Here is a 68,750-nt window from a genome sequence, read left to right on the forward strand (position 1 = left end):
TGGTGCTGAAGGTGCTTACCGTGTACGTGCATGGTGGTGAGCTGGCTTTTGGGGATCCCGTGGTGAACTGAACAGATTGGTCCCTGGCTTCATGGATTTCATAGAGAGCTACAACATTGCGAATGGGCTCCCTGAACCTTCAGGAACTCTCATGTACTAGAAGTGGCTTTTAAGAAATGAATAGAAACTAGGGATTTTCCCCTATTCAACTGAAGCAAAATAATAATGTGATTTCCACAGTGAAAAAATAAACTGATACAAATATCTCAAATATTCCAGGGAACAGAACAAAGAAAAATCATTTTGAAAATGAAATGCTGCTCTCTTTAGGTGAGGGTCTTCTTTCACAGGACGAGTCAACATTTGCTTTAGTCTCACTGGTCTTAACTGATTTAAAGCTTTCAGTTTTTTCCAATTATTTGTTTCACAAGGAATAGCTTGGCTTTTTGTCATGCAGGAGGCTGGACCCGTGGGCACCTGAGCAGTCATCTTCCTCTGTTAACTAATCAGAGTGTAAACAGAGCCCTTCATTGGAAGGTCAAGGGTTTCTTTTATTCCTCATTTAAAGGAACCAAAGCCTAATGAAGTGGCCCTAAATTATAAGCATCCAATTCATTTTAGGTAAGACTAGTAATTTTCTAGGCTTCAAACTGTCCACATATGGAGACCTCTACCTTCTGCCAGTCTGTTTGAAAACACTCTACTTAGAGATTAGAATGCTCACAGCATCCATTGAATCACTCCAGTTATCTAATGGACATTTCTGCTTAGCTATCTCGGCAAGCAACTCAGTATCAACAGGTTCCAAATGGAATTACGATCCAGTTACTCTCTTTTTATTCTTAATGCCTGGTAATGACGTCTCCAAATTGGAAATCTGAGATACACTCTTGACTCCTTGTCATATATAAAATCCTGTTGTTTTTACTTAACTGTCACTTGAATTTGCCTTACAATTCCCTTCCCTACTACTTTATTCTCTTGTTATCTCTTCTCCCCCTACCCTAGCTTAGGTCTTCAGACCTCACTAGCCTTGAAGGTACTTACACTGTGGCTTCCCCATTCTCAGGCTATCATGCTTCCCTTTCTGAATCTTATCGTCTCATTGCAATGACCTGCAATTCCTATCTTGTCATTTACCTATTCCAACCTCTTCAGTATTTTCCAATTGTGACCCAGAAGTTTTTCTCCTTGAGGGATAGAGCTCTTTGGAAACTTTGGGACAGGCAAGAATTTCTTCATTGTTCTGGACTGATGCTTGGATTGCAGGAAGCTAAGCGTCCCTGGCTGGCTGTAAGCTAGTAAATGCCAACACAAAGCCCTCGTCATCCTGATAGCCAAAAAGTTAGCCCATATTTCCAAATATGCACTGGTACTACTCCAACTCATAACTACCTCTAAGGGAAGAGTCCATCCTTCTTTTTATGGTCTACAAAGCCCTCCAGCATCTGGCGCCCATCTAGACTTCTAGCTCTCTGCATGCCTACCTTCCATGCAACTGCTGGGTTGTAACACATGCGTGATGTCTGCTCCAGCTTCCTGTCCTAGAACAGTTCTCATTCTTTGAGACTCAGCTCAGGGTCTTCTTCCAGGCACTTTCCTTGAGCAGCCCCTCTTACCTAGCTCCTCCATCATAGCACAGATTGCCCACCCAGACCCCAAGGAATGCTACCACCACGTTGTAACATCAAGTTAAAATGACCTGTTGGTGTCCAATATCTCTATTTCTAGGCAAGATGCCCCTTCCAAATCCCCCTTTGAGGAGGCCTGGCTCTCTGTCCAAGTTTCTAGCAATGCAAAACAAATCTTAACAACTGAAATGTATTCTCTCAGAGTTCTGGAGGCCTCAATTTCAAAATCAGGGTTTCAGCAGGGCTATTTTCTCTCTAAAGACTCTCAAGGAGACTCCTACCTTGCCTCTTCCAGCTTCTAGATGTCCTCAGGTATTTCTTGGTCTGTGACTACAACCCTAATCTGTGTTTCATCTTCTGTGTCTTTTCTTCTTCTTTCCATTGTATGGAAACTTGTCATTGAATCTAGAATGATTCAGGATCCAGGATGATCCATCAAGCCTACGTAATCCAGGGTGATATCATCTCAAGATCCTCAATGTAATTACATCTGCAAAGATCCTTCTTCCAAAAAGTATCATAGGTATAGATTTTGGAAATCAGGAAGTAGATACAATGTTTGGGGTCCACTATCCAGCCCACTGCAGTCTCCAACTATAGAAGCACCTGCAGGATCAGCTGCCCAGGAGAGCCATGTTAGACCAAGTGGCATGGTGGCTGAATATTGGGGGAAGTCACTGAGAATTAGTCACCTTGTCAGCTGGCAATGATCAAAAATATCCAAAGCCAAAGTCATTCTCATATTTTCATCTCCCTATACTCAAATGACTTACTTCTGAGTGTCTTTCAATGCTAAATTTCTGAAATCCTTTTAAACATCTCACCGAGTAAGATGTTGAGGTAGCCATGTAGAAGCCTAATAAATTTCTTGTCCCTCCTTCCTGAAAGGGAAGAGATGATTACTTGTCATGATGAATGATAAAAAAAAGGGCAGCTTCAGAAAAGGAGCAAGATGAGCTCTGTTAGGCTCACTTTCCTGAGCAGTAAAGGAGACCTGCCCCTAAGGACTGAGAGTTTTCAACACCAGCTACTTCTCTGTAAGATTCATTAATGTAGAAATTTTCATGACAGGCTTGGGTTTTAACTGGGTGGTAAAGCTAAGAAGCTTCAAGGAGGGGAAGGAGAAGGGTGGATAGTCCATCCAGCAGAACAATGGTATAGGGGCAGGTGCCGATGGACATCTGGAAGGAGAGAGATTTGTCTGACATAGAAGGAGGGGAAACCAGCTTGAAAATCAAAGAGCAGGGACTAGAGTACAAAATAGTAGGAGATAAAGATGGATAGCATGGCCTTGGAGGCAAGGCTGTGACCTGTGTGGAGGCGGAGAGCCATTGAAGGATCTTCAAAAGAGGTTGTGGAAGCAGCAGGAGTTCAGGTTATAAAAGTGGTATTTGTTTTTTAAAGAAAATACGAGCTCCAATACAAATGCTGCTGCAGCCATCCAGGTATAGGGCAGCATGGGACTTGAAATTAAGGCAGTGGTGATGTTAGAGACCTATAAGAATTGTTGATTTGTTAACTGGTGTAAACATTAGGGAAAACTTAAATCACTCCAAAGTGAAAACTAGGAAACACCCAGAAATAGGGACACTTGGAAGTTGAGAGTTAAGAGATGATGAGCTTGTTTTGGGACAGGCTGAGTTGCAGTAATGTCAGGAAATTCAAATAGAAGTGTCCAGCTGTTTGTTAGAGATGCCTCCTTGCTGCCCTGTCACTGCTGCTGCTTTGTCCTGTCACAGTCTGGCCTAATAGGCTGTCTCTCTACCGCTCCTGGGAAGACAGACTCCTGTTAACTCCACAAAGCATCCTCCATCTTATCTTGAATGTGACCTTTCCCTTAATTTATAATATCTACTCCCCAATCTCTTGTTGTGTAAGCATCCATTTTCCACTCTCTAGTGGCTGAAAAAGAGACACAAGGAGAGGTCAGGACAGCATCCATTTGTTTATTGGTTCAGCAGACATTTATCAGGCACCCACTTTGTGCCAAGCCTTTGGTGCAGGACATCTAAGAATGAATAAAACAAACCCGATCCCCTTCCTGGCAGGACAGATAGGTGGCCAACAAGGGTCACGTGTGAGAAAGGGGAGTGCAGGATTCTTAAGGGCATAAATCAATGGAGCCTGAAGGTGTGATGATATTCACTGCTGCTCAGGCCTTGCAGGGACTTCTGAGCAGACGAGAGTTGGTAGGAACTCATATTAACCTAGCTCATCACGCATTAATAAATATAAACCTTCATGGATGTTTGTCAATTTTCACGAGAAATTAGAATATCTGTCACACAGATCCGAGATTGACAGCCTGGAGGTGCTGACTCATGCTAACTAAACTCCCAAGACATGAATATATGCAAGCCAGCACGTCGGTTTGTTAATTTTCTATGAGAAACAGAGTCTATCTGTCAAGCACACCTGAGATTGACAGCCTCTCCTCCGTGTGTGTAGGGGCTCCCTGAGAAGCTTAATTATCCTAGGGTTTCATGGTGAGCCTGGAATCAGAGGAAAGTGCAGAAAGTTACATGGCCTGAAGGTTTACGGACCTCAGCTTTTGTGTCTCCTGCATTCATCTTTTGTGAGGACAGGCTCAGTGGGCCTGTCAGGGAGAAGGGTAATGTGGGACGGTGACCCATAGTGACCACTCTTGCCTGTGTGCTCCCACCCTCATTAACCCTCTCAATTCGTATACTCTCCTTTAAAAATGTAGGTATGCTAACCGTAGCCTCAGATTAACCTGTTTACTGCATAACTTCATAAAATCAACTGTCCGTGTTGCGTTTTGTAATTTAACCCCAGGAGCAACCCCTATCATTCAGTTCAGGTTCTTAGCGGCACTTTCCTGCTGTCCTCAGGCCCACCCACACTTGCACACTAATGTGGTGTCTTGGTGTCATAGTCTTCATGTGTCCCCGAAGTCCACATGTGGAAACAGTGCCCAGGGCGGCAGTGCTGGGAAGTGGGACATAATGGGAGGAGGCACTTTGGCCATAGGAGAAGAGCTTATGGATTAATGCTGTTCCATTAGGAGGGGCTCTCTCCGGAGTGCGTTTCTTACCAAAGCATGAGTTCAAGCCCCTTCTTCTCTCCCACATGTATGTTCTTATCATTCTGCCACCAGATAACTCAAGAAGGCTCTCAATAGATATGGGCCTCTTGACCTTGGATTTCTAGTTTCCAGAATTATAAGAAATACATCTGTACTCTTTATAAGTAACCTGGTCTCAAGCTATCCGTTATAGCCTCACAAAATGTACTAAGACACTTGAATTGCGTCTGAGTGCCAAGTAAAGATAGCTCTGTGGTTTTAGGGCAAACCGAATGGAAGTTTGCCTGCAGCCAGGGAAGAAGCAGGGCAGCTTTGGGGCATCTTTAAGTCAAGATTATAATGCCACAGACTGTGGCAGGCAGGGTAACAGCCCCTGGGTTAGCCCATTTTGTACTACAATAATAGCTATCACAGACTGGGTAAATTACAAGCAATGTTACTCGACTGGGAAGTCCAGGGTTGAGAGGCCACGTCTTGAGGGGAGCAGAACATGGTGAGACAGCAAAGTGTGAAGGAGAACCCAGTCCACAAACCACTTTACTTAAAGACTTAAACCCACCCACGAGTCAGGCTCATCATCCCTCACAGGCCCTAACTCTCAATACCATTACACTGACAATTCAATTTCAACATGAGCTTGGAGCAGACCTTCAAATTACAGTGCTCTCCAAAGACATCCACACCCTAAGCCCTAGCATCTGTGACATGGACTTTACGTAGTAGAGGGGACTTGCAGATATGATGAAGTTAAAAATCTGGGGTTGGGGAGAAGATTGTGGATTACATGGACATAGTGAAATCACAAGGGTCCGTGTGAGGGGAAAAAGGAGGCAGAAAAATAAGAGAAATGTGAGAATAGAAGAGGCCGGAGAGTTAAAGATCCTGTTCTGACCCTGAAGTTGGAAAAGGAGTCAAGCACCTAGGAAGGTGAAGGCCTCTAGCAGCTGGAAAAGATGAAACAGGATTGGAGGAGAAACATGGGACTTCCGCCACGGGGAACTGTAAGCTAACAGACTTGTACTGTTCTACACCAGCAAGTTTGGGGGTTGCTACAGTAGGAGACTGATATCCACAGCTTCTCCCAACTCCAGGACTCGCCTGGCAGTGTCCTGCCTTTGAGTGTCCTGATCACTCTGGACACACAGAGACCTTTTGGTGGAAGACAAGTCGCCAGTGCCATGCAGGGTAGAGAGTGTGTTTTTCACAAGCAGTGCAGTACACCCCACTGCAGCTCACTGCTGCCTGTGCAGAAGTGGTGATTCCATGCCCCAGGCTGAAAATACAGCTCCACGGTCACTGCCTGAGTCTGACATAACTCTCCTGGGGTGCTGATGAAGATTCAGGCTTATTTGAATCTAGTTGTTCAGATCAGCTCTACAGGGGCGTTAAGCAAGATGAGAAATAGGTCCAAGATTCTCATCAGGATGCAGGTTTCATATCAAAATGCACAATCAACTGACTGGAACAGGAAATAATTAATCAGGACATTACAGAGCAGTTAAGTATAATTAACTCATACAAAAGAGTGTGAGTGTGCAGTCTGAGCTTCCAGAGTGATTTTATTTCCCTGCAAATTTAGTTCAAGATAAACAAACATCAGAATAATCTTCTTGGATTTTTCATGACTCATGGGCTATTTCTTTCTCTTTAGTTACCAAAAATATTATTAAATTCATACAGTAGCACATTTAAGCTGATCAAATTCTGGAAAAAGAGCTCCCTGCTTCTGTTAAGTGGGAAATTAACACTGTGATATAATTCATTTCCACATATGTTAATATCCATGTGCATATGTGTGAGCGCACATGTGTGTGCCTTTGTGTGTGTGTCTGTGTGTGTGTATGTTGAGAGGAAGTTAAGTTTTTGGCACTGAATAAACCAGGAGGGAAATTTTGATTTCTTTCCAAACATTTTAAAAGCTAGCAGAATGCATAAACAATTTATGTTGTGAAAACACCATCTGAGAAAGTGACTTGATCCCAAGGGGAAACTTACTGATATTGTGTGGATTTTTCTTTCCTCTTATCTTTTTTGTTTTTCTTCCCTAGAGCTGGAATCTCTTTATGTGGAAAGAAGTGAAAAATGTAAGGCACTGTAGTCTACTATAGCAACAGCATCATTAGTCTACAGCCCAATTCTCCTGTCACAGGACCCTCAGAAAACCAGAAGACAAGCCCTGTGAGCAGAGCTTTACATAGAGGTAGAAAAATTCATCATGCAGCAGTTTTGGAGAGAGTATTTTCTCCCCTTTGTGGTTCCAGAGAGCACGGTATGACCTATTGAGCTAGAAAAGTAGAATTGGTTTGGTGTGATGGGAGAATATTGTTTCAAAGTGCAGATCATGTAGGTTACAGTAGGAGAGGCAGGGCTCCTGACCAGCTTTCCAAGATCTTCAGACGGTATTGATGTACTTTCCAGATTTAACCTGTATACAAATTACATGCAAAGGGCTGTCTGTTCACCTTGGTCATATAATGTTCTGTCAGGTGACAAATACAGCCATGCTCTGATTCTGTCCCAGTGCACAGTGTAATGATGATCCAATTTCTTATGAGTCTTAATTCCAGAAGCTGGAATCAGTCTGGTTCCAAAGAACTTCACTTTGATGTCTTCAGTTTCTGCCTTCACTGTAGGATATAGCTTTCAAGATGAAAGTTATGACCCACCTATGCTCTCTGAAATAAATTTAGTGGGTCACAACCAGCATTTATACTTTTTTACAAAGTAATAGAATAGAAAAGAAAGTACCAGACTATATCATACATAGCAAGGATGATGGTGTGTGAAACTTTCGTTTCAAAGAAAATATGTGTGTATATCTATATCTCTATATCACATCATACATACTCACTTGCACACTCATATGTTAATGTGTTCCTGAGGAAAACATTCAATGGTGGCCAAAAATGTTAGAAAGCTCTTGGTGTAATGTATCATGTCATTCAAATGTCTGTCTCACCTGTAGGACTATGTAGAGTAAAGCATAATGAAGTTAGTTGGTACTAGGGGAAAATTGGCTAGAATCCAATGAAAGGGACCAATGGAATCAAGCTAATAGTAGCTACTCTGGTCTCTAAAGCTACCTTGGGCCCACTTGAGTTCTCCTGGGGGGGTCTACTCATATACATGGTTCCTTGCCTGAAAGCCTTTGAGCAAAGGTAAAAGCTTATTGCTTAAGACCCACAATTCCTTTGTTGTTCTAAAAGTAACAGAATTATATAAGAAGTATTGTGCTGCCGGTGGCTGAAGACACAATTCCTGAGCTGGATGCAATTCTATGTTGCATTTTTATGTGTATGTTTCAGTGTGTGAGCTATGCACTTAAAACTATAAGCAATGCTTTTGTTATAGAAATTCTTGCAGTCCCCCACCATTTTTTGACTCACTGAAACACAACTACATGTCATGCTACTTTGTTCATGAGAGGTGGCCTGGGCACACAACCTTCAGGTCACTGCAGAACACAGTGTAGTGGAGGTTCCTGTTGACTGGGCCAACTCAGGGGAATTGCTCTTCCTTGTCACCAAAGACACCTAAAAATAGAAAAGACAGTGATAGAGACCATTTATAGGATAACCAGGAAAATATAAATACTAAATGAATACTTGAAACAATTAAGGAATTTACTCATGTTGCTTTATGGGAGCTGTTATGAGTTTTAGGAAGGTGTGATGATGTTGTCTTTATTTTTTCAGAAAGAGTAGGCCTTGTCTTTTTCAGATACACACCGAAACATTTGGTGATGAAATGTTCTGACATAAGAGATTTGTTTCAAAATTTATCTGGGGCAGAGAGGGAACAAGACAAGCCATGAGCTGCAAATGCTAAATCTGGGTAAAGTATACACTCTATATTTTAGGACATGCTTGAAATTTTACCTAATAAAAAAAATCCAGTGTGGATTTTGTTGAAGTACTTGTTGTCTTTGCAAACATATATTGAAATAATACTGTACACAATGCATTGAGCATACAGAGAGGCAAGTTAGTGTTCTGATCAGACCCATCACATTTTAGTTCCTCTTTCCAAGATGGCATTGATTTTTAAGAGATACTATTATTTTAATTGCAGCTTTTGAAGTCTACAGACTTTGAAGGTCACTGCTCACTTGGAGTGAGAGAGGAGAAGAGAAAAAATTACCACCCTGATGTTTAGACACAATACAGTTTTACACTATCCACATCTTAGAGTCCAGGAAGAATGATAATTTTTATTTTCCTCTGTGTCTATAGTAAAATTTGGGTGTTCATGTTTGATTCTGTTCAGCGTGACTGTGGTTTTACCCCTTATTCCCCAGTCATCAAGTTGAAGTAGGTCAACTGGTCTTATTAACGGCAGAACTGACGTGGTCATCCAGAAGATGTAGATGCAAGAAGCAACTCCAGGTGTGTGCTTTGGGAATACACACTGCTCAGTTGTCTAGCTAGACAGAGCCCTTCGGCCAGAAGTCAGTTTGTTTTGGATCAGATAAATTTCCTGGCAAACTATATTTGCTTTCTAGTGACAGAAAGATAGAGGAGCAAGTCCAAGTCATTTTTTCCTTGAATAATAATTTGAGATTTTTTTTTCCTTGAGCTTAAGCATTTGTGTCTCAAGCTTCCAGAAAATTCTGGGGCTTTCTGTACTTCCATGAAACCATACTCCACACCTACTGCATCTTTTAAAAAAAATCTCACCATCTTGAAAACTATCTTAATTGCTCTCCCATTAGTAAACTTAAATCATATCTCTATTATTACTTCTCTGTATTCCTTTGCCCAGCTATCAACTGGGTGGATGAAAATTTGGCTGAGGAGAAGGAGGAGAGGGGATGGGCCAAAGGATATAGAGCAGTAATGAACTAATTAACCAGTATTCTGGAGCAATTTATGAACTGTAGACTTGACTCTTTGCACCCATATACTCCAATTAAGGAAACATTCATTTAACACCTATCTGATGTCAGAAATTCATTTATTTATTTATTTTTATTTTAAAGAAAAGAAAAAGAAAAATAGAATTAAAATAAAACCGAGTTTCACGTCATGCTAGTAGGAGAGTAACAATAATTAATCCAGTGCACAAAACTCAATAGTCCAGTCTGGCATCAGAAATGAGAGAGATAGCATCAATATAGATCCTATACATATTAAAAGAATATTAACAGAATCCAATGAACAATTTTAGGCTAATACAGTCAACAATTTAAATTAAATGGACAAATTTTTAGAAAAATACAAAGTACCAAATCTTACTCAAGGAAATAGATAACCAAACTTCCCTTTATCTACACAAACTTAATAGCGTTGAGAAATACAGATATTATTCTCCTTATTTTACAGATGAAAAAAGTGAAAGCTCAGAGAGGTAACCTCTGCTGCTCAGGGCCATGTCCCTATAATACAGGAGAGCCAGGAGTTAAGTCCAGGTTCTTATCCAGTGTCCTTTCTAATAAAACATGTTGCCACTGAAGATCACCGCTCTTTATTTATGGGGGAATGCTTCCTAGCTAGTCACATCCCTCACTGCACACCATCCTGTCTTAAGCTCTGTGTTTATGTGTCATCAGGATTCCTGGCCTTTGGAATCCGTGTTCTTTTTGTATTGGGCAACAAACAAACAAACAAACCACAAAAAAACAAAAAACACTCACCAGTTTACACTCGGTTGAACATGAATTTAAAAGTTAAAAGCTTAAATGCTTTTGCTAATGTACAATTCAAAATGTGAAGTTTGTAGCTGTAATTTCTCATAACAAAAACTAGCAACATTATCTAAAATACTGACTTGAAATGCTATTTTGTAAGGTTTGGATGTAAATAATGACTGAGGTCTTCCGATTGTATAGGTATTGAGACATAGCTTCCTCCACTGCCTTTTATTTTCTTTCTTTAAAAAAATCTGAGCTGCTTCCTATATACTTTTATGTTAGATCTGTTCTCCCTCCTTCCTTCTTCCCACACCTTGCCAGTCTTTGTTTTAAATTCATTGTCCTTTGGTCCACGTACAAAAAAGGGAACACAGTCGTAGAAACCATGTTTAGAGCTGGTTTAAAGTATTTCCAGAAGTCAAAGGGAATTCAAATCTGTAACCAAACGTCTTCCTCCAGAACAGCCTTCCAAGGCAGATATGTGGAGACCAGCGGAAGCCAGAGGAACTGAGCTGAAACCTGCCTGTATCTTCCCAACAGGCTGACCTTGAATATGCTTTGCTCACTGAGTCTCACATGCCTTCGATAAAATATGTCTGAAGAAACCTGCTGTTGAGTATTCTGGGATTTAAATGAATAACAACATACTTAAGTGCTTAGTAGAGTGCAAAGATGTAGAAGCTTAAATTTTTATTCTTAAACTTTCCTGAAACCCAAAGTGGGGCTCCATCCTCATACATTCTGGGTACAAGTTTTGAATCTGATTTTCTGACTGGTATAGGCAGTAAATCAAATCCTTCTACAAAGTAATCATTTGGAGAATTCATTGCCCAGGAATTCAGATGGGTGATATCTTGGGCTGTGACCAATGTCCCATAGACTGAGTGCTTAAAGCACAAATGCTTATTTCTCACAGTGCTGGAGTCTGGAAAGCCCAAGATGAAAGAGATGATAGATCTCAAATCTTCTGGAACTTTCTTCCAGGCTTTTAAGTGGCTGTCTTCTTGCTATCTGTTCACATGGTGGAGAGAGAAATGCTGTCTTCTTCTTTTTATTAAGGCATTGATCCCATCACGAGGGCCTATCCTTATTGCCTAATCTGACCACTTCCCCCATACTTCACCTCTAACACCATTATTCTGGGGGTTAAATTTTTTGGGGGGGCAGATAGGACACATACATGCATCTATGACAGGTGAATTGGATGCTTCCACCTGAATTTGAAGCTCAGACTCAGAAGCCTGGAAACTTTCTCAACATTTTCTCCAGATATGACTCATACTCAGCAAACATATATCACTGTGGATCATGTGGTTTAAGCAGGGTTGCTGGGGAAACTGTCTAGGTATCAGCACATAGTAGGTATTTATCAAAAAGACTGAATGAGTGACTGACTGGTGAGAAATCTCCCAGAGTCCTCATACTGGGCTGTACTTTAGTTCCACCAATGCCAGTGTTGCATATGTTCCTTTTTCCAGGATATTTAGACAGTAGTCCCTCTTCATTCACAGGGGATGCATTCCAACATCCCCAGTGATGCCTGAAACCACAAGTAGTACCAAACCCGGTATATGCTATGTTATTTTCTATACATACATTCCTATAAGAAAGTTTGTTATGAATAATAAGAGACTAATAATAACTAATAACATAGAAGTACAACCATACACTATAGGACAAGTTATGTAAGTGTGATCTCTTTTTCTCTCATCTTTCTTAGAACATCTTAAATTGGATTCATCTTTCTTCCTGTGATACAAAGCAATGCTTGCATGATGGGATGAGGCGAGGTGAACGAGACAGGCACTTGGGCGTAGTATTAGGCTGTTACATAAGGGTTACTTGGACACAAGCACTGCAGTACCACAACAGTCTATCTGCTAGCTGAGATGACTACAAAGCAACTAACGGGCAGGTAACGTATACAGTGTAGACATGCTTGGCAAAGGGATGATTCGCATCCCAGGTGGGATGGTGCAAGATTTCATCCTGCTACTCAGACTGGTGAATAATTTAAAGCTTATGAATTTGAATTTGTGGAATTTTCCATCTAATATTTTCAGACTGAGGTTGACTATATGTAAATGAATCCACAGGAAATGACTACAGTATTCCCTCTCTGTACCATGTTACGATGCTGGCAGAGAGGTCTAAGGGTCCCTTTAGAGGTGGGATGAATACCTTCCCGCTTCTCTTGCCCTGCACCCTGGGAAACAGGCAGAAAACTGGGCGAGCCTCTCGCTGTATTTGTCCATGAGTAGCTAGCACTCCCCGGAGGGCTCCAGGGCCCAGCTTTCACCGTCAGCCTGCACCGGTGTGGCCCACCCATCAGGCAGCAGGTGCCAGCTGGCTCCTTGCTAGCCTGTCCCATCTGCTAGAGGAGGTGGCACAGGAGAGGCTGGGAGAAGCTCTTAAGCTGCAGGGCCAGTCTGTTGCATATTACAGGTACACTGGGAGACCACAGAACGCGGTTGTGGGAAGGTTACCTTGCTCTCCCCACGGAAAGGAGCAAGGAAAATAGACCTTCCCAGTCCCCTTCCTAGAGCAGATGATACCCCAATTCTACCTTTTGGGCAAGCTGCTTACTTGTCTGAGCCTGAATTTTTCATCTCTCTGAAAGATGAAGACCATGATAGAAATTTATGTTATTATTCGTATTTCAAGTAAACAAGCTACAGGTTAGTTTCTCCTACCCCTCTAAAGCCTGGTGGATACAATTTGTTCAATCTGCTGTAGCTGGTAAGGCAAGCAACAGCTAAGAATCACAGACCTCCCGCCAAGGTAGGGGCCCAAGGTAATCCCACCGTGACCGACAGAGGAGGACAGGTTTGCATGAATAGTTGCAGGCTATCTGCTGTTTCCGTTCTCCAAGTTTTCCAGGGACAGGAAACAACAGCAACACAAATTCTCTTAAGAGCCAGGTAGGTGGTGTAAATGAGTAGAGCATGCTAAGGGTTTGTACAGTAAACATTAGCAATCCTCCCTTCTAAAAAGACGCTTTCCTCACTTGCTGGTAAAACACACAGTCCTCTGGGTGTATGTTTTCTTTTCTCACTTTTTGTAGATTTGGGAGCGCAGAGGAAGGTTTCTGTACTACAAGCAAAACACTAACATCAAGTGACAACTGTGCAAGGCGCTGGGGAGTATGCCCTTCATCCAAAGGGACTGTGCTGTTCTGCTCCAGCCAGGCGCTGAGTCCCTGGTGCAGCCAGATCATCTACTCTTTTTATTTGAAAGAAACTAGAAACCTAGATTTAAAAAGAATTTGTTGAATCTCCTGTTTTTCCTGTATTTTTTGCCTGCTTCATTGCTTTGAATACATGCCAAGTAGAGCTCACCAGCCTGGCCTGCGGCACGTTCTCCTCCCACCGTACAGTGACTGCTGATGGGTCCTTGCTGATTTTTCCAAGGGCATTCTGGGTAACCATCCTCCTGCTCTGGGGTCCTCAGTGATGAGAGGGCCTTGTCACTGGCTTGACTTGGGCCTGGTGCCCATGGGCATGCCAGGGGCTGGTGCAGGTTGGGTAGAGGGTTGGTCTCTTTTTTTTGCATCAGAATTTCCTTTCCGGGGTCTTTTTGTCACCCTGAGATAGCAGGTAGGGTGCTGGCTCCTTCTGCAGGCTGCGTCCTGGTATCTTGCTGGCTAGAGTGGGAAGAGATGCAATCCTGGGTCCTGACCCACTTCCTGGGAGAAGTGACAGAGCAGCAGTGTAAGTTAAGCCATGAGACTTCCGGGATGGCCCCTCGTTTTACCCATGCACAGGCCGAGATGCAGAAAGCCGCAGGGCTTCCTCTGGGCGCACAGTTCAGCAGTGACAGCGAGCGGGTGAGACTGCTGCACAGCAGCTCCCTGCATCGGCCCCTCCAGGTTTCCTCTGCAGTTCGAGATTCGAGCTGAGTGTACGACCGAACTTCAGAGCTGAGGCTGAGGGCCTGCGTGAGGCCAAGGGGAACGAAGGGGTGCGTGTGCTTGTGAGGATTTTGGAGTCTCCTGTTTTCCTTCAATATGAACAGAATTCACCCAAGATGGAGCCAAAACTTATTTTGTCATCAGGGTCTAGGGTCGCCATGCTCACAGTGCCTACCACAGCCCCGTGGCTGGCAAGTAGGACCTAAGGGCAGACTGGGGTCCGAGAGGGCAAAATGGTGACATGGCAGCCATCTCGCCATTTTGCACATGGCAGCTCTTGTTGGTGGCCAGGAGAGCAAACACCAGGGCTGTGTGTGCTTCACCTTCATGTCTTCACCTTCCCAGCCTTTCCTTCTCTCCTGCTCGCAGAGGACTGAGATTTCAATGGGGACTTCTCAACTCGGGTGAAGGATCGGCTCCCTGGTGCAATGGACCCTGGCAAGGAAATCTGGGCTTGAATTATTGTCGTCTTTTGATTTCTGACCTGTGAACGGGTGTTCAGTCTGAAATAGCTCTTTTTTTTTGTTAAGTCAGAAGCTTCAACTTTTACCCAATTCCTAAGAAAATAAATAAATAAATGGGGAAGTGTTTTTTCTCTTTGCCTTCTCATCAGTGGGGTAAAAAGAGTAACATTTGTTAAAATCCTACTTATGTTGCACTAGGCACTTTTATATACTGTAAAAGAAAAAGCTGAGAGGCCATAAAATTTTAGAGTTTGAGTACAGAGCAGTTCATGAATTGGGGAAGAGCACGCGGAATGAGAGAAGTGCTCTGACAATAGCACAGCAGGAGAAGTAAGTAGTTATGGGGAAAATATGGAAGCAGAAAAATTATTTGACTGCACAAAATTCCCTTTTTAATTTTTAAATTTTATCTTGTTAGATATTCTCTAGTCATATAATTACATGTTGTAGGCTGCTTATGATTGGCGGAGGTTGTTTTATACCTATCTAACATATTTAATCATTTACTAAAATTTACCCTAATTAATTTTGCTTAGTTTTGCAGTCTAAGAAAGGATAAGGTTTTTTTTCTTTTGTTTTGTTTTGTTTTTAAAGATCTGGTTGGTTTTACTTTCTCAGGAGTCTTTTTTGTCTCAGTTTCCATTGCAAATTTGCCTTAGCAATACCTTATTTTATGTTGTCCTCAAAACATTTCCAAAAGGAAATAAACATTACTACTTTTTCCTTTTTCCTAAGTAACAAAGGGGGGAATCAAGATGCATATAAAGCACAAAACTTACTAAATTTCTACACTGTGTTTTGGAAAGGCTGTGTCTACCTGAGCCGGCCTGTATTCTTAGGCTCTTGTATACTGTCCAGCACAGAACAAGGCCTCAACAAATAAGCTTACAACGTACTTCCAGGGTGAACAAGCCAGTAAATGATATCTTTATAAAAGAGAAAAATCGAAAAAAACCCTTGTAGAAGGAAGAGGCAGAAAAAGAAGCCTGCATAATTAACAGTGAAATGAGAAATGACATTGATTTATATATCATAACATCTTTCTTCTTAGGATTTTGCAGTATTTGACATGTTATCTCACTTGTCTTTTCACCAGTCCTGGCAATATTCCTGACAAGTGAGAGGAAATGAAGCAAAAAAAAAAAAAAAGTAGGAAAAAAATGAATCAAGGTGAAACATCCAACTCCAGAGCCAACCACAGTCACCTGCTCTCCTGGTCTGGTTCCTGCTGGCCCCCTAGAGCCTGGGGGAGCTCCAGAGAGAACCTTCTCCTTCCTGTCCTACTCCATCACCTCTCCTGAATTCCTGTCATTAAATTCAGCAAGGAGCATTGATTTAAATTTCACCATGGGTTTTTAGTTATAGACATACATGGAAAGAAAAACTTAGAAAATTGACCATGTTAAGGTATTTAGACACAGCAAATGGAAACGACCTCCTAAATCTGTCTTTTCTCCAAATATGAACTTTAATATTCAACTAAAAAGCAGTAAAAATCTCAACAAAATGCTTCACTGGGCATTTATATATTGTTCTTACCAGAAAACGACAGCATCCTAATCATTTTAGCTATAGATATCGATACAGACTTTACTTATATCAGTCTAATATGGCTTATTTTCATCAGAATCACAGAATGAAAACTGCAAGGGAAGTGGCTTTACAGTCACAATTCTCCTACACCTAAACTACGGATGCTAAAACTACAGATATATAGAGCTGTAAACTCCAAGCCAGTGCAAGTTTACATGAGACTCAAAAACAGCCCTGCAACTACCCATCTTAAAAGCTCTTCTGAGACACAGAAGTCTTGATTAAATGCAGATGACAAGATGTCCTGTGCTGATTTTCCTCATTTAACATTAGACTTTCATGATTCAAGTAGCTCAGGAAGAAGTGCGACATAATTGGGTCTTGCTTTAATTAACATATAGATATATATTTATTTATTTACTAACTCCACTGAGATACTGCTTTTCATTAACGTTGTTGACTTTTCCTTCCCCTAAGACAACATTTTTATTAATCCTGCGTGGATGCCATTAATTGTCTGTGTTTATCTTGCTGGTTCCATAGTTAATTCCAGTGTAGAACAAATTTATTTATATTTTTCACTGCTCAGAACATCTTTGCCAATGAAAATTCATTGATAATGCCAGTAGCCGCAATGTACTTTTATTTCTGTGTGAAGTGAGGGATTGGTTTCAAGTAAGAAGTGAGAAGGAGGTGGCCATGAACTATCTTTATTTGCAGATGAAAAGAGCAGTGTTTATTCCTCATGCAGGGCCCAAGTGCCCAGTTTTTGGATATGATTAGGGTGCTGCAACTGGCTCTTTGCATGACTGTCTTTCCTCAGAGGCAGATGACATACTAAGAAAGGACTCTAGTATGGTTACAGCATTTCTAAACACCAAACAAACCTAAACAGTGAAGCACCTTTTAATGCAACAAGACATGTCTCCGGCCAAGCTGGGAGACAGGAGCTAAAACCCTGACATCTTAGGATAGTTCGACCTCCCTCTGTATGGAAGGTACATAATATCATAGTATTAAAGGCTTAATAGAACATCATACTTTAAAATGAATTTGGGGCCTTTTAGCAGGCGCTCTCTACAGCAAATCTCTGCCCTCCACTCAGGCCAGTTAATGTGCATGGTGTTTATTCCTGTGTGAACCAGGCACATTCCCTGGCCATATGAATAGGGGGAGAAAAGCAAATAGAGGCCACGTCCAATTCACAGCAAGTCACCAGCTGCCTTTTTCTATGTTCTGCAGCCACCTAAGATGACTGAAGCAGCAAGGGCTCCAATCATCCTCGGGAAGGTAGCAGGCTGATTACAGTTTAACCTACGCCTTGTCAAAAAACCCCAGCTGAAATGCTCCCACTTGTGAAATAATATTTATGAAGGCTCGGTATTTTCAATATCTATGTGCACTCCCACATACTTGGATTCAGTTTCTTGCAGTTATTAGCCTAAAGACAGCTCTAAGTTTTTAATCACATTCTGTCTAGTGTGATTGGAGGGCCTGCTCTCAACAGGATTTTCAGAATCCTGAGAATCAGGTACTGGCATGAATGAATAAACAGATGAGCTGAGTAATGTTGGCAGGAAGACTAAGGTTCCCATGACCCTCCGTGTGCCACAAGGACAGGCCCCTTCCCGTCCACATTATTATTATTACTATTCTTTGCATTCATGGAAAGAGTAATAGGATATCCAACAGTAATGTCATTTTCTGTGCTCTGGAATCTCCAAGGAAACCAAGGAGTGTCCTAACAGGAACACCAGGATGGGAACAAACAAGTCTACAGTGGAGTTGCATTTATTTTATACCCTCAGTCATTTCATGTCCTATTTTGATCTTTGGCCATAACCTAGCATAGCACAGTATGAATTTCAGCATATGTTATGCTTGTGTCTACCCTCTGTTCTAGTAGTTTTTGTCTACCTTGGTCAAAGCATAATTCAAAGAGGAAAAAGCAAAAGAGCTTATACTTACGAAGTGCTTACACTTAGCCAGGCACTGTGCTAAACTACTTTACTTGTTTTATCTCATTTAATTTTCACATTTAATCTCCATTTTACAAAAAGAGATAGTTAGGTGAGTCATGCCAGGCTTCACAGCAATAAGGTGAAGGGAATAGGCCACTCTCCATAAACTGCCTGCCCTCTACAAGGGGCAGGTGAGGAGTGTGGTGGACATTTAAATAAAATAACTGGTTACAGTGAAAGATACCTTGCCATTAGTCCCCCTCCCTTGCTTTGAATGCACTTATCCCATTGTCCTTGCCACTTTCTGAAGGAGTTCTGGAAGTCCTCTTTCATGAATGTCTTTATAAGGCATGATCAAAAATATGCGAACTAACGCTGCCAACTGTCATCCAATGGCAAGGCAGGCTTGCAATAACCTCGCAGTGTGTCCTCATCTGCCTCCTTCACTGGATCTGGTACGGGGTGACTTCGGCTCTTCCCAAAATGACTGTGCAAGTTAAAGGCTTTGAACTGATTCAGGACATCAAGGCAGCCACAACACAAAGACGCTCCCCAAAGAGAACTTCCAGAACTGCTTCGGAAAGTGGCAAGAGCATGGGATAAATGTTTGAGGAGAGGGAGTGCATTTTGAAGGGGGTGAATGGTCTGTCTTTTACTGTTTTAAAATTTGAACATATACTGTATCTTTTTTAATCACACCTTGTGCCTGCACTTAGAGCTGGCACCAAGATTGCCCAGTGGGTGTTGAGAAAAGATGAGATCTAGACATACAGGAAGCACTTCTACTCCACAGAAAAGGAAATGATCATCAGGAAAGGGTGAAGCCTCTGTAGCCTTCCTTCAAGGACAAGAGGAGATATGCTGAACTGCCCTCTGAGGCACTAATAACTGGGCTGCTGAACGCCATGGCTATTATTGTCTTCCGGGCTGACACTTGGTTGGTTCTGTCTCCTCTTTACTTTCCGACTAATAATTAGATTTAAATCCCTGACAGGACTCTAAGCATGACCTCAGAGGGTTCTAGGTTTCTTTACCATTGCTTGCAAAGATTTCATTTTTAAAAAGCCCTTTGAAACTATAGGTAAGCTACACTCAGCAGCAGCTTTTTATTAAAAGCCATTATCTTACTGAATCTTGAGGAACACACGCTGCCTGCTCCCTCCTCACCTCAAGAGGCCTTACTTTTAATCTCCAGTGGGAAGCATAAAAATGCCCAGGACTGGAACAGGTAGTCTTGAAGTGTTTTCATCAGCACCCGTGTCGCTGTCAGGTTCAGCTGGGTGGCATACAGGGTCTCATAATGTGTGGACTCAGGAAATGCATCTTCATTTTCTTATGTAATTTATTTTCTATACAAAATTACAATTATTGTGGTGGCTGCTACTAAAGGGAAACATGAAAAACAACTGATCTTTGTATGAGTAAATCGGTCGCTGGACCTGCACGTCTGGAGTTCTCTGAACAAGGCCATTAGAGGCAGGACTTCTCCAGAACCATCTACCAGCCCTGCTCTGCTCCCCTGGGACATCCCTATCCGTCTGCCCGGCGCTCCAATGTGGCTGTGATCATGGGAAGCAGCTTTCCTCGGTGTAAAGCTGCCTGACCCCAGCTGGGCCTTGTCATCCTTGGAGAAACAAGATGGAGGCACATAAATAAGCACCCATCTGGCTGAGGTGGGGATGGAGGGGCAACACTGGCCTTTATTAGCACATGTTAAAGCCAACTCGGGCCTCCCTGGAGGCAGGCCACTCAGGAAGATTCTCTTCTGAGATTTCCACTACATGATGACTCTTTTGGAGAATCTCAGTTGCTTCTGACGAGGGGCAAAGAGTTTGGGGGTGGGTCTGCTAGGTCTAGCAAATTTTCTAAAGGAAAGTCATTCTACCCAGAAGGACGAAGACTGCTGCTATCTGGTGAACAATTACCGCTAAACTATTTGGCTGAATGTTTTTCCTGGAGAATTTATTTAACACTTTCCCAGAGATACAAAAAAATAAGAGAAGAATATTACTTTTACTACCAGTGATGCTTTTAAAAACACTTAACTGAAAAATGCTATCATAATTTCAGGTACAATTCTTTCAGGCAATTAATAAATGTTCCACTATTGATGGGCTTATTAAATAATAAGGGCATAAATAATTTTCTGATATATTTTGCTGAACAGAAATGAGAATGGATTTGTTAGTGCTTTCCAATACATTCCTGCACAGGATCCAGTATAACCTTTGCTGTTCCATTTAGCAATAGCTGATACTAGACTAATTCCAATTGATAGCCAGGCATGTAGCTAAAGATGCGAGGAGACTTGGGCTCTATTGAATTCCTGAGTACCAAATGGAACCGTCTAAGTTGTATACCTAAGCAGTCCAACTGTGGGAGGGAACACTTGATAATACTGCAGCAAGAAAAGGTTTCTTCAGGTAGCCAAATATATAAGTGAGGCTTACGAACATCACAGTCTCAGAAAAAAAAAAAAAAAAAAAAAAAAAAAAAAAAAAAAAAGAAAAGAAAAAATGTCTGCTGGAGCTGGGGGTGGAAACTCCTGAGAGAAAGAAGCATTCCTAGAAAGAGATGCTTGGGAGGCGGGGCTGGAGGCAGCCACCCAGGACTCTCACCCCGGGCGGTGCGGCAGCTCTCCCTCCTCTGGAGGGAGGACCTTGCAGGCACAGGGAAAATAAAGGTTCCAGTATGTTCCAGTTTGCCTAGCATGACAGTTCTATGTCCCCACGAAGTCGGTTACACGCAGGATGATAGTACAGACAAGAACTCGCTTCACTCAGTGTAGCTTGGTTATAGCATCTCCCAAGCAATATTCTTAATAAAAGGAATGAAAGAAAATAGGTAGAGAGTTCCATGGAAGATACATGCATGTTTTAAACAGCACACTTACACTTTTCAAACGATTTGATTACAAACTCCAACCGCTTAGAGGTTGTCACTTTAACCCAAAGGAATTTCTTGGGTAACTGAAATAAACATTTAGAAGCAACACTATACTATTTTTTTTGGAGGACAGGCCTATGAACAAGGAAGATTATTTTAAATAAAGGCTCCAGAAAGGCTAGTACGGTGTTAGGTGTTGCAATGTTTGTCCGTTAAGACAGCAACGGTAATCACACTGCAAGCCTGTAAATCCCCATGTTATTTGTCACAAAGATTGACACCAGATTAGTTTTCAGACTTGCGAAACATTTACCTCTGAATTGGAGAGCAGACTTCATCATCCCAGTTGGGAAAAAATAGCTGGGTTTCCACAACTGGCAACAGTCAGAATGGAGAAGTTGCTGCCGAGGACTAACTGCCAAGCAAGTTGAGCTCTGATCACGCTACGTCGTCTGTAGTTATGTAACTTGAGGTTACGTAAGTTAGGGTTAAGCACTGCATTTCTCTCAGACTTACTGGGTGGGCACTTCAACAAAAGCTTATGACAATCAAAGACCGGGTGTGTGTTTGGTCAAGCACTGCCAGCTACGCAAGCTCTGAGCTCCTGGTGAAGTCCTGTCCTCCCTAGGTGATGTTACCGTAATCCCCTGCTTCTGAAGTTGTTGAACCTTCAAGGAAAGGTGCCACACAAAAGTGAAAGCCCGTTGCATTTGGAAGCCTACTCCTCCGTGGGAGTGCTCATCACAGCGAGGACGCTCCAGGCCGCAGAGCTGCTTTAGTGCAGGAGGCAGCCATTAACTGCTTTCTAAACTCCATTAGTTATTCCTGCTGAGCGCGAAGCAGTCCTCCTAAATGCGTAAAAGTTAAATTGCCTATGAGGTAAGGAAATTAGATGCTACTTTGCTGCCAAGTATTATTTTCCATTCAAATGGTCTACAGTCACACATACAACGCAGAAGCGCGGAGCTCAGGTCAGACGGGATGCAGCACTCGCAAGAAATCCTGCGTCCAACATGTAATGACATTTCTCACCTGGTGACTATCCCCAGGTTTGGCCTGAGGTGAACTTGCCTTCCGCGTTCACCCACAGCCCGGCTCAGGTACTGCAGACACAGCCTGTAACCTCCAGTCCAGGCTGGGTGGGCAAGTGGTTCCAGCCCAGTCGGAAATGGAGATCCTTGGCCTCCAAATACCCTAGGGAAAGCACGTGACCCAGTCGGAAGGCCGAGGTGGAAGCTGCAGTGGCCAGGACTGCGAGGAAGTCATGCATTCTTTTTCCTCTCTGTACTTCCAAAACCCGAGGCAGAGTCTGAAAGTGCATCAGCGTCACATGTAACCAGGGAGAAGACCACACCCAGCAGAGAAAAGCTGAATGCTAGTGGGACGCTGGGTCCTTAGGACCTGGTCTGATGAAAGCATTTGTGCCTGTGGGCATCTGAATTTCTAGTTACATTATCACAGATCCCAGCTTTTTCTTGTATTTGGCTATTCTTTCACTTGCAATCAAAACAATCCTTTCTGACAATTAATGAAAAGGAACCTGTAATCCCAGCACTCGGGAAGCTGAGGCAGGAGGATCACTGAGAGTTCCAGACCAGCCTGGGCTACAAAGTGAGCTCAAGGCCAGCCTGAACTGCAAAGGGAGACCCTGTCTCAAAAAAAAAAAAAAAAAAATTGCTTCTGGGGCTGGGAATTTAGCTCAGCGGCACAGCGCCTGTCTGGCAAGCGGAAGGTCATGAGTTCGATTCCTGATACGGGAAGAAAAACAAAACAAAACAAAAAAAGCGAGTGGCCTTGGCAGAGGCTACCTCATTCCACAGGCGAGGGCAGTATCTGCGGGCAGCAAGGGGCTCGCCTGGACCCTGACCCTCCCCATGATCGTCGAGGCTAGAACCCAGGTTTCCAGCTTTCTCGTGGAACTTTTTCACAATACCATGGGAAAAATTCATTAAAGGGTAATCATGAAACACACTGGGCTTGTTTAAAACTTCTAATCGAAACTTTACTCCAGTTAAATATTTATGTATTAGACACTTATGTTCTTTTTTGGGGGAGGGTTTCCAGCAGCGGGAATCAAATTCACGACCCTGCACTTGCCGGTCAGGTGCTGTGCCGCTGAGCTAAATCCCCAGCCCAACTATGTTCTTAAAAAGAATTTTACCTAATATTTTGTCATCCTTTACACTGTTACGTAAAATATGCACAACCTGAAAATACATTAATAAACTACACATCTCAGAAATGTGCTTGTGGTCTGCTGTTACAGCAACAGAACAGCCTGACAAAATAGCTTAAAATGTTTTATTAAGTATATATAATATTACAGGGTAGTATTTACAAAGTTATGTTTTTTAAATAAAAAAGTACCTTCGCAAAGATTGCAGATATTCAAAGCTTCAAACAGTGATAAATTGACTTAATACATACAAAAAAAAAAAAAACCCTTTAACGGTAACACAGCTGTAAAACAACTTTGGTCTTTAAATCACTGCAAAAAAAATGGCTACTGACAAATAGCACACCTTTAATTGCTATGCAAAAAAGCTCCCCAAGAGAGCACCTCGCACATAGCAACACTGGAGTTCCCTTTATCTGGAATGGTTAATGGGCATGTGTGACGTGGGAACTCATTCTCAGCAGTGGCTTTGTGGTAAATAATGCTCTGCTTAATAAGAACAAAAATGTTTTCTTCTCTTACCTATCATGCTAAGAACACTTTTCAAGATTCCACTGATGTCTTACAGAGAAGCTCAATGCAAATGCTTTTTTTTTCTTCTCCCAAGAACAGCTTTCTGGAAAAGCTAGTTTTAAATTACCATCATGACAAGCTATCAAAGTTGAAAGCAGGAACAATTCCTGGTCACTGCTCATCTCTTCAGAGTTAACTTGGACTATCCCTAGTAGCTACTGAAAAATGACTTAAAGGAAATCCCAGTGGCAGTTAGTGATTTTGTGATACCCATGTAAACTAAAGTTTCTACATAAATCCTCCATCAGATAAAATACAATGAAACGATGAAGAGCTGTCAGACAATTATTTCCCAAGTTTCCAGCAGCAGGTAAACAGAGGAGTCCATATTCCCACACATACACCAGAAACCACACTTCTGAATACCCACTGTAAGAAAAGAGAAACCTAGAAAATGATATACATTTTAAACATTTTATTAATAAGATGAGGAGTAAACTTATCACTTTTGAGCTTTATCAACTCAAATCATAATTTTCTTGGTCACTTACTAAGCTGATGACAGTATCCTAGGCCCATTATTTAAATTGACATTCTTAAGAATTGAAACAGTATGGACATGGAATTTCCAGGTGGAAAATCATTACATTTATGGTTTTCAGAGCATGTGAAATTTGTCAAAAAAGAAAACTCTTTAGCTCACCCTATTAAAACAGTGAGAAATATAAATACAGCCAGATCTCAATCATCAAACTTGTGTACCGAGTGTCTGATGTACACACAACACCGCAGGAAGACAGAAGGGAAAAAAGAAAAGCTCTCACTAGGGCAGCAACTTTTAATTGAGTGAGAATACAAACCCCCAGTAGGGCTAAGCAGAGATACACGAAGTACCAGAGAAGAGAAGTAAGAGATGAAAGAGGCTGCTAGACGGGCGCGGCAGACTGCAAAGGACATGCGGCGCGGGATGCAGGGCTGGAGCGGAAGTGTTGAAAAAAAAATTAATGAATTTGGCCAAGCACTCTGGAAAGATGGTTGCAGAGAATGAGAAACGGTGTCACTCTGAGAACATATCATGAATACAACTGGTCAAAAACGGGGGTCTGAATAAAAAGCGTATTATGGGGCAAAACAGACATAATACTCAAAACACTGCTAGCAATTTAATCTGATGTGGCAGAAACTTGGAGCCATTATGAGTCTGATTTAAAGAGAATGAACTGGCCCAATGATGCCCAGGCTAGAAGACTCCAGCTGCTGTGGTCCCCCATCCCGAAAAATTGACGAGCAGTAAGAGAAGAGTTGGTTTCCTCTGCCATCTCCCCTGCTGCCTCTGGTGGCACTGAGTGGGCAGTGGATGCCGTAATAGACAGGCAGCACTAAGGAGAAATCAACAGATGGTCACACCCAGGGGTTAAACCCCAAATAACGGAGCGTTCACCATATATTAAAAGGTACAACTTTAGTGCATAAAAAAGTGGACTATAAAGATTTTCATACCTTTCTTTAACGGAGAATAGGAGTTTGGATCTTTTTCAAGTCCCTCTGCTTTTTCCCCTCCTTTCATCAAAACTGATTTCTAAAGTAACAATATTAGCAAAGTGTAAATATTTTCAGAAGAAAAAAGAGCAGCAGGAGCCATCAGATTTGTATAAAGGAATGCAGCTCCCTCGCCATAGGCTAGTATTTTGGACAGTTACGCAATTGAGGAAGAGAAAAAAACACACAGGCATATTTTTCTTCAGAAAGATCTGTTTTGATAGGTTGTTCAGTTTCCAAGAGGCCTTAGCAGGTCATAAATTTACGTTTGCTATGGGCAAACCACTTGGTCCCAACATGAAATATTACAATAAATTTGGCATAAAAGAGGCACATGGAAACATTTAGTGGACTAAGAAACAACTACTAGTAATGCCACTACAAATATGAATGTCTTATTACACAAACAGGAACAATTACTAGTATTTTAGAGAGTACTGGTGAGCAGTCGAAAAGCTTTGCAAATTACCTAGAAGTTTTTAAAGTTTTAAGTGATCAAATATTTGCATCAAATATAATTCCACCCAATAAAGACCTTTGTGTTTTAAATGTTTTTACTAAAAGTACGAAGTCAGCATTGGCTCTCCTGTAGGTACTGCACTTTTGGGCTTACAGAAGAGGCGTGTGCCTACCTTAGACATGAGCACATACAAACACACACTCACAAACGAGGTAAAAAACGAGCGCTATTTATCTAAAAGTACTCCAGGCGGTCACAACTGTCAGAACGTTAGTTTTCTTCTAAGGGGGTGGGGTGGAGGGGTCGGAAATGTGGCAGTGTTTTACTTTTCAATCTTAGGGCAGGAGAGGAGGAGGCGGGACTACAGGAGGACAGGGATGAGTGTTCATCATGCAACAGAGACACAACAGGAGTCAAACTGCCCGCCTGAGGGAGGGCCGGCCTTGGGGCCTGATGGAGACACACATTATGCGGCCATGCAGGAGACTCATAGTTCGGGTTTCAGTCTTGCTTTTTCATGCCTCCAATCAGAAAAGCAGTGAAGAAACACTGTAGATTTCTGCCTTCAAATCAGAGGAAGGGAACACATATGTTACAACCACAGCTATTTTTTGCTCAGAGGTGTGAACACGGTGCGCTGAGTAAGTCTGGCTCCTTTCTGCAACGATCTACCATGTCATTGGACCATGTTCAAAGAGGAGAAAAAGTGCTACATCTTGTACAGCAGAAGCAAGTTGACATGGGGACAAGACAAGGTACAAAGGGTAGCGTGAACAAAAGTAAAACACATCCATTCATAAAAGTACCCTAAATCCGGGAAGGATCTATCACACCGTACGTTGAAGGGGGAATGAGTGAATGGCAACCCCCAAGAATGAAGACCACTGTCTCCATCAGTATCACAGCACACACAGGTACACGCAAGGTGTTCCCGACCAAATTCCTGCCTCTACTTAAATCACCGTTCAAATGACCTGAAGTAGCAGATACATTATTTAGCTAACAGTGTAACTGCCAAAGCTGCTAGAACCTGAGTTACTCATGTTTGATGGAAGCCACCGTTTTTCACAGGTATCTCTGAGTAGCCACCAGGTTAGTGCCAGGTGATTCTCACTCAGAACCCATTTAAACCTGGAGTTATGAGGTCCTAGGATCTGAAAGGTATCATTCTTGGAAGTTGCCCCCCCTACTTTTGCCCCTAAAGGAATAAAAATAATAACAGAAAACTATCTCAATTAGGCATACAAACACAGACCATACTTCTTTTATTAACTAAATTACAGCTGCTTTGAATAAAAACTGGAATAATCATTTATGGGTCAATGACTTTTCTCCCACAGATGAAAACCAGTTACTTTTTTTCTTCTTCTTCCCATCAGTGAATCATCAAAGGCCATGGTGCTTAAACACAAGTGTATTCCTTCACGTCTTATGACTCTCCAAACCAGAGTTCATCGCTTTGCTTCAATTATTCTGGAAAAGTAAAAAATGGACATATCATCATCACTCTTCAGGTCTACTTTCTTTACATTAAGATGTATTTAGAAAAATCTGGAATTATTTCAGATATTCAGTATCTAAAAATAATCTATCTATCTATCTATCTATCTATCTGTCTGTCATCTACAGGTCAGAGACAAAAGCCAGGCAAATAAAAATCAGCAGTGAGATGATCTTCTTTTGTTGGGTGAGCTGCAGGAAAGCCAAGTGACATTGATTTTTCAAAGTAAAATATATTCATCCTGGGAAATATTCCATCACTCACTTCAGATCGACACCATTTGTTGAGATGAAATCACCTACGATGGGCGTAGGTCAGAGGGAAACGCCTGGGGCACGTACCTCTTACTTTATCCGTTAACAAGGCAGGTACATTGCAAGCACTGAGCAAGCGTTAGCTAGGAGCCCATCAGACAGACATTCCAAAAATAAACTGATCAGCTAAGTATTAGAACAATTAAGAGGATTTTCAGTAGTCATCACAGATTTCATGTGTCATGAACAAAATTTTAAGGTAAAAACTGCTTTACAACATCTGCTGGAGTGGTTTGGAAAAAAATCACATCTTAAGGGAAATTAACAAAGGAAGAGACACTCAAGATTCTTATATACTGGCTTTTTGACAGCAGAGAAAAGTTTAGTTTCTATACTCAACCACAGAACAATGACACCACGGTAGAAAAATGAAAGAACACAGAGAGTGAAAACAGGACAGTGGAATCTAAACCACGACATACCATGATTCCAGACACCATTTCTGTTTTAAGGAGGCAGTGATGTGCATAATGAAATGTATATTTAAAGGCTGTGACACAATCCCGCATAAGTGGAATCATTCTATTGCTCTTTGTTGAACTCAAGCCTAAACATCATTTTAAATTTAGTTCACATATGATCAGAATATTTTTAACCTTATGCAAAAATTAATTGTACTCAGGGGAACAAAGCCTCCCGTGTTAAACGTTGCACTGTAATATAGAAGTGAGCAGGTAGGTCACAGACTTTAAAATGATAAATTAAAAAGCAAACTGTTGACATCAGCAAGGGATGACTGCAAATACCAAAGGGATGAAGAATTTAGATCTTTCTCAAATGGGAAGAGGATCAGGAGATGGAGGGTAGAGCAGAGGAGGGAGAGGGGGTGAAAAAAGAATTGATGCATTATGGACAGGTGCCAGCTCTGCACAAGCAGTGGAAACATCACGTACTGCAAACATATACCAAGAGAAAGGTTTTTGTTATCTTGCCTTGTGATAAAACTTGAATATGTAGTTATGTAAGCATTGAGAGTAAAAAGTCAATGTTAAAAAAAATCATTAAATGCCAGTGGAACTAAAGACTAATACTATATTAAGATAAAATAAAAGGTGAACATAGCGCTCAGTATCTCAGACATTTAAGAATTAACGAACACATGCCTTTGAAATAGGCAATAAAGATTAGTTAGCAGTCTAGAGATCCAAAAAGAGAAGCAAAAGCTAGTGACTAAACATTTCTCCCTCTAAACCTTTCCTGAAACGTGAGAAGTTCTTGCTTAGAGAAGCGGGGCTATTACGTCCCCATAAGTAAAATGAAACAGAATCACCAACACAAGCAAAAGAAGAAACTGTCAAATGGCAGGGTTGTGGCAGGTCCTTAGTGTACTTTATGAAAAGCATCTTAAGATAATCTGACAAACACTTTACAGAAAGTGCTACAACATCTATAGGTAGAGTTCTACAGTTTTCTTAAAGTACGTTTATGTTTTGTACACCAGGAGATGTGGACCTTTATGATTTGACAGTGTTTTCATGTAAAAAAGGTCAAACTTGCAAGAAGCTTTCTTTCTTTTCAATGTCTATATATCTATCAACTAAGCTATAATTACAGGTGTATTTTATACTTACCCTCATTCATCATTCCTTTTGATTCTTTAAATGCTAAGGATTAGTAACAAGCCAAGGAAGTAGTTAGTAAGGTTTCACAATCAGAAATAATTTAAAAATAAACAAATATGTAGCAAAACCATGCCAACTGTTCTACAAATACGCAGCCATTTGTGGCTGTAATTTTACTACAAAGCATTTCTGTGGATCGCTCCCTTAGCATCCACAATGGAAAGAGATTCGGCTGGGAATACAGATCTAGGTTTACATAGAAAGAAAGTGAAACAGCTTGGTCTCACTAGGGTGATAGCATGCATCTTTCTGAACTTTACAAATTAGATGCAAATAACTGAGATTTTTCTCTACTTGGGTGCTACGCTTCATTCTGGCCAATATCAGCTGGCTAAGGAAAGCTATTAATCAGGGATACAAAATACTACATTTTTCCCCCAAATATAAGAATATTACAAAAGCAAAATTCCTACTTCTTCATGAATTACATGAATTAAAAAAGACGAAGGCAAGAGGATAAAAGAAACTCACTACTAGATTCTCCCCAAGATATAGACAATCTAACTTCCCTGAGGCCAGTTCAAATTATGATCTGATAATGGATCAAGAAGAACACACATACCATTAAGGGGTTCCTCTACAGCTTTCTGGAAAATATTTAAAATATATTTACATAAAGTATAAATTATTGCATGTCTTTTATACTAAAGCATATATATGTCTATAAAGTATGTAAGCAATGAATCCAGTAGTCTAAAAACAAAATAAGGCAATAAATGCTGAAGCAAAGCTCACCAAGTGCAGTTAATAGTTTAATAGCATTATTCTCTTAATATCTTTTTCCATGTAGAATTTCCAAGCCCACCCACTTCCCTCAGTTCAAGAAACATAACCTACAAAACTATTAAAAGAAAACATGCAAACACAAAACAACAACACAATAAACAATACAGCTGAACAAGACATGAGAGTGAAATAAAATTATTTTCAAGAGATGCAGGTTGAATTCAGTAAGGGAAAGAGAACTGCTAGGGTGTAAAGGTCCAATGGTTGGGTTATCTCTAAGAGGCACTTTAGACCGCTAGCTATTTGTAACCAGTGTAGCTATGGCACCAGTCTTTTCAGACTAAAAGGCTAGGGTGACTCAAACACACTGTGCCCCAACCTGCCCTTCAGTCCTGTCAGACTTAGGTGCCCTTCCTGTCATAGACAGATGCTCTCTCTGGGATTCCAGACCGATCTATTATCAATCCTTTATAGGAAGCTGGGTATATCTTTCCATAAAGAAGCTCTTGAGCCTGTCGCCATGATGAGTATATATTTACAAAGATGTCTTTCTCCTCATTTATTCCCTCCAAAATTTGCTCCCTTTCTTGGAAGTTTTTCAGAGAGCTTATAAGGTATCCAATGTATAGTGAAACCTACAGTGTGGTTTCCAGGGAGAAAAATATTTATAAAATAGGGCAGGGGTGAATCATAACTCAGGAAAGATTTTTCCCAGCAATATTAATAGTTATTTTATAGATTCCAATTTTAGTACAGTCAATTTAATATAGATTTATCTTCCTCATTTTTAGGACTGAAATTGTCATTCAGTGTATTCACGTGAAATGGGCCCAGGCGAGGCGGCTATCTTGGAATCAGCTTTCTTTTGATGGAAGAATTAACCACCATTATTCCCACCCAGAAGTTTTCCACTTCTGCAGGAGGCCTAAGAAGTCAGTACCGTCTTAAGAGATCAGTTATTCCATCTCATTGAGATTCAAATGACCAAACCTAAATTTTAAAATAGAACTGGACCCATTCATCCAAAAGTCATGAGATGACTTCAACATTATTCAATATGACGAAACTAAACATTAAGCAGAACAGTTCAATATTCCAATTATCATGCTAACTCATCCAGTGATCATTCTAAATTCATTTAATAAAATTTAACTTACCCTAGGAGGTTGTATAGTCCTCTGATTGGAAGCTGATATAAATAAAAATAAGAATATAAATTTAATAAATGAAATAATCCAGGGCAACGAAACATTTAATTTTGACAAAATATTCAGGGCTAAAACGAGAAGCGTGCCAGAAACTCCAATGAAGGAATGCCAATTTTGGTCATCTATTTAAAAATACAGAATATTCTTGACTATATGCATTGATAGAAGAAAATAAAGTGAGCAACCAACCTATATCTGTTGATAAACACACACAGTCTCCCATTTGGGCATGCCACCCTACCACCCCCTCCACGAGCTCTCTATCTCTTCCCATCCTACCAGCCCGGAAATGGACAAACATGGCAATGACCTCCCACCCGCTCCACCATCCTAACTCACTGCTTGCTTTTCTTGTATCCCAGCCTCCACCCTTCTAGTTTTTAAAGCTCTAGATAACCACTGAACAAAAAGAAAGGAAACAAAATAAAACAAAACACCAGATTCCTCTGGTTTTAGAAAGTTATTCTAGGCAGTTAGTTCCAGCCAATCAAGCCCTCTTCTACCTATTACCTTCTTTTTTTTGGTTTTTCTCCGGTACCGGGAACCGAACTCACGACCTTGCACTTGCCAGGCAGGTGCTTTTGCCGCTGAGCTAAGTCCCCAGCCCCTTCTACCTATTACCTTCTTAGTATTCTGAGTTTCCCTTTACGCTGTTTCTGAACGAGTTAGTTAATGAAGAAATACACAGCAATACAAGGAAGAGGTAACCTTGCTAAAAAAAAGCAAGGGAGGAGGCCCCAGAGCAGCTAATGCTAGTTCTCAATACACAATCAGAGTCCTACAGACATGAAAACACCCACCAGCAACATTCTTTGAATCACTTAGTGAAAGGGTTATTCTACTGTATTATTCTAATATTCTTTTCCTATACAGAATTTTCCACTCCATCTCATCTGCTTCTCTTGGTTCAAGAAATCCTCACTTCTCAAAAAAAAAAAAAGTACCAAAAAGTACAAAAATATAAAGAGCAACAACAGAAAAAATAATATACCTAAACAAGAGATGGAAGCAAAACAGAATCATTTGCAAGTCATGCAAGTTGAATTCAGTAATAGGAAAAGAATGTATGTTACGATTTCTAGGATTCCACTGTAACCTGGCCTAGGCAACCGCACTGGATTTGCTGAAGAGCAGACTGAGACCAGCACAGCACTGCCCTCCTGGTCCTAACAGTGTATGTATGTGTGTGCACAGATATCTGGATCTACCTTTCACATCCTATTTGCAGTATTATTTTTCCAGTCCCTGTCTCACTTTACAAAATTAAAATGCACTTTTAAAATATTTAAATCCAGTACAATTACAAAAGAAAGTGGAAGTCAAAATCTCACTCTTAACATTAAGGTTACAAATTTAAACTTACAAATAATAAAGATATAGAAGTTAAAATTCTCATAGAGACATTAATTCATGCTTAAAGAGAGAGTCTGGGTTTTTTAAAAAAACTACCTGAGGATTTCATTGCATTTCAATCAATACATTCATTTCTAAAACACTACATCTGCAATGAGTAAAAATTGTTTCTGAAACATTTACAACTTTTACTTCCTAATAGAGATGCTCAAATTTGCAACCTTCATGTTACACATATTCAGATTTACAAAGTCAGATCATAGAAGCAAAACACATGAATTTTCCTAGTCTACCACATTAGCTGAAGAGCAACTTTCCTGTACCTTTTCTCTTCTTGCCTTTCAACTGACCGAAGGTATCTTTCTGCACTCTAGCATTGGACAAGTTGATGTGAAAAGTTAATTTAGGGTATTTTCATAATGTTAATCAAACTGAATCAAAGTCTTAATGTAAATAGAGTATACTTATATACAAAACTATGATAAAGGAAAATAATTTGAGGAACTCCTAAGGATTTCACTTTCACTGTGCTCTTTTTACAGTGACCTTTGCATTTGCATGGCCTCTCGGAGGAAGACCAAGGGGGGGGGGCGGCAGCTAGGCAGGACCTCTTCCCACTTGAGACTGCGTTCCAGACCTGCAGCCACTGTACTGAACACCATTCTTTGTCAGATGTGGAATGCAAGGGCAAGTAATCCGGATAGTGAGAAATAAAATACGGAACTCACTATCGAAGACACCTACTATCACTTCACCCGGGCTATGTGAATACGCAGGTCACACGCTGTTCTTAGGAACACATGGGCAACAACAAAATCAGCAGTGTCATCTTTAAAAGCCAAACCCTTGGTGACTGGAAAGTGGAATAAATCTCGAATATGCATAAACATTCAAGACGCTCACTGCAGCCACCGCATGAATGCCAGTCTACTTGAGATATCTTAATTGTGTTTTATGGACTTATGTGGAATAAATTAGGAAATTTCACTGAGAAACAACTGAAGATTATAAATACATAAATTAAAGATAGGTTGATTTTGGCTATTTCAATTACATATCTAAGAAGCATTAATTAAAGGAGAATGGAGAAAATATAACAGAGCCAAGCTCTATCTGTCACTACAAGATAAAGTTCAGAAAAAAGTCTCCTTGCAATAGCATACAAGTCACAGTAAATTTCTCGACCATGACAATTCATGTTTTGTATTAATTTTTAGAAACAAAATGTTCACGCAAACCAAAGTGAAGCACTGATTTCTTTATTCCATTAATTTATAACTTATTTTGTTAGATAGCAAAAATTATTCTTTATCATGGGGCGCTGTTGGGCACTATTAAAAGCATCTATTTCTATATAGTCAAAATAAGGATTTATGTAGAACTTGCTATTTGAAAACTGGCAAATTAAATAACAAGGTTAAAACAAAAAAGCTAATTCCATACTTACTAAGAACTGACTTTAAAAGTAATAAAATGCTAAATCTAAACACAAATGCGTTAAAGTTATGACTAGAAGCCACTGCTCTTTAAATGAGCGTAAGTGACAGCATTTGATTGTCAATTTCTATCGTCTTAGGACTGTCCATGTGTACAAGAACTTCAAGTGACAAACAGGTCTACATCAAAGGGCTTTATCACAGCAATAATGGAGCCATTAAGAATCTATCAATTCAAATGGATCCTTCAAAATCTTTCCCTTTACTTGGTACAGAAAGTCTACTCTAAACATACTCTAAAACATAAAATCACTTTCATTTAAAGTGATTTATAATCTAAACTTTTCAGTAATTCCTCTACCTCATACACAAAGAAACCCTGTTTAACACATTTGCAAGGGGACCCTAAGTCCTGTAGCTCTCTGCCGGGCAGCTGTGAACCAGCAGTGGTACGCACATGCCTGTCGGTCGGGCAGCACGGGGGAAGCAGGTGGGAACATGTCAATGATCCTCGTTCCAATTGAAGTTTTCTCACTTTTTCAGTTATCAACACATTTCTTTGGCTTAAAAACATTTTCTGTTGTATGTCTAAAATTCCTGGCACAGGCTTACAAAAATAAGATTGACTTACCCACAAATTTCATATAAACTAGTCCAAGTAATTCTGCTAGAGCTATGATACCCAAACCTGAAATCAGAAGAGGGCCATGCACTGGTACGCATGCTGTAAAAACAAACGAAACCGTGTATTAGCAACGCCTATAAAATGACTAAAATTTCAAAAGGAATTGACAGCAACTAATAATGCTTTAACGAGAGTAATTTTCGTTTTAATAATCAACAAACAAAAATTATGTACATATGGGTAATAAAAATTATCTCTGGCAATGACATAACTCCAAATTATTGTAAGAAAAAAGTCCATCTCTCCATTACACACCCCTTACTGTATCAAAGCTAATGGAAAAGTGCATAAAGTCTAAGGCTCCAACTCCCTGGTGCCGGTTATTTCAAAAGTTCTTCCAAAACTACAGCACAATAGTTTGGCTGCCAAATAGTACACAGACCACATACAACCGACATTCTTGTAGCAATGTGCGAAAGACCGTCCTCGCTGTGAGAAAAATGAGAATTAAAACAAAAAGAAAAGCTTACACCACCAAACGATGGCAAGTATGTGGAGAAACAGGACGTTTCCTTTATTGGTGGCGGTAATTTAGCAATGGAACCAGTGGGTTTTGCAGTTGATTATGAAACTAACCATCCCTTAACATACAATCCAGATACCACACTCCTTGGTATTTATCCACATGGAGCAGACACTTTGTATCTACGCCAGAACAGGAGTCACCAGGATGTTAGCAGCGGCTTTATTCATAATCGCAAGAAACTGAAAGCAGCCACACTGTCCCTCGACAGGTGAAGGCACGCACAACTATGGTGTAGCTACGCAAGAGGGTGTTATTCAGCACTAGAAAGTAATAAAATGCCAAGCTACAAGGAGACTGGAGGAAACTTAGATTCCCATTTCTAAGCCAAAGAAGCCCACATGAAAAAGATGGTATACAGAGTGATTTCAACTCTAAAACATCCTACCAAGTACAAAACCGTGGAGTTAGTGAAAAGTGAATGCTGCCAGGGGACTCGTGGGAGGAGGGAATGCACAGTGCAGCACAGAGGCTCTTTAGGGCAGTGTAAGTGTTCAGTGCAACACCGCAGTGAGGGCTACACACCATTCCACACCTGGCATCGCCACGCGGTGCGCACACCAGGACTGCAGAAATGGAAGCGACGGACTTGGAGCAATTTAGTAACCTGTCAAGGCTGGCTCACTGGTTGTAACAAGCGCAGTCTGGTATGGGATATGGAGGGAAGCTGAGGCCATGCTGGGTATGTGAAAGGGGTGAGAGTATATGGCAATTCTGTGCAGCTGCCTCTCAATTTTGCGGTGACCTAAAACCGCACTTTTAAAAGGGCTATCTATTAAAACAAAAAGGGAAGAAAAAGAAAGCATTGTTTCTTCAAGAAATTCAAACCGAGAGCGCAGAAGGATGTGACTTTTACCTGTGACACACAGACAAAGTCCAACCACAGCGAGCACGTAGCCCAGCACCTGCATGATCAGTATGGCAACGGTGAACGAGGTCATCCCAAAAGCTGGGGGAGGAAAGGGTAGAACAGAAGTGCATTGAGAGGACCATCTGCTACGGCTTACACTCGCTCGGTGCAATCAAGAGTGAGGTCTTCAGACCAAAGATTGACCCTCATGGCTCCTTCTCCGAGGAGAGGGCAGACGCTTCTCCAGTCATCTGAATCTTCTACACACGTCAGCTCCAGACCCACAGAATTAGCCGACTTTTATTACCAGTAATTTAAAGAGAATGGCAGTTTTTACCCCAATCTCAGGACAGTGCTGCTTCGACCATATTTGTGCATTTTACAGTATGAATGGCTACTACGCATGGCTTCTCTACATGCACACAAAATTGCTCTGGTGGAGAAAGCTATAATGCAAATGTGACTATAAACATCATGACCACTGCGTTGTACATCTGTACATTTATGATTTTATAATGAATTAATACCTTTCCAATGTACAACAAGCCAGAGAGAGAGTCTAAGATCTAGAGTCCACTGTGACTCTTCGGTAATAACAACAGATATATGTTAGGGATTCGCTGCTACAGTGTGGAGAAAATGATACTGATTACAGTTAGGCTAGTCATATTATCTTTAAAACTACAGTGTCAAGGTCTGCCAATAACTAAAATAAGTGTTTCGCTGTTGGTGCTTTATAGTGCCATTCCGCAGGACCACTTTTCAATGCAGAGGCTTAACAAAAGAAAAAGTGTCTAATATTAACTTACAAATAAGAAAGCTGAAATTAGAATATGCAGTTAATCATTAAAAATTACACAGCATAATTTATAATGATGTTAACTGATAACAAAAGTATTTTCATATCAAGTATTATAATCAACCTTCACAAAATAACTAGCTACCCTGAAGATCTAGGGTAACCTTAAAAGTTCTGTATGCCACTAAGAATATAATGGAAAATCTTTTAATAAACCAACTTTTATTAAGTTATTAAAAATACAAGGGTGTTTTAACCAAAAGTGCAGTTTTTTAATGAAAGAGGTTAGCAAAATTATGCTGAAAGAATACCTACCTGTCGTAAACACATTGTACTGAAGTAGTATTAATATTCCTGTTGAAATTACAATGAAACCAAGTCCAAAAGAATTCTTTATTGAATATTCTCCTGTAAATAAATAAGAATATTTAAAATATTTTCCTATGTACTTCCTATTTTTGAAGAATATATTCAATTTATTATTTTAATCTCAGCAGCACTCATAAACTGTGAAAGGCTTAAAAATATTTCCCCCAAACTCATGCATTAAGACCACATTTAAGAATATAAATCTCAACATGTATGTGGGCATAACCTCCTCCTCAGTTCGCTCGCAGAGTCCCAGAGGAGCAACTCTGCAGGCGCATTTACAAGATTCCCTTCAGGTACTAAATTCAGTGTGTCCCAAACCAAATCAACTGCTCCTTCCAGTGTCTTCTGCATTGCTCCCCTCCCCACGCACTTCCTAACTCCAGATACAAACACACCTACAAAGTTCACGTTCCTGAACATCACAGCTACACTGCAGTGCCCTAAAGAAACCACCGTGGTGTCCTCCGGCCCCCTACGCTGAGTCCCAGCCTGTCTGCTTTTCTTCTCCATGTGCTCCCGGCCTTACCTCCCACCTCCACTTCCCTCCCCCAGATGTAAGCGCTACTTCCACATCTTGGCCGATGAAGTTTGCTCCACTGCGGCATAATGGTGGCCCGAATGGTATCTCCAACCACCATTCCTTAGAACTTAGAAACACTGCCTTACATGGCAAAAGAGTGAGTTACATTGAATACCTCGAAGGGGGAGTTTATCCTAGATTACGGGGCTGGGCCATCACTCCAGGGACAAGTGTTCTTGTGCAGAAGAGTCAGAGGGAGACTTGACACAGACAGCAAGGAGAAGACAGAGGGGTGAGGATGCAGCAGTGTGACCATGGAGGCAGAGGTTGGAGCAGTGCTGCCACAAGCTAAGGACTGTCAAGGGTTGCTGGCCAATACCAGAAGCCAGAAGCAAAAGGAATGGGTTCTCCCCTAGGGCCACGAGATGCAGTGAGGCTCTGTTGATACCCTGATTTCAGACTTACGGCCTCCAGAGCAGAGAGAGAATTCTGTTGTATGACACCACTCTGCCATAATCTGCTCAATGGGCCTGCCACGGAAACCACTCCCACCCCTGCCCAACACCCAATGCCCTCTTTACACCAAGCCTGCGTTCCCCCACAGTAATGGTACACCTTACCTGGGATGAAAAGAATGGCTCCAACGATGACAATGATCGTGAGCAGCAGTCCAGCGATAAGTAAAAGAACGATTTTCATACTTGTACAATTGGATTTATATTTAAGTGCTTAAAAAAAAAAAAAAAAAAACGAAGAATACATGAAACAAATTGTGAACCCACAACTCAGTATAACTGAGTAACCTCTGAGGAATGACAACTTCCTATTATCAAGTCACCTGATAAGCCAATGGATAAATAAGCTTATGTCAGTATAAATTAGGCGCTGAGTATGCAGGAGACACTTTGCCCCCCACCATGCTTTTAAGTATGAAGATACCAGTACATACATCAAGCTTTCTCAGCTGAAGCACTTTTAACTTGTTGGGCAATGTAAGTTTTTGTGTGAGGCAGCTCTGTGCATTGCAGAATGTTAAGCAGGATCCCTGGACTCTGCATTATGAGACACCAGTAACGTCCCTACAGTTATGTCAATCAAAGTGTCTTTAGGCACTGCCAACGTCCCCACATGGGCAAAGACTGTAACAGGGATACACATCAGACAATGTAACACTGATACACATTAATACTGATGGGAAATAACTGATTAATTACCAAAATTGAACAAAAAAAGAGAATGAAGTTCCACCCCACATGAGACTAAAATTCTGGAAATCGGGGTATATTGTTTAGAAAGAGAATAGAATAAATATTGAACAACTCACACCCTTGTGAAATCCTTATGGAGAAAACTGCTTAAAATTTTCAAGTAACATACTTAAATAGAAATAACCTGCAAAAACTCAAAAAGATTCATCATACTTGTTATTGTATATGATTTTAAATTTATTGTCAAGTACCTTATACCCTCACTGAGAGTCTATTTCCATGAATAAGCCCCCAAATTTTTCCTTTATAATCTACTGACATTTTGTTTGAATAAAATTAATGTTTCACTAGGAGATTATTACAGGTAACCTAAAACCTAACTGGGTGGCAGATACACAGTGTGAGTGACTGCAATTCTGCTGTGTAGCATCCACATGCGGACAGTCTCCATGGAAGTAATCACTGGGCAGCCGTAGTGAAGGGGAAAATATTTTAAGTATTATAGTTTGCATTTAATTTTCCTCCAGTATGATGACGGACAAAAAGAACTATAATAAAATCAACAAGTCATCAATGACCTACATGACCGTGAAAAATAAAGGTATACTGCTGGCACCTGACGACTGTTTTAATCTCTACCTATTCATGTGGAGGCAATAACCTCAACTCTTGTCACTGGAAGGGAAGACAGAAGCCTAAGCAACAATTATGTGTCAAGTTGAGTAGCAGAAATTCCCATGGACCAGAGAAGAGAAATCCAGTCATCAGAATGTATTGCTGTGAAGTTTTACTGATTTGTTACCTGAATCCAGCCCTGGAACTTGCCTGACTACTTTTCACTTATATCCTACCTCCCTAGGAGGCATAGAATTTTTACAGCTCCACTGTTTTCTAGGCTTAAATCCCACCTAGAATGAAATTCAGTGCACAGGTCATGTGCATAATAGGAAAAGATGCAGAAACAGACTTACATCTTTTTAACCCCTTGGGCTGTATATTGTTTACTAAATAGAGCTCCAAAGTACTGCAAGTAACGCAGTTTTAAGTAAACCGCACAATCCAACATTCATAAGAGACTCTTCCAGATTTAATTTGATACACAGAAGAGATGATAAGATCAAGCAACGAGGATTTTGAGTATAGTATAATTTTACGGAAAAAGACTGACTCATGTCATTCTTAAAAATAGAAGTTAGAATCTCATATAAATTCAAATTCTTTAGGTTCAGAAGAACTAGTAGAGGAGAAAATGTCAACCACAGCACCAATAAAACCCCACAAAATCCCACTATGGCAGCGTGTTACCAGAGCATGGCCTTTGCCCGCTGAGAATAAGCACGATGTATACTGCAGTAGCTTTGGTTCCTGTTCGTTGTTTCAAGAACTACTTATTTTCAAGGCTACCTTGAACTTTTCCTTACATGAAGCAGCCATTTCTAACAAATATATTCGTGAAGTCTGCCTAAGTAATGACAGGCAATGAAAACACATCCCCATGTTTTCTTCACACAACCTTTATAACGGTCTGATTTCCGCATTTCCATTGCTCACAGTGGCCATCATGTAGCAGGTCATGTGGGGCATATCTTGTTGCTAGGCCAGGTGTCCATTTTCTCACCTACAATGCAATGTCAAGGAACCCAATAATCTCAAGAGCCTTTTACCAGTGATTTTTTCTTGTGCTTTAAGTGGATTTATTCTTATTTAGCAAATCATTGCATGTAACGAAGAAAACAAATCCACGTACTAACTTCAGGTATGTCTAACAGTGTGCTCTTATCAAACTTCCTGGTATGACTGTTCTGACTGATAAGATGTCTTTGTAATTTTAAAAATTTGCATATTCTTAAAGATTCCTCTCAGCCAAAACTACTGTAATCAATATTCGAAGTAAAATACATGAAAATAATAGTATTTACATTTTTCATAAAATGTTTAATAACCTCAGTGGTTGCCTGATCAAGAATAAGGAACATCAGGAGAGATGATATAACATTTTTAATTAAAAAATGAGGAATTCTAAAATGTTGCCTCTTTTAATTCAGAATACATATATCCTGTTTAAGTTCAGAGAATATAAAATAAATCTAGCAGGCTATGTCTCAGCAAAAGGTGTTAGGTTAGTTCATTTCTTTGTTCTATAAATATGTACTGGGTATCTAAAATGTATCAGGCCCTTCAGTCTAAATCAAGAGACAAGTAGATTCTTTATTCAATAACGATTTACTATGAACCCATGTGACAACCACTAAGCGCTAACAAAGTAGAGAAAGGCAAACACAAAGCCTGTCAAGACCTTTACATCTGCATGAATGAATGTGTGTGCTAGGGTCAGGGGTGGGCGAGGTGATACTCCCAGATCTTTCCCAGTTAAATAAAAGGTACAGTTCTCTGCTAGTCTAAGAAAGGTCTTTCATGTATTAAATCTTTCAAATCTATGTGAATGAAACAAGGATATGCCCCGTTAGCCCACCTGAAGAAAGAAAGTGCTAATGTTATGGACACGATTTTCCGTTCTCTTTGTGACTGATAGAGAGTGCATGTAAGATGACAGACTGCATGTTGTGGCTGATAAAACCTAGTCAAATATCAAGTCTATGGGGGGTAATATAAAATCTATCACGTTAGATTTTCACGACTGGATTTTATACATCCATCTCAGCTCACACAGTCTGCCTAACAAAATCCAAATTTCAACACCTGCTCAAAGACATGGCATTTACAGTCCCTGGTCAAGTGATCAGTGACAAGGGTAAGACGCTTACCAGTGAGAGGAAATGTGTATCACATTAAGAATAAGACACACATGAAGACAAATAATTGATTTAATTTATTATAGTATGTTTTCTGATAACCTCAAGAAAGTTATTTAGAAATCTTTTGGTAGTCTGTTGAGCCACAAACCAAACATGTCTTCAATGCAAGATAAGATACATCTCATGATTCTTAAAATTCAAATTTTAAATTTGATTTTTAAAACTTATTTAAGTTACTATTCTAAAATATTTAACACACTCATTTGGAATACATACACATACACACATAAAGGTAGGATTTGTAAAACTCCATGTGCTACAACTTACTCTCATGAGACACTGTTATCAAAATTAACACAAACTGAACAGCACAGTCCCTGTGTAGAGGACCTAGCCACGGAAGAGCTCAGGCTTGTGTGGCAAGCATTCTGAATGTAAATACAGAGGATGTCCTGTGGACTGATTTCCGAGGCCCGGTTCTAAACAACTATGCTCCCACAGCTCTAGAGTATGTGCAGAAAGTTGGGGTGTCTGGACTTAGAAAGGGTCAAAGGAGCAATAACTATATTTCCATAAAAGACTGAAATGCTGATCTAGAGTTCTGGTCAGTTCTTCCTACAGTGAAATCAGGGCAAACCATATGATTTACTAATAGAAGGTGGTCACTATTGGACAAGACCAGGGGAAGCACTGGAAGTTCAAGATGATTAAACAGAATTCACATTATACTGCTCACAAAGTCCTGTTATTAAGGCCCTACGGCCAAGTCACAGAATGATTGTAACATTTTTGGAAAGATACATTTACCTTCTAGGCTAGAAATTTCCAGCGCAACTTAGTATATGTCCTCACTTCTTGGGAATGATTTTTGCTAATCAATGAAGAAATTCTCTGCTCCATTTCTTCTTTTAAATGTTAGTCTTTTCATGGCTTAATTACTTTATTACTAAGCTACACTTGAGGACTAAGTTGAAATCGAAAGCTGTTGTGACAGATAATTTTTTCCTTCAATTTGCCAATAATGATTTCCACAGAACACCTACCCAAATTCCTATGAGCAGTGACCCAAATCCTTCCGAAATAATCTTGAGACAAGAAAGAAAAGGAAATGAAAGATGCTCAGAATACCTAATCTGAAATAAAATATAGCAGTCCTTACCCAAGAACTCCAAAATAATAGTTTAAATTTTAGTTACGCCAATAGATGAACTGAGTACATACAGTACACACTTCACTGCTCTCTCTTCAGGCCACAAATCACTACACAAATAGCAGATGAGCATCACAATTAGTGACCAGTCATGTCTTCTCTTTTGAAGTCCACTGGTGATTGGTCACTGTACCCGTTATTCAATTAGCATACACACATAAGCAAGTAGTTACGGTACTCCTCATCTCTGTGACAAAACCACACGTCATATTAAAATGGATGATCAAAAGAGGAAAGTGGGCCAGGAAGCGGAGAGAGCAAAGAAGTGAAAAGTGCGAACACAGAAGTGAAATGTGAAGAGGTCATAGCGGACTGGCAGAAAAAGCAGCTGTCTGTGTCGACCTGACACGTGGCCGCACAGGAGCTGCTTGGGATGCAGCCAGAGGAACCAGCGAGGGTGAACGTATCCACACAGACGAGGAAAGTAGGAGGCCCAGGTCATAACCAAGTATCCAAAGAAGAGTTAGAGGGCTGGGGATTTAGCTCAGCGGCACAGCGCCTGCCTGGCAAGCGCGAGGTCGTGAGTTCGATTCCCGGTACGGGGGGTGGGGTGGGGTGGGAGGATGGGGTGGAGTCCGACTCATCAGGAACAGGACAGCAGCCATATGCACACCTCAAGGGACTGACAGGTGAGGGTTCCGAAGCCAGAGGCAGGATGCAGATGCAGTGCCACACCTCAAGCATGTGGCCCAGTGCCCTGCACGCAGCTGGCTCTCTACTGTCAATGGGTATTGGCAGAAGGAATCAACAAACCAGGCAAACCTGCTTTAGAACTACAGTGACATCTACTCAAGGTCGTAAACTACATACTGGTTCACCCTTCGTGGAAAGAAAATTCTTGAAATAAATTCAGGATCGGAGTAGGACAGTGTAGTGATAAACATAACTGTTCAAATTCCAGTACTATCAGAAAACAGCTGGTCATCATGGTCTCGTTGTCTAAGTCTCTTATTTACAAAATGGAAAACACTGCCTGCATTCAGAATTCCTAAAAGACATAAAGGCATAGAGTATTCTACACAGTGCCTGTCCCGCAGAACAAGAGCTCCACAAATATTTAGCTACCATTATCAACACCTTTAAATGGGGGGCAAGGCTGGTTGAATCATAAACAGAGGTTCCTTTTCCATAGACGCACGCGTACACACACACACACGCATGTGCGCACACATACACACACACACCACTTCCTTTTTTAAAATGAGCCACAGTAAAAAATTTACATTAAAATATTTCTTTAGGTTCATGCCTTTAAAAAAAACTAGCCAAAAAATCCAAGAAGATTTTACATTTACCCTCAATAACACAGAAATGAAAATGAAACATGTTTTCACCCATCAAACTGGCAAAGATTTTAGAATAATAATGTCAGAGGTGTGAGGTGGAAGACAGGTATTTTCCTCTGCAGTAGCGGTACGTGATACAAAGGCTCTGGAACACTTTTTAGAAATGGGTATCTAGAGCCTTAAGATATCTGCATCTTTGTCCCCCCCCCTCCGCCCCCGTACTGGGAAACGAACTCACGACCTTGCGCTTGCCAGGCAGGTGCTGTGCCGCTAAGCTAAATCCCCAGCCCCTCTCTGCATCTTTAGGATGAAACGTCTTTAACAGAGTTAGTTTCATATTATCAATACATTTGGAAACATCCTTAATATCAAACAAGATGGAAGTTAAGTAAATTGTACATATCTATGAGAGCAGAGCACAGGTAGCCATAACAAGATTTTTGAAGACACGGGGAAAATCAAGACATACAATTATATACGCTGAATGTGTACAGCTATGATTTAATTTTTAATGAAGATAAAGAGAGACAGACACACATACAGAGTGGGGCGGGGCAGGAGGGAAAGGATGGAGAGGTAGTCAGAACGGGAAGCAGAAAATTCACTGGAATACATCAATAGTTTATGTCTAAGTTTTGAAACTGCAGGATATTTTTTTCTATGTAACTTCCTGTATTACCTAAGGTGTTCCAAAGTGTTATGAGCTGGGCATGGTGCTGTCTGCCTGTAATCTCAGTACTCTAGGAGGCTGAGGCAGGAAAATCACAGGTGTGAGCCCAGTCTGGGCTATATATTTATGAGCCTCTGTCTCAAAATCTAAAATAAAAGAACTGTTCAATATCTAGTATAAAATAATTGTTATGTACAGCCAGCCTTCTGTATCCATGGGCTCCGTAACTACAGATTCAATCCACTGTGAATTGAAAATGTTAAAATTAAAATTTATGAACTGAATATTTACAGACTTTTTCCTTATCATTATCCCAGGAACAAGAGGATACAACTACTTACCTACTTAAGTTACTACAAATAATCTACAACTGATATAAAGTACACAGAAATATAAACATAGGTTATATGTAAATACTGTGCATTTTATATGAAGGAATCCAGCAGCCATGGACTCCTTTGCTATTTGTGGAGGTCTCAAACCCAGTCCCCCAAGGATGCAGACAGAAAAATGTATTAAATTGTAATTTATAAAAGGTAGTAACATTTTTTTCATAAAAATACAGCTGACAGGGATCACATTCACTACTGCTCCGTTCCTCTAAAAATAATTTCATTAACGACAATGGCACAATCAGCCAACTTTTATTAATCAAAATTCAACAAATCACATGAATGTGAAATAATTTTATAAGCTTAGTAAAAGACCATTCCCTGGTCAAATCACATGACTTAGCTCTTAAAATTTGGGTCTGTCGATATGGCCAAAGTTTTCCCCAACATCGGAGTGATGGCAGGGTAGGTCTTTAAGCTGTAACACTCCTCTTGAAATAAAAGGCTTACTGAAATTCTAAGGCAATTTCCAAAAGAAGTCTAGACACTGTCTTGAAGGTAAGACCTCTGAAATGTCTTGACAATTGCCACTGGCAGCCAGCCCTTTGTTCCCCTCATTTTCCTTTTAAACGTAAGTTCGCTAAGCATTTCCAGAGTACTATACATTAGGAAAAGCTCTCAAAATATATAATCCATACTTTCTCCCATTTTTATGCATCACTGAGGATACACACAGCTTAAACTCAGAGGAAAAGAAAAATTGAGGCTGATCTACTACAATATTTCACTAATTTCTAATTTTTATTTTTGCAGACTTCATTAAATCAGCATTATATACTTCTTGTTTGTCCAGATACTTGCTGGTCTTCAATGCCTGTGTCAAGGTGGTATAGGAAGAGCAGGAATAAATCTTAACACATTAAAAATTTAGGCTGAAACAACTCAACTTCACTGATTTAGTAAATTTCCTTCACCAGACTGGTATGTAAATGTGGTTGAATATAAACATTAACCACAACACACCTGACCTATTTATCTTGTAGTGACAATTCTGAACTACTGATGATAAGTCTGATACCGCATCAAGACTTGCCCCCCAGAGGTCTGGTTACATGATTATCACAGTAAAGCAAGATCAAAGAACACAGCTCTTCCATAGCTGCTTCCTTTAGGGGCTGCGGAACTGCACACAGAGGATAGTAAAACACAGTGCAAATGGGACTTCTTCAAGGGGGAACGTATGTCTACAGGGGCCACGCCGGGAGAAGGAAGACAGCAAATCCTAATGCTCCAGAGTACAATGTTCCTTCTTAACAATGCAGCCCATGACCATCTGTTTACCAAATGAAATGGTATGTGCATAAATGTTCCCTAAGTCTGTAAACGCTGTACGGGTTGAAGCTCTTATTAGTAGTCCTACTAGTCATTCGAGAGAGATTAAAAGCCAAAAACAATCCAAAAAAAGGAGCTTTGTAGAAATTAAAATGAATGTAGAAAAATATGACAATATGTATTTCAAGGAGACCATTAATATTCAAACTATCTTATTAATCACAACAATACTTCCTAACACAACTTAGTTCAACGAAATATTTCAGTAGGACTGCCTCCTAGAAGCACCAATTCGTCACTAAACCATACATAAAATACAGAAATAAATACTTACTTAAAATACCAAATTGTCCCCAGAACAGCAGTATAGCCAAAATTGGGAAAATAACAATGAGAATATTTTCATTTGGAGAAAACCATGAAACTGAGGAGAAAGAAAACAAAAAAAATCACAATTAGTATTTATAATAATCACTTTAAATCCTGTTAATGGCCTAAGTATATGTTTTTATCATGTAGACAGAAGATAAAAATAATTAAAGTGATGGTCTTAATTTACCTACACATACATAAACCAAATTACACATATAAAAACGATCTTGTATAACATGTTCCATTTAGGAAACAAAAATGACAGTCACTTGTGTCTTTCACCACGTTTCTCTGATGCTTCACAGAGCACTTAGCACAGCAAAGACGCTGAGATCAGAGCTCTGTGGTCACACTGCCTGGTTTTGAAACCCAAATCTAACTCATGATCTGTGCAGCTTTGAACAACGTCTGCACCCCTCTGTTCTTTCCTTTTGTCAGTATCTGTTACACCTTTTGGATCTTACTTACTCTTTCAGTTTCTTCCACCAAGAGAAAATAAGGAAAGGAAAAAATATATACATACATACACACACACAAGATAGCTAATTGTACTACTAATTTCTATTAGTTCACTGAAAGGAACAGTTCGTGCTTATATCGTTTAATCAGTTTTCCAGGCCTGTATCTGGTAATCTGAGCAACTACTCTGAAGATAACAATATGCAGTGTAACAACCACTGTTGATTTCCTATCATCTTGTTTAGAAATTCTGTATCTTTTTTTATTCTCTTTAAAATGAACTCCTCTGTTCTTTAGTGTCCTTGATCTTTCATGTGTAGAACTCAGAACCCGCCCCTTGAAGGATTCTTGTGACTATTAACAAAGTCAATATATGCAAAGGGTTTGAAACAAAGGTTGGCAACTTAACAAGTAGTCTGGAAAGGTCAACTGTAATTATTACTGTGTGTGTGTGTGTGTGTGTGTGTCTGTGTTGGATACCTGTATGTGTGAACTGCCTAGAATTTGCCTTCACCCCTCCATGAAGTATTCCTCTCAAGACTGACTCAAGGGACATTAAGTGAGAGAGCTCTGTGTACCACTACCTTCCCTCCAGTAACTGTGACTAAGACCAAGACACATGAACCCTGCCCCTTCTCACATTGACTCTGGAACATACAACTTATTCTTAAACAGATTTCAAAAGGAACCATTCCCATGTAAACATGAGCTGCTTTAGGTTATTCAGCAAGCTGTTATTAAGTGGGTCACACGTTACTTATAAGGTGGAACTATAACTACACCTCTTATATAAAGGTAATTGACGTATTAAGACTTCAAATAAGATCTGTTGAGAACTTTTTAAAAATTAATTTCAATTGCATCTCATAAACCCTGAAAACTGTAATTTTAGCTACAAGCTTTCTTCTGTAACAAAGCCAAGTAAATGCACTGAAAGCATTTCAAAGTTTGCCTCTTCAGGGGGGAGAAGCTGTCTGAAGAGGCCTTTGGAGTACTGTCTCAACAAGCACTGCATTCCTCTGAAATTAGCACTGTGGATTCCAATCCTCCACTGCTCTGCTCCTCAGAATCAGCATGTGAGGAACTTCTCCGGGTCAATGAATAATGACAGCCATGCATTTCTTGTATAGAGCTTATAATGTTCAACTCTGATGAAATGCTTACAGTAATCCCCAGAATATAACACCATTATAAATTCCATCTTAGTGATATCAGTTTTTCAAAATCTATTGCATGACCTTATCCATAGTAGAGGCTTAATACTTTTGCAGGTGAAGGTTACAACAGTCATGAAACAGTTTATTGAATACGTGGAACGTAATTTTTGATGCTCCTTGGTTGCAGAACTCTTCTAACAGAGATGATTTTAGGTACTTTGAATAAATACCTTAATTTGTAACTGGAAAAATGTATGTCATACCAAAGAACATATACTTCAATTTCGCATAAAATCCTAGCAGAAAAAAATCTGTGCACTGGGCTTAGGCTTTCATACTTAATCTGAGAAGGACCTAGTAAAAACTCTATGACCTAATTAGTTTGCTCAGTTTATTTTTCCTTACCTATCCCTCTATTAGTTTGCTTTGAGTTATGTTCTTAACTCTTAAAATCCTAATGTCCAATTACTAACTTCTTATAGCTGAGGAAACAGGCATAGTGAATTAAGGACTGTAACTATCTTACATTTTCTTGTCCCAAACTCATTCAAGCTATCCTCATGTGATGGTGAGTAGCAAGAATCACTCACAGAAGCTGACAATTGGGTGCAAGCAAGCTTTCTTACTGGCTGATGAAGTCCCCCAAAGTGAGACGCTTCAATCCCCAGGATAGGAAAATAGCGGTTTATACAGCAGTAGCTCTAGATTCTAAAAACAGCTGGTGTTTTCTGGGAGGGCAGTGTACCAAATTTGTCTGATCACACTATGGCAGGCTGAGGCTCATATGGTCAACTAGGCATTACAGCATTTACCAGAAACAGTCCCTTATCACAGAGGAACCAAGACTTGTTAGGAGTTCACATGGTCTGGTTGGTGGGTAAAGTTGCAAGGAACTGTTTGGCTTGGGGCAGTCCCTACACAGGTTCCCTTATCACACAAGTTGTCAAGAAGTATTAATGACATGCGACTTGTCTCCCATTTGGAACATGGGCTTACACTTCACAAGGGTCTTTCAGGAGAGGCCAGTCCCTCATAAAAGAGTGGTCTATTTCTGAGGCACAGCTGATGATATTGGGTCAAAACTGGGTTACTATAATTTAAAACCTGTAGGACTTTGTCCAATAAATCATATATTCCCAATGGGATGGGGGGAGGTGCCACTGGGGCTGGCTGAGGACCTGGGGAAGAGTGCAGAACTGGGGAGCTACCCTGTGGCAAATCTTGGAGCAGTCAATTATGAGGGGTATGGGGAGTCATTTGAAGTGACTTATGGATGGTAGGAAATATTCCTGGATTCTACCAGGGGACAAAGAGCTGTACACCCCAAGTACATCCTGCAAACCATGTGGGCTGTTCAGGCTGTAGAACTGTAAGCCCTATTTGGTTACAGAGACCCTTGTGACATTTGGGATGAGGGACCAGGTGCCAAGTAACTCAGATGTATGGGTCCGCATTTGTTCAGGGAGTCCCATCATCATAGATACCCACAGTCTCACAGTCCCATGGGGGGTAATTGAAATTGTTAGTCAAAGAGCAGCCTGGTAGAGTTTTTTGAGTCATCAGGACATAACTAAATACCGGGGCTGAATGACTAACAAGTCAAGGTGCCTCTTGGCCAGAGATCCCATACATTGATCTGTAGTTCCAGTAGATCAGTCCCAGTTCCCTGCCAAGTTGTCCTGGTGAGAATGGTTCCACCTTTGGTGCAGGTTGCCATAAATCTGTGGGTCAGTCCTGCCATGATTGGTTCAATGTGTACAGTGACAAAGAGCAAAAGGATGGTGTTGTGGGTAGCTATGCTGAGGTCACCTAAGCTTTTTTTTCTTGTAAGCACTGAGACCTGCAGAGAGTGGGTGTCGCAGGTCTGCATTCCAGCACAGTCTGCTCATTGGGTGGTGGTGATTCAGTCTCAACCCATTCTTAGCACAGAAGTGATGAATTCATGGAGCACAACCTGTAACTTTAAGAGAAGTGGGAGTGGTTAGGATTGCCTTATGAGGCCCCTCCCACCTTGGCTGAAGGGGGCTCCTCCTTCCAAGTCTTAATTAACACTTTGTCGCCCGGTTCAAAGGAATGAATGGGAGAATGAATTAGGATGGGGTGTCACTGCAACACAACTCCCTCGAGCTCCTTTAAAAGTCTGTTGCAAAACTTTCATCTGTTGGCATAGTTTCAAATTGACCACCTCCTGTAGTCCTTCCAAGATGGGCAGAAGCAGGGAAGGCCTCCCAAACATGACCCCAGTACAGGGTGCAACGAGATTTCAGTAGGGCCATTGGAAGCAAACCACCCAGCTCACCAGTTTCTTCAGAGCTTGGCTAGGGTGGTCTTTAGATTGGTTTTGTCTTCCTACTTGGCCAGAGCTTTGTGGTTCATAGGCCATGTGTAGCTTCCATTTTCACCCCAGGGCTTCTGAAAGGCTCTGAACCACTTGATCCACAAAAGCAGGTTCATTATCTGAACCCATACCCAGGGAGCCCATACCAGGGAATAACCAACTCCATCAGGGTTTTTACCACCTCTCTAGATGTCTTACTCCTTGTGGGGATGGCCTCTACCCAGTCTGAGTAGCTGCAGATGAGAACCAACAAATACTTTTTGTTTCCACTAGTATGCTTGATTTCAATAAAGTCCACCGTGACGTCCTCAAATGGGTCTCCTATCTTTGAACTCCAGGCTGTTGCTGTGGGTGAAATTGTTGTGAGCACAAACTGTACCTGGTGGCCATGGAGGCGCATAAAGTCCAGAGTCTGAAAACGAAGAAGTGATGGCCAAGTAATTCGGCCATGGCCATTTTTCCTAAATGGGTGCAGCTATGTCGTTCCTGTATCACAAAATGTCCTACTGCTTCAAGGAGTAACACTGTTCCTCCTGGCAAAATGTGCCATCCATTTTGTTCTATAGCCCCATCTGCTTTGGCCTACTTTAGTTCTGCTTCCGAATACTTGGGTGGTTTGAGAAGTGGAGCCACTAAAGCTCAGGCTATGGGGTAAGATTCCCACACGGTGGCTTGCTTAGCTGCCAAATCAGCTGCTCAGTTTCCCTGTGCCAACATCAAATTGCCCTTTTTGATGACCTGGGCAATGGATCATGAAAACCTTGGCAGCCAGCCAAATGGCCTGTAACAGGTTCAGTATCTCTTGGGAATTTTTAATGTCTTTTCTTCCAGTGGTTAGGAGGCCTCTTTCCTGGTAGATAGCACCATGCACATGTAAAGTGGCGAAGGCATAGCGGAGTCCTTATAAATATTTACCTGCTTGTCTTTCCCTATCTCCAAGGCCCAAGCGAGAGCAATTAGCTTAGCTTATTTAGCTGATGTCCCAGGAGGAAAAACGTCAGACCAGTTCGTTTGATGGTGATGACCACTGCTCCTGCCCATCAAACCGCATCGATTACCATGCTGCTGCCATCCAAAAATACAGTCAATTCAGGGTTCTGGAGGGATGTATCCTCTAGGTCCAGTTGGGCTGAGTAGATTGCCTTGATCAACTCCATGCAGTCATGTTCAGGTGGCTCCAAGGACATTGGCAAAAGACAGGCAGAGTTGAGGGCCTGAATACTTTAAATAGTTAGCTGAGGGATTCTCTAGAAGTGTTCCTTGGTACTGGATCAGCCTAGTACCCGAAAGCCCCTTACCACAATGTCTCCTCAACAAAGTCTCCACTGCATGGGGAACAAATACATCTAATTTTTGTCCCAAAGTAAGCTTGTCAGCTTCTTTGTATGGCAGTGGTGGCTGTGGTGCATAGACGGGAAGGCAACCTGGCTGCCACATAATCTAATCTTTTGGGTAAGTATGCTACCGGGCATTTCCATGGCCCCAAAGTCTGAGTTAGGACACCCAGAGCAGTGCCCTCTTTCTCATGTAAGATGATGCAGACATACAAATTGCTGTTGGCTTTGTTCTGTGTTGTATTACTCACACCTCACCCTCTCAAGTTTCTGCATATCAGTAGTGCTGACTCTGTTTCTTGGTGACTCTAAAACAGAAAAACCTTGAAGCTATAGGTGATTCCTTGGTTTTTCCATTCCACATCTTGATAGGCAGCAAATCCTACCAGCTGCACCTTCAAATATAGCTAAAATCTGATCTCAGGTTCAAAAAGGGTTGATGAAGAAATAATCTTTCACTGACCTCTATCCTTACATAGTAAACCAATCTTATGCTATAATAACATGAATGCATTAATAAAAATAAGGTATAGTCAAGCCTGGTCAGATTCACTAAAAGCTCAGCCTGGGTAGGGATTTCTTCCCAGGGCACCTGAAGGTCCAGCAGGAAACAATGCAAGGGCCCACAGCTTGAGGAGTGGGAGAGCAGGCCCTGGGGGACAGTAAGAAAAGGCCTCTGGGAGAAGCAGTGGGACTGACATTTGGATGGCCACATAAAGCAAGAGAAGGAGCTGCCAAAGGAACAACAAGTTCAAGGAGCTAAAGGATGCTCCCTGTAGCTAGAATTCAGTGACAGAAGATCAGATCCAAAGGGCTTTTGGAGATAAGATCATGTTGGTTCTTAGCTACTTGTTAGCAGAGTTTCGACTCTATTTTAAGAGCAATTACAAGTAAATGGAAGGCTCAAATAGAAGAAGGAAAACGGCCTGACCCATTTAAAACCTCCTCAGTCATGTGAAAAATGGATCACGGAGAAGCAGGCCCTGTTAGAGATCTATGGCACGCTGGGTGTGGTGGCACACACCTATCATACCAGCCCTCGGGAGGCAGAGCTGCCATGAGTTCGAGGCCAGCCTGAACTGCAGAGCAAGACCCTGTCTTAACAAAACCAATCAAAAAAAAAAAAAAAGAGCTATAAAAAAAGAAAAGCTATGGCAGCAGTCATCCTCAGGAGGAGGAGCAGGTGACCAACAAATACTGTGTTCAGTCCAGTTTTACTCATCGTTGTATTTATGATGCCACTGGGAAGTGCTCCAAAGGAAGATGATCAGAACGCGGAACCTGACATCAGCAATGGCTTAAAAAATTGGGGATCTTTATACTAGAGAACAGACTCAAAGAGGGCTGGGGATTTAGCTCAGTGGCACAGCACCTGCCTGGCAAGTGCAAGGTCATGAGTTTGATTCCTGGTTCTGGAAAAAGACCAAAACTAACTAAGTAACTAACTAACTAAATAAATAAATAAATAAGAATAGACTCAAGAGAAATACTACAGCCCTCTGTGAGATTGAAAAATTATAAGACAGCAAGTCCTGGCTCAACAGAAAGAACTGGAGCTGCCTGATTATAGACAGATCTTTGGGAAGCAACAGGGTCTTCTCCTGCCATCTTTTATGTTAAAAGTCAGAATGGCCAACCAACTGGGGTCCAACAGAACTAATTTGATTTCAGATAACAAGACAGACTAAGTGAGTACTCAATGACTACAAGATTCTATGGAGAAATAATGAAAAATACAAGAGAACATCTCAAAGAGAGACTGAGGTTATACAGCAAAAATTATTACTGTCTTAGTGACTTAGCTGGAGCTTAACAATCACCTGGGATCTACTCAAGCTTCACAGTGTCTCCCCTGTCGTTATCACAGCAAGATTTTTCCATGTTCCCTTTGCTAAGTAAGGGGGATAGAAGGCTTACCCATAATTCTCTCTGTTTAAAAATCACTGCTGCAGATCTTTGCTGAGGGTTAGCTTCTACACTGACATGAGTGTGTTATCTTTCTCTCTAATCTGTTACGGTGGGAAAACCCAAGAATCACTGAAGTAGACATTTGAAAGCCAACTGAAATGAGGGGGAAAAGAACAATGTTTTACATAAAACTGCTTGTATGTCCATTGACTTGTTATGGTTAGTACTGTCAGGTGAGCTTAACTCTTTCCTCTAGGGAAGCCTAACACAGGATACTTCTCTAAGATCCCTTTGAGCTCTGAATTTCTATGGTGCTACAAAAAGAAAATAACCATAAATTGGACTAAAGAGAGCATCAGGCATCTTTCTACTCAGGATTAAAAGATAATCCAAGGGCATTAACACTCATTCCCCTGCTGCCATGTCTGACAACTGTCCATCCCACTCCTCCTCCTATGCGCTATACTCTCAGCCCTTGAACTGATATTTTTAAATAAAATCCTAGTAGCTTGCACTCTCAGTATAAACATTAAGCTTCTAAGCACAGAAATACTAATTTTATCAATACTATTATTTGCAGTTAGTATTTGATCATTTACAAGATGTAACTGGGACCATATACTGTAATACTTTTCTACCCAGAAAGGTCTAAGTGAAACTCTCACTGTGATTGTGACCTTAGACAAGCATCTTGAATTTCTTTTGCTTCCCCAAGCATTACATGATAAGAGCTGTACCCATGTCCTAGAGCTCTTAGAACACAGGACATGATATACATTAAGCATGTGGTATAAATCTGAGGTCATTTTTCTCTTCTTATTGATAAGGCAATCACTTCCTTGGACTCAGGGATAACATTTTAGTTATCACTGAATCCAGTGCCCAGCACAGTGGCTTGACACTTATGAGGTACTCAGTACATCTTTGTTAAGAGAAATACTGTCTTATTCATGAGTCCAACATTCTTGTGACCGGGATGGTATCCTCATTTTACCCACAAAAAGCTAAGAACCAGCTAGATTTTCTTATCCATGTTTTCATAACCTAGAAAATGATGGATAGAAAAACACCTAAGTTTAAGTACTGCACTCTCTCCATAGTACTGTACTACAAACTCACACAATGGGTGTATTAGGCCATGTGTTAGAGTGTTTGCATGTCTTCAGTCCTGGTGCACCAAAGAAGGGTACAATAAATGGCCACTATCACTTACATTTTATTAAGTGAAATTCAATTCTCTGTTGAGCATTGTCTATGTCTCATTTATTCCATATTTTAAAAAAAAAAAAAAAAATACAGTATCTGCTTGGTGTCTATTGACTAAGTCCCCAAAGACTATATAACGGGCAAATGTCATTATTACAATAAATATGTAGTCCACAATAACAATGCTGTCCCACTTAATCTTTTTATTCACAGAAATATTTTACTGTTATTTTCCCCCAGCCAAAGACGGTTGGAAGACAGTGGGGTTGATGACTATGAAGGGTTAGTGTGGGAGAGATGTTTGTGCTCTTGGAATAGGTTTGTATCCTGGATGCAGTGCTAGTTATACAAATATACACGTGGTGAAATGACAGAGAATCATTCTAACACACTGGACCACTGTGAACTCCTCAATCTTGAAACTCTGCTATAGTCAACTGACATGGAAACACTGTTGGTCAGTGGATAAAGGGCACAAAAATCCATCTGTATATCTTCCTGTGAATCCATAATTATTTCAAAAATAAAATATGGGTGTAAACCCAAAGGTATCAAGCTCCTGGTGCAATTTTCTACATTCACTATAATAAAATAATGTTTTCTTATTTTAATGGCCCCAAAAGTAAGACTACCTCATATTTCTATAGAGTATTTTGGAAACAAAGGAATATAAGGCAATTGCACACAAAATTATAAACTATGTCTTCATCTCAGAAACTGGCACTTACTTTTATCTTTATCCCATCTTCTGTTCTTTTTAAGTCTCTTACATTTATCAGTTTTCCTCTCAGAGACCTACATGACATCCAAAATTACTGTTCCTCATGACTGGTTTTCTCTTTCCCACAAGACTACACATTCCCTTGGAAAAATCTCAACGAGGCTTTAGATTATCTCCCTCCAGCCACTCACAGTGCGCATGACTAAGCAAAACCCTCTTGAAATGTGCACACTTAAAGAGAAAGCTCTTAGCCCCAGTTAACAGCAGTAGTAAAAATTATAAAGTAAGTGAGATTTTTTGGGCCACCTACCCATTCCTTCTTGCACACAAATCTCTCTCACAACAATCTAGGCAGGTTTTCGCAACTGGTCTGGTTATCTCAGACCATAAACATCCCAGAAAAAGAAGTAACATTCACAACATGCATTAGTTTTCAGAGACCTATATATGGACTCTCGTCTGATGATCTTAGATTCTATAATGTCTGACAGCAAGTATGTATTTCATCCCTACTTTAGGGACAAGGCAACTTGGACTCAGTGAAGCAACTTCTCAAAATCAAATAAATGAATAGTAAGTTGCTAAGAAGCATATGTAATTTAGATCTCCCAATGCCAAACCCTAAGCAATGTCAACATAGTTCATCAAACTGAACACCCACTCCCAATTTGGTAACATACAGTTTATAACAGTAAAAGCTAGAAGAACAGAAGGGAACTACTTGATTCAACTGAATTTTCATCCCATCTAGAACAGAGGTTCTCAAAGTGCAGCCAATGCCAAGATCAGTAATATGCCTGGTGGTAAAAAACAGAAAGTTCAAATGACCTTCAGCGTGGTTAATGAAATCCCGCAGCACAGCAAGAAACAGAAAAGGAGACTATTTACTTGAGAACAACTCACTACCCCAAGTCTGTAAAGAGAAGGTAGATCATGACACTATAAACAAGCCTGAATTCAATTCAGCTCAGTGGGATCCTGAGTTTCCCCCATATTCTGGCCAAGGAAAAGCACACCAAAGTAAGAAAAAAGTACAGAAAACCTCCAGGAATCATCCACGATAACCTGATCTTTATTCTTCCAATTCTTTTCTTTTCTTTGCAGAGGAAGCATGGCTGATTTTCGCCAAACATTAGCCAAAGTAGATTGCAAACCAAAACTAAACAAACACGAATAGGCTAAGTAATTAGAAAAAGGCTCAGAAAGTAATTACATTAAGAAAAGTACTTTTGATGGCAACAGACAGAAATGTAGAATAACTGACCCCAGCATCAATCACCCAAACAGCATACTGCAGTCCTCAGACCAAAAGTTTGAGAACCACACAATATTTAAATGAGCGAACAGTAAATGAGTTTTACTGCAATTAGGAGAACAGTGAATAAGACAGAAGTCATGATCCTAAAGCTGCTCAACATTGCATCAACATTTATTATTATAGCCTGCTTTTTTGGCTCAAAAGCATTCCTAGTCCTATTGTGCCCACGATCTAATGTGGTGAGGTAGAGCAAGAAAAATAAAGAGAAATATTTTATAGAAGTTTTACTCCCTTAGTCTGTTTTCGGTAGCTGTAACAGGATCTCTGAGGCTAGGAGTTCTATAAAGAAAAGAGTTTTACTTTGCTTTATGTGTCTATGGCTGTACAGCTTAAGAGCATAGCATCAGCATCTGCTCATCTTCTGGTGAGGATCTTGCATTGTGTCATAACATGGTGAAAGGACGGAATGGAAGGTGAGTATGTGTGAGACAGCAAATGCATGAGGAGCAGACTGGCTTTATAACAACCTCCTTTCCACTCCTTCAAGAAATGACATAATCCCTCTTACTGACCTAATCACTCATTAAAGCCTCCATTTCCTAACATCCCCAAAATGGCAAGCAAGTTCCAATGTGAGTTTCAAAGGGGACAGAGACGACATTCAAACTACAGCACTTACCCATCCGGTACTTCACTTCCACAACTGTTTCTCCTTCTCTGCTTAATTCCGTTACTTCACATGTGTAGTTTCCTACTTTAATGTCATCCTTACTCATCTTCAAAGAGGCGTCTCCTTTTAGTAATTTTGAGACTGCAATTTTTGCACTTGAGAAGTTCACATTTGCAGTAGAATTATTTTGATTTCCATCATAGTTGAAAATATATGTTCCATTAAATTTCCACTTTACATACATTTCTTTTGTGCTTTGTGCCCCAACATTAATAACAAAGCATGGGATGACAACAGTTTTATTACAAATGGTGTATTCTACAAATTTGGTCTTATTTAACAGGAGTTGAGCTGAACCTGGAAAAGAAAAATATTTATTTAGTTATAAAATTGCATGTTATACATCTTAGGTATGTTATAAATCCTTAAGACACAGAACAATGCTTGAAGTGTTCATTTATAGGCCATGAGCAATGGAGAAGACTAGATACATGAAAAACAGAAAAAAAATTATTTTTTCTATTAACGTGCACAGCTGGTAGACAATAGTTTAACTTTGCTTTACTCACTTAGAATAACACAGTATACATTACCGTCATGACCATACAACTTGGGAATAAATTTAGCATTTGTATTGGAACATGTGGGTATAGTATGCACGTATGGACAGTTTTGAAGAAATATTTACAGTCTAGTTTATATGTAGAAAAATATTGTCCTTACCATGGCAAACTTTTGAACAGAGACTCAAATCAAATATTATATTTAGTCTCAACTTCTATATACTTCTAAATAGAATGTGCTAGACTGATACAAAATTTATCTTTGCCCTTGTGCAGCATTTCCAAAAATGTGGCTGGCTCTACTGCCCTTTAATATACAAAGTAAATCGGAGGACTCAAATCTTATCTTTCCACTAGGATGAAAAGTCTTAGGATATCAATAAGAAAAACATTCTGTGGCTATTTTTCCACTGTAAAATATAGACAGCAATAGATATTTTGCATGCAACTCTTATAAAGAATATACAACTGAATGGCATTTTCCCACCCCCACATTTCTTTCAGTCTACGAACAACAATTTCCAAATGTATATTACAGGTATTTCTTCTTAAGAAACCACAAACCACTCAAAAAGCCAAGAAACAAGTTAAAAGCAAGAGCACACACAGCTCACCAATAGGGTATATTCTCTCAACTCTTCTCAATGGTATAAAGAACGAATAGCTGCAATGCACAGGAGTGTTAATTAAATGTGTGCAACCATTCATCATTCAACTGAAATGTACACAAATGTAGAAGAATGGAAGTCATCATCCATAATCTTCACCCATTTATCAACTCTTTTACCTAAGTAGATGGTAGCTGACTTTTCCCTCAAAAAGAAGAGCACTAACAAACATAATTAAAATATCAAGTTTGTTACTAGTTCATCCTTAAGGTTTCTTCCGTATTAGATGGAATTAAAAAAAATCAAGCACATGAAATGGTGTTATTCTAGTAACATAATTAGTCAATAACTACCTATTGAATTGAATACAAGAACACAGTGTGGACTACAATCCAGATGGTGTTCACAAATCTGAGTACTTTTCGGTATGCAACCTTAAGAACTCACTTTGCTTTGCTTTAGTTTACACTCTAAATAAGAAGATCAAAAATGACCACTGGGTAACTTCACAGCACTGTGCTGAGCATCAAAAGAAGAAAATATATAGGTAACTGCCTCCCAAACAGCCACAAATCACAAAAATATAGGGCCCTGTTATAAAAACTAGAAAACATAGCATTTTAATGTAAAAACTTGGGCCTCCTCTACCTGCTTCCGATAGTCATACTTCTGGGAATCCGCCATCTGAATGAACCTTGTGAGTACCCATAGTTCACCTCTTTCCAGTTCTCTACATTTCTACCCAAATATTAGGAAGCCCCAGGCAGAACTCGGACTTCCGGTTGCACTGTTCAAAACCTAGGAGTTGTAAATTATTTCCCGAGAGAGAAGCACTAAGGGGAAGAAACCATAGTGAACAAGGAGAGAACAAAGGAGTGCTGACAGAGGTGCAAAGGAAGGCAAATGTCAGAAAACAGCATGATTCTTATGGATTTTGTTATCCTTTGGCAGAAGGCGAAGCATTAACATATCCTTTGGATTATCTGTGCCTACCATTAGGTTATTTTACAACTTTGTAAACTGTGAGCAACTGATGATAATGTAAATGATTGACGTCCAAAGCGATCCAAGTAAGTTTTGTTTCTGCTACTTCCATCTAGAGGAAGATAGGATTTAAAAAAATCATAGTTTACCGACTTGAGTACATTGACTGATTTTGCATCTACTAGCAAATTCATTTTGACATTCTTGCTTGTCTATAAATGTGTCTGCTCTTCCAATTTTGCCTTAATTGGATTTTGCCTTCATGCTGGTTTGCTCTTTAATTAATGAGTGAAATAAAAATTTTGACATGTGTCCGTTTTATATTTGCATGAGTCATTTAAAAATTATATTTATAAGAGTGTTTTAATAATTTTTCTTTAGTTAAAAGATGTGAGTGAGAAATTAGGTTATCTTATAAAATTTGAGAAAGCCCCAGTTAAGAAGTGATTAGAAAACTTCATAATCTTATAACTTACATTCAGAAAGTAGATTTTCTAAAGAATACAGAAAGCACTAATTTTACTGCATTATTTCTTTTAATAAAAACAATTGATAGCGTAAGCAATTTAATTAGAATAAATTCTGTTAGTAAAATTTAAAGTAAAACTGACCTGGATAATCCATGATTTCAATAGCCTTTGAACTGATAATTAATAAATATAGTTCAAAAATAACATTCAAAATGTTAACTATAACTCCATCCTCTGTAAGCATGTATAAAAAACTAGTAAGGGTAAAATTATCTGATCTGGGTTTTTTCTCTTTTGTCTCTTGCCTTTCAATGAAACAGCAAAGTGAAGAAAAGATGGAAAATATAAGAAGCAAAGGATCATAAATAACATGAATAACAGACCCCTGAGTAAATAAGACATGGCAATCTAAATCAGACAGTAGAAAATTTAAACAAGAGTGCTGCCAGAGGTAGATAAATCAGCAAATAAAACAGGAAAAAATTATATCATATGCCAACACTATTGGACCTTATGACTTCGATGAAAATAGACCACCTATGAAACCACCTCAGACTGAAGTCCTGACCACACCCATGCAACTGCAAAGGAGGCCTGATGCCTGAAGCTGGCTCAAACAAGTCCAGCTCAGAAATTTTAAACCTGCAACTAACACATGTTAGAAATTACTTGATACGAAACACTGTGATATGACAAGGGGATGCAATGATGTCAAAGATGTAAGAAATATCTTTAGGAGGAGTCTAGAATTTTCATATGGGGAATGACAAGTAGTTCACATAGTACAAGGTTGGAAGTATATGAAAATGTGCATGGGAAGAACAGTAATTGGTCTTCCAGATTCCTAAGAAAATTTATGTAGCTGCTAGAGAACAACAGAAGATTGTCACAGTCCCTACCCAGGCTTAATTTTGTATCTTTTCACAAGTTCTGTTTAAATTTTCTCTCCTTTTTAACAACTCTTAAACCGCTCTCCTTTTGCCACTTATTCCACATCCTCCAAATAGTCCTCTCTCCTTACTTAATTTAAATCGAGTCCTTGGAGAAGAAGCCACAAGTTTCCAACACTTCCCACCTACGAACTTCCCTGCAGCCTGACTACCCTACCCACATCGCTGTCCCTCCCACTGCCTTATTTTTCAGAAACGGGTCCTTTCACCTGAAAGCTCGTTTCCACTTCTACTGCCAGCCCATCTCTCTCAAGCACTTTTGAAAACTGATGATCATTCTCCACATCCCCTTAGTCCATTTGAGAGGCATTTCTAAAAAGTCTTAAAAATTCTTGAGTATTGATCAACTTCAAAAAATTCCACAATAGTCTTTCTTTCCTGGCATGCTAAAGTAACAGTCCATGTGCATCTCTTCCCCCGCAACGCACTCCACTCCTTAAGTCTTTGTACCTGCCTTCACCCCTTCCTCTATTGCTTCACCACTCCAGCTCTTGTCTGAATCACTGATGACTTGTAAAAAAAAAAAAAAAAAAAACAACGTGCACGGCTCCCTTTCTGTCTTCACGTCTCTACAGCTCTTGAAGCAGTAGGGAGCTCCTCATCCGGTCTTGCTCTTACTCCTTAGCTTCTATGGTTGCTCTTGATGAGGAATTTCCTCCTTCTTTTCCATCCCTACCTCCCACCCTCTTGCTTTCTTGAATTCTATCCTTAGCTCCTATTGAACGTGTTTCCCTAAAGGCTTCACAGTTACACCCTCTGACCAAGTAGACTTCTTTCCCATAGTTGTTGTTTCGTTTTGTTTTTTGAGACAAGGCCTCACTGCGCAGTTCACATTGGCCTTGGACTCACTATGTGGCCGAGGCTGGCCTTGAACAGGTAGCAATCCTCCTGCCTCAGTCTCCTGAGTGCTAGGATTACAGGCGTGTGCCATTACACCGGCTTTCCCAGGGTTTTGACTACCTGTGCACTTTTTCTTTTAGTGCACCAGGCCCCACCTTTCTTCCAAACTGCAGATCTTGGACAATCAACTGTCTGCTGTATAGTACTATGGCAACTGCACAGCGACATCCAAAAACCTACTCATCCCCACCTCCACTGAGGCCAGGAGATAGAAGTTAGGCAGAGAGTGCACAGGTCCTGAATAGCTGACCTTAAGCAAACTGAAAGTCAGGGCTTAAGTAAGCTGACAAACGGCCCAAATAATTAAGTAGAATGACTTTTAAGGCCTAAATACAAGGGACAAAGAATGTGTCCCTAAACAAAAGAGACAAGGCCTACAGGAAGTGAAACGCAAATAAAGCAATCTCTTTCTTGTTATCCAAGGCCTATCAGCAAAGGGGAGCATCCCTGCATTCTTTTAGGTTCACCTACACCGAAAACTGGAGCTGGTTACACTCCTTCAAATCCTTAGCTCCTTGGTATTTTGTGCTACGTCAGTCACCAGAATTAGGTCTAGGAATCATGCGGGATTCTTCCCTTTCTGCAGTCATGGAAAATTCTCAGTAGGCTCAACCTCTTTCATAGTTTATAGTTCCTATACCCAGTATGTGTTGAATGAGGGAATGAGATGCTCACTCATCCTTTCTCTCTTGAACTAGCGCTATGCCACACCCTCCTACTGGTAATTGGCTTCTTACTTCCATCTTCAATATTTCTCCAGCCTACCTCCAGTATCTTTTCCACAGTTCCCAAAATAACTGTTCTACATGCAAATGCACACTCCTTTGACTAATATATTTTAACAACACCCCCCCACTTCTCAGGCTAAATTCTAAGTGCATTAGCATGGAATACAAACAAGGTCCTTCAAGATCCTCCCCAGCCTCACCTCCTGTACCTTCTCAGGGCCCAGCTAAGCCAGCCCAACCATAATAACCTTTCAGTGCAATGAATATTCAAATCTCCTCCCCTCTCCAAGCCTTAGCACAAGCTGTTCCTCAGCCTACACAGGTCTTTAACCATCCCCGGGGATACAGGATATGTGGTATTTAAGAGCATACTCTCTGGAGAAGGCTCCTGGTTCAAGATTCAGTTCAAGCACTTCATTGTTACTGAACTTTACGCTAGTTATCTGACCTCTGTATCTCAGTAGCCTCATCCCACAAAATGTGAACAGCGAGGGCATCTATCTCTGGCATTTTGTTAAGATTTCACATGCACAGGAGTACTCAACGAACTGACAGCTGCAGTCTTAATGTTTACTCTTCCTGCCAAAGCCCCAGAGATGTTCATGCCTGTCCCCCTTCCCAACCACCCCCCAACTGTTTCTGTCCCATTTTTACTGTCTTCACTGCCCCTGCTCAAGAGCTGTCACTGCACTTACGACAAAATATTATAATTACTGTTTTACGGAACTAACTTCTTCATTAATCTCAGAAGGTAGGACAGTGTCTTCCTTTGGTAGCATAAGGATCATCCCAAGGGTCCACAGAGTAGGCCGTAATACTTTATTTATGCAGGTAAAGAGTATAAAGTATAAATTTCAAGAAAGGAAATTTAAAAGTCATATGGGAGAGGATTCACTCTTTGGTATTTCACTGCTTCTCAATTCTACAGACCCAATTATGGAATCACAGAGCTACATATTTAATGGAAAATCTCCTGTCAGTTACATGCTTAGGTGGAAAGGTTCCACAAAAAATGAGATGAGCATATCTAAGAAGGATCTTCTTAAAGGGGTTACACTAAAACTGCGTCTTAAAGATGAGTAAGAGTGTTACGGGAAAGAGCGTGCTTTCTAGGTAGAATAAGCAACATGAGAAAAGGAATGAAGATAGTGAAAATGAAAGCAGGCAGTTTTTTCAGGTGAGATCTAGAAAATGAAGTTGGAAGGCTAGCTAAGGAAAATTATCAATGTTTCCCTGAATGTCATGATAAGATGTTTAGACTTGATAACATAAGCAACAGCAAAACACTTAGAATTGCTCACTGAAAAACATTCCAAGCAGTGTGAAAGGTGAGCCAAGGGCAGGAATGGAGAGGAGAAAGGCCCAGGGAGAGCCTACTTCGGCTGGCCAGGTAAATAACAAGTGGAAGGAAGAGCTAGAAAAACAGTAAAAATCAAAGACGTAAAATCAACACAATTCAAATGTAAAAGGCGAAGCATACCAAAAGGCAAAAATTAAAAATGTTAACCAAAATAGTCTGAGGAACTACTCAGATTGTAGATTACTTAAAGAGAGGCTTGGAGATTTAGGGGGAATATCCATTTAATATTTAATAGTCTGAGCATTAAAGTACCTATTGTACAATGAAGTAGAGCTGTCCAGTAGATCTCCAGATAAGTGATTTTGGATTTAAGAAGAAAGGTCAGAGTTACAAAGTCTTGGGAATCCCCAAAATATGTACCTGGTAATTGAAATCATAAAAAAAAAACAACACTGACCAGACAAGCCCTATAAAGCAAATATACAAGGTAGCAGAGAATAAAATCTTGGGGAATACCAATACTTAGGCAGCAAATGGTAACACAATGCTAAATGATAACAAGCAAGGAAGTGAAAAAAAGCAACAGAATTAGGAGGCAAAAAAAGAGTACCATGTAGACACCAAAGAAGAGCCTTCATATGGATAAAATGCATGTTCAGTGGGGTAAGTGAAAATGGTCTCTGGACTGAAAGTTCCAAATCGTTAGTTTCTTCACTCACAGCTATGTCGATGGACTAGGAGAATCAGATACAGATTCATTTGGGAAGTGACTGAGAGGGGGAAGCAACAGTGATTCTCTTTCAATAAATCTTGCACAGTAATACCACACGAAGAAAGGGAAAAAACTCAGGGCATGGAGACAGGGATAAATAAGGACAAGGATATTTCAATTCTTCTTGGATTGGTTTTCTTCCCTAACAGGGAGTTCACACTTGATCATGGGTACAAACTAAGGGGAAGGAGTCAATGGACAGGGCAGAAGGAAGAATTAAGCGGACTGAGAGGTCTCCAAGATGGTGGAAGTCAAAAAGTAGTACGCAGGTTGCCTTTTCCTGGAAAGGGGACTCGGGATACTGCCGACACTAGGTGGGAGGGGAGTGAAAGGAAGGTTGTGTAAGATATTACAGGTCAGCTCAGTAATGGTGGGAATGCAACTGGAAGACCAACACCCCCGCCATTACTGTTTGCAGTGGAGTAGGAAGTTAATTTTCTGCTCAGAAGGAGTGTTCAAGATTGGCTGAGAAGTCCCAGCAGTCGCTAAGGTAAATGAAGCAAAGCTCATGAGTAAAGACATTGGCCAAAAATGAACCCTACGGGTTTTGCTCTCAGAACTAGCTGCCGGCATGAAGAACCGGAAGCTCAGACTGTATCAGGTAAGGACAGAAAGGAGGATCTGGTCACATCTCTTCTCAGTGGAGACTAAAGCAAAGGTATGGGGTGGTGTGTCCATAAGTGACTTAGTTCTGACTCAAAATAATCCTTGCATTGGACTTAAAAATGGTTTTATGAGAATGGAAGTGGTTAAGTTGGGGCAATTTAAATTCAGTAACCACCAGAAATATGGCCTTATCAAGAACTTCGAGTATATTAAATACCACCGAGGGAGAAAAACAAACAAAAAATCCTCACTTTCTATAAACTGCACTGTAAATTATTAAGACGTGTATAATCTGAAGTTTGTCTATCAGCCCAAGAGAGCTCTGCAAAGCCTTAGAGTGTAACATGGCTTCGTAATTGCTAAAAAAGAAAAATAAAACCATCTGACAGGCCTTGCACTTGCCAAACCTTGTGCTTTGTCTTTTAACCTATCAGTGTGACATTAATTCTCCTATTCTAAATCTCAAATCCTGGAATTGATGAGACTGACTCTCTTCCATGGATCTGGAATGAAATATTCAGAGGAGGGTAGAGCTGCTCATTCCTCTTTCAACCCAGGTTCTGCGGACTTAGTCTAGGTATACTGTATCAGAATTTAATTTCCTGGGTGCTTTAGCTTAATTTTCACTTTAGTACTGCAATGAGTTTAGTATCGTTGATACAGCACTATTATTCTTTTATCTCAGGCTCTCTGCACTAGCACACAAAATGAAAGTAACTTTATGATAACCCAAGGGAGCACTACACCAAGCTGGCACATAAGACATGAAAACACAGAAATTTTTTACCTTGTATAAAAAGCTATGCCTGCAAAATCCTAACAGACAAGGACAGGTAAGATGGTTCTCTGGAAGTTAGGTCTTAAGAAGAACATTACTGTATTAAAAACAAAGCTTTACTATCTGCAGCTGAATTCGCATTAAGGGATACAAACTTAGTTTTCACAAAATAAGTGATTAGTTTAGATTCGGGGGGCATCTGTCTTTCATCTTTGGAACCTAGCCTTACAACTCTCCATTAACTCAGTGGCCAAGATAAGACAGCTGCCAAAACAGGGCAGCACCAGCACGTGTGCCCGCGGTGGGCTTTCATGAAATGCTCTAACATACTGCTTCTGGACTTGCTGGGGCTGACACAGTGAATAAGGCCTTTGCAGCAGACATTCACTTCCTTAAAAGGGCAATTTGTGTTTAAAAACAATATACTCTAGGAGAAAAAAAAACATTTTCATTTAAGTGATGCAAATTACAGTACTATGAGACCTGAACAGTAAAAAAATTTTAAATTTTTAATCATGCATAGTCCTCGTTTTAAAGTTACTCTGAATAAAGGAAAAAAATCATGCGATGACTCAAATGACACTTCATATATAGCATGGACACTACTTCTTTAATATCCTATTTACTGGTTTGTGCATACTCCTGAAACAGTTAACGTCTGGACACATTGGAGGCTCAGAGTGATTCATCCTCTATCTTGTAAACCATTACATGGGCTGCAGTCTGCCTTTAATTGCCTGAAAGGGGTATTCCAGTTAACTTCTTTTACCTCAAAGATCACTGAAACTGTATAGCTTATTAAGAAATCGTCCCAGTTACTAGTTTCATTATAAATGAAACTGAAAGCAAATCAAACTTCAATACAAAATAACATACAAATCCAGGATTTTCTTACTCTCGATTCCAGTTATAGTCTTCCAAATCTTTGGGATTACAACTACTTGTTAACATGATTTGTGCTATGTATGTTCTTTTGAACCTATATAAACACAAAGATTCATTTTACCTTAAGACAAACACTATCAGTCCTTGTTTTATATTCAACATCTTAATTCAAATGCATGCTGCCAGTATTTTGTTTTTTCAGGCTAATATTAGCAAGTACAATAAAACACTACAAATTCTGAATTTTACGACCGTAGGGATCTGAATGCATTAATACTGTATGAAAATGAGTGTTAATTAAACATGATCTTAACTATAAGAAGGCCTAACAGAATTTCTATCTCCCAAACTTTGATGCCAATAGTTCTCTTTACTCTACTTGAAAATAGGCCCCTCATTTTTAAAATAGGACACAGCTTGCACTTTCGTACTCTTCAAACAAGCTTTGATACCAATGGCCTGAGCTAGTAACATTTTATCACAAATTTCTATTCGGTTCAGCATGAAGGCTGATTATACAACAGGTATTTGAGACCAGAATCATTTTTAAGTGTAATGATACCAATAGCAAAAAGCTTACTAAAGGTTATGATAGGCAACACCTAAGATCAGCTATTTAAATTGCAGAGATCTTGATTATTAACAGCTCCAGGCATCCAGGATGTTGCGGGGTGGAGGAGGAACAGTGGTGAGCTCGGATTTAAAAGCATCACTGAAACAGCTCCAAAGCACACGCCTCTGTAATATGGCACACTAGGTAAGGTTAATAATCGGTTGAAAATTGAATTAATTTAGCATTCTGGATAAATTTAACAACTGCTGTTACTCCTCAAACTCAAATTTTAAATACTGCACAAAGTTCACAAAAGGCTCTATGAATATGAAGTGTGACAGGCACGGTACAGGCACGAAAATTCCTTTTTTTTTTTTCCAGTTTTTACAGCCACGGAAATTCCTACATTTTCAGTTTTACAGAAGCGCATGTTTTCAAAAAGAGAAATGGATTCGGAAGGCATCGGTGGCGGGGGGAGGGGGGGGATGCTGGCATCAAAAGACTACTAGAAATCCCAGTCTACTGTCTGTATGTTTTGGTTCGAAGGTACTGTCTTCATATTTCAGGCGAAATCTAGGTAACTCTCAAAACAATCTCCCGAAATAAAGTAGGAAAACTTCATCCTACAATCTGGAAGGTATTTAAGTGCCCGACGGCGTGGGGGGGGTCATGAGAAACAGTTTCTAGGAAGCTTGCTTTTAGGCTTAAAAACAACAACAAAATACACCGGCAGAGGATCTGCTCCAGGCGGGCGGAGGGGAGGCTGATCGGGTCCCCCG

At 40.3% G+C, this 68,750-nt stretch overlaps 1 protein-coding gene and 1 long non-coding RNA gene across 3 annotated transcripts; one reads left to right on the plus strand and one right to left on the minus strand.

Annotated features, from left to right (window-relative positions):
* Positions 1 to 6,857: 6,857 nt before the first annotated feature.
* Positions 6,858 to 14,651, plus strand: LOC102012559. Of its 2 annotated transcripts, XR_261242.2 has the most exons (4): positions 6,858 to 6,946; positions 8,398 to 8,511; positions 8,975 to 9,062; positions 10,766 to 14,651. It is a non-coding gene; the product is annotated as an uncharacterized LOC102012559 (long non-coding RNA). The 2 variants fall into 2 exon arrangements; XR_001234415.1 differs by lacking the exon at positions 8,398 to 8,511 and having other exon boundaries at positions 6,881 to 6,946.
* Positions 14,652 to 24,209: 9,558 nt separating this feature from the next.
* On the minus strand, positions 24,210 to 60,653 carry Cd47 (CD47 molecule). Its single transcript, XM_013515051.1, has 11 exons — positions 60,641 to 60,653; positions 57,884 to 58,231; positions 46,786 to 46,875; positions 38,278 to 38,385; positions 37,081 to 37,173; positions 35,973 to 36,065; positions 34,540 to 34,632; positions 31,069 to 31,100; positions 29,748 to 29,772; positions 29,135 to 29,167; positions 24,210 to 27,221 (listed from the first exon to the last, which is right to left on the minus strand). Exons 1-11 carry the CDS (start codon positions 60,651 to 60,653, stop codon positions 27,217 to 27,219), a joined length of 933 nt encoding a protein of 310 aa, XP_013370505.1. The 3' UTR covers positions 24,210 to 27,216.
* Between the last annotated feature and the right edge of the window lie 8,097 nt (positions 60,654 to 68,750).

Source organism: Chinchilla lanigera, unplaced genomic scaffold (genome assembly GCF_000276665.1).
Source record: "Chinchilla lanigera isolate Chin_1 unplaced genomic scaffold, ChiLan1.0 scaffold00026, whole genome shotgun sequence".
NCBI classification, from domain to species: Eukaryota; Metazoa; Chordata; class Mammalia; order Rodentia; family Chinchillidae; genus Chinchilla; species Chinchilla lanigera.

What these genes read in the sequence shown, in the direction of transcription:
- Cd47 (XM_013515051.1), bottom strand. An exon ending in GGGACAATTTGGTATTTTAA is followed by an intron (nt 38,386 to 46,785) that starts GTAAGTATTTAT and finishes TTTTTTTTTAAG; the next exon opens with CACTTAAATATAAATCCAAT. An exon ending in TGTAGAGGAACCCCTTAATG is followed by an intron (nt 29,168 to 29,747) that starts GTATGTGTGTTC and finishes ACTAATCCTTAG; the next exon opens with CATTTAAAGAATCAAAAGGA.